The sequence below is a fragment of the Borostomias antarcticus genome (genome assembly GCF_949987555.1).
Source record: "Borostomias antarcticus genome assembly, chromosome: 24".
In the NCBI taxonomy this organism is placed as follows: Eukaryota; Metazoa; Chordata; class Actinopteri; order Stomiiformes; family Stomiidae; genus Borostomias; species Borostomias antarcticus.
Genome location: NC_140257.1, coordinates 6,275,478 through 6,347,566, shown reverse-complemented (window position 1 = coordinate 6,347,566; position 72,089 = coordinate 6,275,478). Strand labels below are relative to the sequence as shown.

Here is a 72,089-nt window from a genome sequence, read left to right as displayed (position 1 = left end):
TTGTAGTAGTAAGCTTGCTTGGCTTTCTCAGTGACATCTTTTTGTCAAGCAGCCCTATTGCTGGGCCATTTAGGACGAAGATTCTTCTCCAGCGTAGGGGGTGTTGTTCTGATCTTTCTCCCCATCAGTAGCTCTGCTGGGCTGGCCCCGGTGGTGGAACAGGGAGTGGGTCTTTGGCACATGAGGGCTAACAGTGGGTCTTCCTGCCGGAGGATTCTCTTAGCGGTCTGCACCGCTCTCTCTGCATGTCCATTTCCTTGAGGATGGTGAGGACTTGATGTGACGTGTTTGAAGTCTAACTCTCTCGCCAGCTCCTGGAATTCTCCACGGGAGAACTGAGGTCCGTTGTCACTCACCACCTCGTCCGGGATCCCAAACCTAGCAAAAATTGCCTTCAGCCTCTGTATCACCTGAGCACTGGTGGTAGACGCTAGGTGCGGTATCTCCAAGAACCTTAAATAGTAGTCAGATATTACAAGGTAGTTGTTCTTGTTGTGTTCGCAGAGGTCGAATGCAACCCTCTGCCATGGATGACCAGGCAGCAGTGTAGAGATGAGGGGCTCTTTCTGTAGAGTCCGCTTTTGTATATCATGAGCCTCCTGAGAACACAATGGCAGCATAGGGGGGCATTGCATAGGCTTCGGTTGTTTACAAGCGGCACTAACGGCTTGTGGTCCGTCTCAAGCCTGAACTGACCCAAGCCACACAGATACTTGTCAAACTTCTCACAGGCCCACACACCAGCCAGACACTCCTTCTCTATCTGGGCATAACGTGTTTCCGCTTCTGTGAGACGCCTAGAGCAGTATGCTACTGGCTTCCTCTCTTTCCTGTGGAGCTGGAGGAGCACACCTCCCAGTGGTAATTCACCATGCCCAGGACTTGTTTCAGCTCCTGGGGCCTCATTTATAAGGTGAGCTCAGGATTTGCATACTAAGGTTTGCGGACATCCGCAAGTTCCAAAAGGTATGCACAACGATTTTCCAATTAACGAAGTTCGCACGCATGTCCCACGCCGGTTCCCCATTATAAATCTCTAAACTTGACGCACGTGAGCACGCGTTTTGTCCCACCCTCTTAACGCCCATAAATGCCTATAAAGGGCCAGTGAAATGCCTCTAATTCACAGAAATCGATTCAGCCCAAATCTAACATGACGGCAAACGTGGCAGCAAAGAAGAGAAAAAAGAGGAATTTCACAGAGTGTGAAATAAAGGTACTAATAGAAGAGGTGGAAACCAGACAGAAAGTTGTGTTTGGTGGACACAGTATGGGCATCACTAATGCCAGAAAGGCGTCTGAGTGGCGGCACATTACAGACGCGGTATATTTGATTTGTTCAAGGGGGACACTGTACTTTAATGGACACTTACAGAAAATGAACACATTTCAGCAAATGTAAATACACCCAATTATAGCCATAGGCTAATTTCCATTGGTAGCCTATTTGAATGATAGTGATTGCTTTGAGCACTTAGCCTACGCTGTCCACATGATTATTTATGAGAATAAACGAATACAGGAATTGTTTAGGCAAATAAAAAATGAATCAATTGTTTAGCGATGACAGATCCAATTGATTATGATTTCCGGTTGGACTGTGCAACATATTTGAGTGGTTATTTTGCAATATCGGATAAGCTATATTTATTGTTCACAATGGCGTCAATTTCAAAGCGTTTCTCGGGTTTCACCTTTCTGCCATTAGGATCGCAGTTTCTCATTTCGCCAGAAATGTGCGTACGCATGGGTCAGAGTGTACTTTGAGGTGGGCACATTCTCTGCCATTCTCCCGTCAAGTTTGTTTTTTATAAATTCCGAAGCTTGCTCAGGAGTGGCGTACGCATTCTTTTGTGCGTAAGCGAGCTTTGTAAATGAGGCCCTTGGACATTTTCAGGTGGTGACAGCTGACGAATGGCCTCTACCTTCTCAGGGTTGGGCCTGACCCTTGATTAGTCGATGACATGACCCAGAAAGCGCAGTTGGCTCTGTCTGAGGGAGCATTTATCCTTGTTGAGTTTCAAACCCACTGACTCGATTTGCTGCAGTACTTACTCCAGCCGGGTGTCGTGTTCTCCCATCAAGGTCCCATATACCAAGATGTCATCCATAAGGACCTCCACACCATCTAGCCCCTCCAGAGTCTCCAGCATCTTCCGCTGGAACATTTTGGGCTCACTGGAGATGCCGAATGGGAGGTGCTTGAAACCGTACCTCCCAAACAGTGTTATAAACGTTGTCAGCTGGCAGCTGGGTGTGGTGGAATTTGCCAGAAACCACTAGCAGCATCGAGAGAGGAGAACACTTGGCAATTAGCTTGGCAATTACCTCCTCTGATGTAGGTAGGGTATACCGCTCTCTTTTCACTGATTCGTTCAGCTTTTTTCAGGTTGACACATATCCTGGCTTTGCCTGTGTTCTTCTTTAGAACTGGTACCATGGGTGCACACCACTCTGTGTTTGGGTGACCTTCTCGATGACTCATTGTTCTACATTCTTTGTTCTCCATTCTCCATCGTTGTTCTCCATTCTTTGAAGTTCATCTTTCACCTTCTGTAGCATTGGAAGAGGCACCTGACATGCAGTGTACACAGCAAACAGCTGAGCACCATCCTTTAACTGTATTTTCACAGGTTCGGTTTTCAGTGTCCCATGCTCATATGTAGAATAGGATGGAACCCGCACACCGATTATAGATTAATTCTTTATTTGGGTGATGTTTCAATACATTTGGATCTTCGTCAGGTCAGTTCGTGCTCACCATAGGCCTGCTGGTGTTCGTTGGTATTGCATGTCACCTCGTCTACTGACTGAGTAGGTTGTTGACGTGTCCTCACACACAATGTTTACATCTGCCCCTGTGTCTATCTTAAATTCCACAGGAGTGGAATCTACCTGTAGCTGCACAGTCCACTGTTTCTTAGTCTCATTCGCGTTATTCACTGAGCCTAAGAAATAAGACGGCTGGTCTTCATCTGCGTTCTCTGTAACCTCATTCACTGATCTGCTGGTACGGCACACTCTTGCCCAATGCCCCATGTCATTACAGTGATGGCATGTTGCTTTTCTTGCATTGCATCTTTCATCTCTATTGCATGCTTTTCCACAATATCCACATTTCTTATCATCACCCCCCAGTTTTTTCTCTCGTTTGTATGCGACCTCTTGTACTGTACCTACAGTATCTCGTTGCATGCTGACTCGGGCGACGACCTCCTCAGATTGTCTGACGGTCTGTACTGTTTGCGCCAGCGTCAGGTCTCCCATCAGATGCAGTCTGCGTGAGAGACCCTTGTCCACCCCTGCCACCAAGTCTATGTCGACACCCCAAACTCCATAGCGCCACCTATGTGTCAAAGCTGGAAGTTGCTGAACCGTATGCCCGATTTTCAAAACTGCTGTAGGGATTAGAATGCGGCTATGGCGTGTTTCACTTGTTGCCTTTGATGTGATGGTTGCGCTTCCTGCTTGGCCCCCATATTGCTGCTTGCAGCTACAGTATATTTGGGGGCCAAGCAGCGAAGCTGCATAGGCCACCATTCGCCTTATTCACCTGGCAGCCATATTGGTCAGTCTGGGGTGCGGATGCGGAAGTGCCCGTTGACTTCAATGTTAAAAGTTCACTGTAAAAACACCACTTCAAGAACCGAAATAGTCAAAATAACAGGCTGAATACACTATCGGGGTTACATACTCATCATTACCAAACTCTGTTTTTCACTGCCGTTGTTTTCACGTTTGGAAATACATGGAGGTGAATGAGCCATAGTTAGCCGTCAGCTGCATTAATTAACGCTTATTACAGATGGTTACTATAAAGCGCTTCCACCTATTATTATTATTATTATGACACTTTTAACATAAATGGCTGTTGCAATTGGTCAAACGTTTTCAAATTTGTCACACACATCACCCACTCTGGTAAGCAGGTCACCAAGAAATATTGCATCGATTGGCCAGATGGTGGCGCTATAGGAACCGTTCTAATTCACAGAATTTGAACGGGTATATCTCATGCCCCGTATGACTTACAGACTTGAGATTTTGCAAAGACATGCCTCTTCTCACAAGGAACAAATATGCCTCAAGAACCGGTTTTGTCGATTTTCTGCCATTTAGATTTTTTTTTTAAACCCTTAAAATCTAACTCCTCCTATGAACTTTGACCGATCTGCATGAAACTCGGTACACACAATCTAGGGACTGATATCTACAGGACTATCTTGGCACATTACAGTTACCAATTACCATTACAGCTAATTGAAATCAGCGTCTAAGCCTTTAAGAAGAAGATTTTCAAAACCGGTAGGGATTGAAATGTGGCTGTGGCATGTTTCACTTGTTGCCTTTGGTGCGCTGGTTGCACTTCCTGCTTGGCCCCAACATTGCTGCTTGCAGCTATATTTTTTAGAATGCTTTTAGAGAGCGTTATCCTACAACATTCTGGGAACTTAAAGAAAACTTCCCACTGAAAATGTTTTCAAGAACATAGGGTTTAATGTTCTAGCAATATTGTCACTCAACATTTTAAGATTTTATAAGGTTATCATAAAACATTTTAAAAATATTTTTAAAGAATGTTTTGCTTGAACATTCTGAGAACTTAAAGAAAACTTCCCAATTAAAACATTATGAGAACATTCAAGGCAACATTCTTAGAACATTTTTAGAACAAAACATTGCTAGCCGGGCGGTATCTCACACTCTCTTCCTTTTTTACCTGTGCGCACGACAAGGTCATACATTTTCTTATCCTTTGTTTTCCTGGAGATGCAGTGAGATGTAACTGCTCATGATGGACAAATCCATCTGTGGGGGGTAGGATTAGGGGTAATACAAGGCAAACATGCAGACTGGGGCTTAGTGCCACTGGGTTTTTACCCATAAGCTCTGTTGGGACTGAGCAGCAGGCACCTTTGCCAGTTACCACCGGCAAAGACATAAGGCCTATTTAACCTGGTTGACGGATTCCTAAAAAAAACAGTAAGACAATCCCTGGTCATACTTGACACGATGTGACATTTACACATATAGCAAGGCTGCAATATTGAGGTAGGCTATAGCAACATTGCAGTCACGTTAAATCAGAAGTTGCTGCTTCATGATACTGCTACTTATTTAAATATTTTGGCTTCAGTGCAGTGGCAGATGGAGAAGATGTTTCTTCTACATGTGTGAGCTAAGGGAGAAGAAAACCCAGGGGAAATTAATTCCGGTATCACAGCCCAAAGATACTCTCTGCTAATTTTGTATTTTCGAGTTTACCTTCCAGCTTCACGTTTTTCTCTCATTGGGATTTTCTCTGCCTTAAGTGATCATATTCATAGGCCTCTAATTTAATATTTTAGTACTATGTGAAATATTTAATGTAAAAAAATTAACACTTTGCACAGGATAACTCGTCCTATTTTTAATCAAATAACTGTTCATTTGATAGTGACTGTACATCTTCTTTCTTTGGTTTCAGTCCCCATTAAACAACATGATCCAGTCCCACGGTAATTGGCCCAATAATTCATTCATGAGCTGAAGTTTTTGATGGCCATGTTAAATTGATGGATGTTTCATTTGTGTACTTTTATCCTTTGCTAGATTTTATGAACTTCAATGCCATTGTGCAGGTCATAGTCTTTTATTTTATATTAGGGGTTGTGATCGACAACATTATTACAGCCATTAATCACACAGCTAAATGTATTTCAAACTAGTCTTCTGCTTATTGGTTGTTACAAAGTATTGGAATAGTATTGCTCCCTTTGCTGTCATCCATCAAATGGAATATTATGATTTACAATCTGACTCTTTCTTGACTGTACAGTATATGATTTGAGTAGACTATTGCATTCATTTGGCTGCTGCCATCTGGCTCCCATGTAGCTACTGCTACATATTTGAGTTTTCTTCTTTTGGTCTTCCTTGACTACAGGTCCTTGGATTTATTTTTTTTAAATACATGCATGCGGCTACATTCGCCCTACATGTAGTTTACCACTGCACCCTCCAATTTCTCACAGGTGACAGATAATCACCCATCGCTGTTTGCTTTATCAGTGGAATGGCCTTCACTCATCACCAGGAGAACCCAGAACTGGGTATTGTTTGTGACAGAAATTCAAAGTCTTCCCCCATACATCTCATTATTCCTAATTTTGAGGAAATACTGTACAAATCATATTACCCGTTGTGGCATGCAGTACTCAAAACCAGCTTATCATAAGAGGTCCCATGTGTCTCGTCTGAGCTTGGAAAAACAGCATTTAGTGTCTGTAGCACCATGAGCTTGGAATGACCTCCAGGACTAGCTTGGGTTGAATTGTCTGTTTCCATCTGTGCTCTACAGGGGACCGATCAGGAACAGGATCAAAGAGGACTGCAAAGGCTTGAAACAATGTGTATTGTATTGTACCGGTGCTTGATAGCCTACTAACAGTTTGTCATTTTGTACTGTGTTCTGTCTATTTGTATTGTACTATGTTTGTTAAGTCATGTATGTAGGATGTGAATTGTGCTCAGCCTTCTTGGCCGGATCACCCTTGAAAAAGAGACCTCGGTCTCAATGGGTTTTTCAATTTTCTGGTTAAATAAAAGTTTTGTTCTGCAGTGCATTTGTGTTATATTGGATGTAAGTGATTATTCTTTTGATGGCTTCTTTGTTTTATGTAACCAGGGCTCCATTGTAAAAGAGAACCTGGTTGCAAGGGATCCCTTGAAAATGTAACGGTAACTTTTAATTGTTAAAAAATGTCTTTCTGTACCAAAACACAACATCACATCAGACTTATGACCTTGTAGTGATTAACTGCAAAGTATTGAGCAACACTAACAGATTGTTTTCCTCTTGTATCAGTGCATCTCTGAAGTAGTCTAAGCACTACTGTACTAAAGTTTCAGCATTAGGGGTGGATTGCTATGCTCCATTGCTGGAGGCGCTTATGGGGGTCAACCAGGGGGGTCACGGTATAAGGGTTCATCTGCGACATTGTCTGATTAACGAGGGGTTAAACTCTACTCCCTGCCCCCCCTTCTTGCTCTGGATTATCCCTCCACCCCACTGGGGGGCTTCTGAAGGAGGAGAGGCCACTACAGATGGTAGAGTAAATTAGACCTTGCACGCTATGATGGATAAGGCCACTGCGCGTATGCCCTTCCCTGTAGGGCCTCGTAGCCTTGTGTCCTCCCATGATGCACTGTGGCTACTGTTGCTTGAGACATTCTAGCAAAGAGGTACAGTATATCCATCACTCTGCTGGCTTCCCAAAAACATCAATATCAATTTTGCCAGCATTTCTCTTCTAACAAAGAAGATTACGCTGTAATCGAGTCACTACGTTCCACAAAGCTTCCTGATATGATAATCAGGAGATGTCAGTATTGTGTTTGGAGCGTTTCTAGCCTAATTTGCATGTTGCGCCACAACATGCCTGAACATGGCATGAGCTGATTTCCTTGAAACATTTGCATAACATTGTGGACAGGCCACCTTGCATAAATATGAGCCAATTAGAATAATTGATTGAGCATTGCTGATTTGCCCTCGTTCTATCTACAGGTATTTAGATCATTCAATCCTCACTGTATCAATTTGCCCACATGACAACTGCGATGTTCTGCTGACAAAGCATTTGTTGTGAGATGGAGAGATGCAACTTTTTCACTACCTGAGAAAGCTGTGCTGCTACTACTGTCTTGATTTTGAGCAACTGTGAAAATGCTGGCCAAGCAAAAAGCAAGCAATAGACAAAGCAAGCAGTAGGACTGCGACATATGGTGAGAGGCATAATCTGTAAGCGATTTAGGCCCACTACACTGGAGTTACTGATCGGCCGGCTGCTCGCCATTGAGGGACAGTGAATGATTGTGGAAAGTAATATTGAAAAATTAAAAGGGAAAGAAAATCTATGAAAACTGTGGTATACATATTTTACCTTAACTGTTTGTCTTAATCAGTAATTCATGCTCCATATGAAATGTCATCAGTATTATAGCACTCTTGTTTGAGCTTGTACTGAATGCTGAACTCTGAGCAGACAATCCATTGGTGTTGCGAAATGACTTGTTATTGCCAGATGAGTTCAGACTGACCAGTGTGCAATGTCAGGTCTGACCACTCTCACCAGGTTGTGATATGAAATGTTGTTATGAATATCAGACCACTCCCACCAGGTTGTGATATGAAATGTTGTTATGAATATCAGACCACTCCCACCAGGTTGTGATATGAAATGTTATGAATATTAGACCACTCTCACCAGGTTGTGATATGAAATGTTGTTATGAATATCAGACCACTCTCACCAGGTTGTGATATGAAATGTTGTTATGAATATCAGACCACTCTCACCAGGTTGTGATATGAAATGTTGTTATGAATATCAGACCACACTCACCAGGTTGTGATATGAAATGTTATGAATATCAGATCACTCTCACCAGGTTGTGATATGAAATGTTGTTATGAATATCAGACCACTCTCACCAGGTTGTGATATGAAATGTTATGAATATCAGATCACTCTCACCAGGTTGTGATATGAAATGTTGTTATGAATATCAGACCACTCTCACCAGGTTGTGAAATGAAAAGTTGTTATGAATATCAGACCACTCTCACCAGGTTGTGATATGAAATGTTGTTATGAATATCAAACCACTCTCACCAGGTTGTGATATGAAATGTTGTTATGAATATCAGACCACTCTCACCAGGTTGTGATATGAAATGTTATGAATATCAGACCACTCTCACCAGGCTGTGATATGAAATGTTGATATGAATATCAGACCACTCTCACCCGGTTGTGATATGAAATGTTGTTATGAATATCAGACCACTCCCACCAGGTTGTGATATGAAATGTTGTTATGAATATCAGACCACTCCCACCAGGTTGTGATATGAAATGTTGTTATGAATATCAGACCACTCTCACCAGGTTGTGATATGAAATGTTGTTATGAATATCAGACCATTCTCACCAGGTTGTGATATGAAATGTTGTTATGAATATCAGACCACTCTCACCAGGTTGTGATATGAAATGTTATGAATATCAGACCACTCTCACCAGGCTGTGATATGAAATGTTGTTATGAATATCAGACCACTCTCACCCGGTTGTGATATGAAATGTTGTTATGAATATCAGACCACTCTCACCCGGTTGTGATATGAAATGTTGTTATGAATATCAGACCACTCCCACCAGGTTGTGATATGAAATGTTGTTATGAATATCAGACCACTCTCACCAGGTTGTGATATGAAATGTTGTTATGAATATCAGACCACTCTCACCAGGTTGTGATATGAAATGTTGTTATGAATATCAGACCACTCTCACCAGGCTGTGATATGAAATGTTGTTATGAATATCAGACCACTCTCACCAGGTTGTGATATGAAATGTTGTTATGAATATCAGACTACTCTCACCAGGTTGTGATATGAAATGTTGTTATGAATATCAGACCACTCCCACCAGGTTGTGATATGAAATGTTGTTATGAATATCAGACCACTCCCACCAGGTTGTGATATGAAATGTTGTTATGAATATCAGACCACGCTCACCAGGTTGTGATATGAAATGTTGTTATGAATATCAGACCACTCTCACCAGGTTGTGATATGAAATGTTGTTATGAATATCAGACCACTCTCACCAGGCTGTGATATGAAATGTTGTTATGAATATCAGACCACTCTCACCAGGTTGTGATATGAAATGTTGTTATGAATATCAGACTACTCTCACCAGGTTGTGATATGAAATGTTGTTATGAATATCAGACCACTCCCACCAGGTTGTGATATGAAATGTTGTTATGAATATCAGACCACTCCCACCAGGTTGTGATATGAAATGTTGTTATGAATATCAGACCACGCTCACCAGGTTGTGATATGAAATGTTGTTATGAATATCAGACCACTCTCACCAGGCTGTGATATGAAATGTTGTTATGAATATCAGACCACTCTCACCAGGTTGTGATATGAAATGTTGTTATGAATATCAGACCACTCTCACCCGGTTGTGATATGAAATGTTGTTATGAATATCAGACCACTCCCACCAGGTTGTGATATGAAATGTTGTTATGAATATCAGACCACTCCCACCAGGTTGTGATATGAAATGTTGTTATGAATATCAGACCACTCTCACCAGGTTGTGATATGAAATGTTGTTATGAATATCAGACCACTCTCACCAGGCTGTGATATGAAATGTTGTTATGAATATCAGACCACTCTCACCAGGTTGTGATATGAAATGTTGTTATGAATATCAGACTACTCTCACCAGGTTGTGATATGAAATGTTGTTATGAATATCAGACCACTCTCGGCTGAGCATCCCATCCAGTCAGGCAACAGAGTCGTGAGGAGAGTTGGCCGTCTGGGGATCGGAAGGCCCCCGGTTCGATCTCAGCTCCTGGAATTGTCCTTGTGGAATTGTCTGTGAGCAAGACACTGAACCACAAATTGCTCATGGGTGGCATGGTGGCTCGGTGCGTTACACCGTCGCCTCACATCAAGAAGGTCCTGTGCGGCGTTTGCATGTTCTAGCCATGTTCCAGCTCAGAGCAGGTGGTGAGAGACAATGATTGTGTGTGGTTGTCACTGTAGGAGCTCAGTAATGGCCAAAAAAAGCACTTACCATGGTTGGGGTTTTCACCTCCATTTCAGGTATTCACTGCTGGTGAGTAGCAGCTGCCCTGTAGGAGAGCTATTAACTACTGCAGATACATTTCTTTTGATGTACTTTCCATAAGGCATCTCTTCCAAAACCCAAATCTGGCTGGCCCTCTCTAACTGACTCTGGGACAACAGCAGCGGTACATCTTAGCTTTGATGTTAATTGATGTTGTTTTGGGAGCTTTGGAATAGATAGATTGTCCTCTCTGGTAGCTAGCGATTGTGCTCTAGAGAGCTGTGGACCTGCTGGTTTGAACATTTCCCATCAAATGGTACCACAGAGAACTATTCTCTGCTGTTGCTGAGTGAAGAGAGACGGTACCACTGCTGTTGCCCGCAGGAAAAAAAACACAGCAACAAACACCACCTTTGAGAGTATGATGTGACCATTTGTGAAGTAAGACACCTCCATCTTGGTTGTATTCCAGTGCTTGAGTGTCAAAAAACGGAGCTAGAACCCCATCTGGACTATGTAAATATTGGTGCAATGTTCACACGTTCAAACATGAGTAATCTAAGCTATTTGATCAGCAAGGTTTGTCTATGTCTAGTGTGACATGCTGAACTGGGATGAACATCCTCTCTTCAAATTTTGGGACACGTTTAATTTGTTTGTAAAAATTCGATGTAATTTCTTTAAAACAGTTTTGAGTAGGCTACATTTACATGGCTTTGGGTAATTAACATACATACATTAACGTGTAACCAAATCAATGGCTTCGCCAAATAGGAGATCAAATAAACTGCTGTAAGTATGGGCCCTTCAGAAAGTAGGCTATTATATAGCCTACTATACTATACATATTATAACCCGATCTGTGCGTGCGTGCGCTGTGTGTGTGTGTGTGTGTGTGTGTGTGTGAGTGTTAAGGTCAGTGTGTGTGAGTGTTAAGGTCAGTGTGTGTGTTTAAGGGTCCGGGCCAAGGGGGACTGAGAAAAGGGATAGGAAGGAGGGTATCCTCCCACGTGACCATTCTCTCCTCCAAATCTCTTTGTTGTAGCTGCTGCAGCTGCTGCTGCTGTTTCGCATCGTCCGCCTTTTCTTTATTCTGGGCTCTTGAAACCAGCTTCGGTATTGAGTAAGGACACACTACAGGAGGATATTTGATTGTTGAGAGGTAGATCCAAGTGATAAGTTGTTTTGAAAAGGGGGACCTTCGGGGTGTTAATAGCCTACGGGTGACAGAAGTGATTTTTTATTTTTTTTAAAGAAAGAAAAAAAAAGCAGAAAAAAAGCAGACCCGGAGGACGGCGAGGATGCTGGCTGTTGCGTCTGTTGTCACCTTGGGGGATCTCGCCAGCCATCTCGGCTTCTTAGAAGACCATCTCGTGTGTTGGGAGTAAAGATCCTTCTAAAGCTTTTCCTCTCCCGTACTAAACAGTCGGGTCGTTCGCGTGCCGTTGTCGTAGTGCGTGCTCCCGCGTGCACGCGCCCCTACCGTGCGTGCTCATTCATTCAGCACATTCCCTCCCGTCTAGTATTGAGTGAAAGCAAGGCTATCAAACTGAATTGAAAATTGACCACATTTTGTGACGGTATAGCCTTATTCCGGTATCGTCTCCCATCCTTTCCATCATGGTCGGAGGCTTGTGCCCTAGTAGTTTGACTGGACCTTTGGCTCGCTACTGCCTAGCTCTCCTCTGCTTCGTGGCTGTCGCCTCCCTGCCTGGAACACTAGCATCCTATCCCCAAAGTGGGGAATGCAAGGGAAAAGGGAAAGACTGTACAGGTAAGTGTGCTCCAAATAGGTTTGATGGCGTTTCCCATTTTCTCAGTGTTTATCGGGCTGTGTTGGAACTGTCACCACTTTTCAATAGCCTACTGTATGTCTCACCGGTCACAAAAGACTTGAAAGCGTATCTTGGCGGTCTCTTCGACTCTGAAGTGTTGCTCTCGTTCAGCACATCAATAGGCTAGGGGAGGTAAGTGCGATGCGCATCTGCCTCATGCTAAGATTGTCACATAACGTTAGCTTGAAATCACACTTATGTATTGTCTGATTTGATATCGCACGCACAGGTGTGTTACAGCAGAGTTAAACCCCACCCTGTCCTCAAAAGGATGTGCCTTTCGATGTCAACCCATTTTGTCTAGTAAAATACACCGCGACACTCGCCTTGAGCTTATATATATTCAGAACATTCGCCCTTTAAAGAAAATCGTCTTCTCCTGTGCACAGATAGAGTACCCTATAGCTACTCTTATGTTGCCTACTCTAGGGCGTTGAAATAACCTGGTATATATGATTTATTAATGAACCTAAGAATTGCCTTTCCCGTCCCTCTGTTTGCATTAAAAATTAAGCATTTTCATCAAAGACCGACACACTATGAACCGAATCGGCTACTCATTCCAAAAGGGCAAATACAGTGGGACACAATGTTTATCAGAGCAAGCAAACGTCCTACATGTCCACAAACCAACTTAACTGTTGCACATAATCAAATTTAATCAAAGCCTAGTAATATCAGCAATGTTGTAGCCCTGGTTTTTGATTCAATTCAACTCTATTTTGTACAAACCTAGAATTTTCACTGTAATTGAACAGAGCCCTTTGCCCATATTTTCTGTAAGCACCACAGTGGCTTGTGGTCTGTACATTGTTGTGGTAATTGTTTTGGAAAAAGCCTTATGAGGAACCAGACATTACCATTGGAGGAGTGCCATCATGCATTACTGGTTCTTTATACAGTATGTGTGGGTCTGGAAGCCTGTAGCAGCTGAAATCCATCAACTTATTGTGTGTATTGTGGAAAAGATTGATGGCTTACATAGCAATGACAACAACAACGAATTTAGCGGGAAAACTGTCTGTTCATGAAAACACACACACACACACAATGTGCTGTTATGGTTTAAACCTAAACAGTTTAAACTGGACAGTCTGAGTAATATGAGTCACTATGCCATTGAATGTTTGTGTGTGTGTGCGTGTGCATGTGTATGTGTATGTGTGTGTGTGTGCTTGTATGTGTGTGTGTGTGCATTTGTGATGGAGAGAAATGCACAACGTCTAACCGCAGCTTAAAAAACAAGACCAAAACAAGCCCCAAATAAATAAATAATAACAATAAATAATACATTTGCATGTAATGACTTTAAAATGGGCGCCACTTGCCCATTAAAAATCGGAGGTGCAAAAAAAGTGTTTCTACAATTGTTGTCTATGGGGAAAATGCCAGTATGTGTGTCTGAAAGAATATATTTGAAAACGGGACACAGAACCAGGGCCCATTCCCAATATGCAAACCTTTGTTTTGCGAATTTACATATTTCAAAATATGGACAGTGACATAAACAGGACTAAGGCACTGACATGTTTGGTTAAAACGAATTGGTAAAAGTAGATGTAGTCTATCCCGACCACCGCAGATATCCAGTCTTTATTTGATCTTTTCCCATACTTGCACCACTTTGTTGGCATTGTGGAAAAAGTCAGAATCTTGAGGATGCTTCTCCTCGTCACACCAACAAAATGGTGTGACGCCTCCCAGTCCTGAAAGCTCTTTCATAAGACAGGACAATGTGCAGCTGCATGATCAACATCATTGATCTTCTCCAATGAGGGGGATTGGAGGGGGAGGGTGCAGGATAGGTCAACGTGGGGATTTGTTGTGGGATGGAACTGATATTATTGGCTGTAAACAAACAGCGTCAGAGCCGTTCCCTGTAACCTTGCGTCACCAGGCTGTCCTCGGGGCGGGTGAGAAGGTGAGAACTGAGATGCTGTGTGTGAATCAGTACATTGCGACCTATAAAAAATTAAGTTGCTTGTTAGCTTTTGAAACAAGCAACAATATCAGTTAAAACAAGCCAAAAAAAAACAAAAAAAACAAACCCGCGACTGTTTTTTTCCCACGCGACTATAGAAAAAATAAGCCCAAAGTCGTGTATTATAAGCGCTCTTGGCAACTTGCGCGTTTGTGAGTCTGCTCCCCACATTTTGGGGCCTGAAATTGTAAACCAGTTCAGATTGGGCTGGGCTGTGTAATTGTGGGGTTTACAGAGCTTCTTCGGTGACCTACTGTATTCTGTATGTTCACTGGAAGGAAGAAACCTTTGAAAGAGTGTGCTCAGTACCAAAATACCAACATGCTGATGGAGGCTTGAGGTTGTGGATCAAATTTGCTGTTGTACATGAAAACATTTCTTAAATGCCTTTGATATCCTTTGAGGATGCAGAATGCATCTCTTCTGTATTCCCCGAGATAAGGTAAATCATATCACTTGTCACTCTGTGAGACTATTGTACATGTTCTACCCCCTGGGAGATTTCTTTCAGTTTTAAAACCCTAATTCTGCCACGATTAATAGAACATAGCAGCTCATGCAACATTCACAAGGTTCATTATACCTCCCATGTGATACCTGATTGATGGAATCTTAACGTGCCTGTGTGGAATTCTGGGAAATGTCCTTATCACACCACTGATCTGATAGATTTAATTAAAAGTGTAACAAGAGCTTCGACATGAGCACTGCTCTGGGTGAATATTGATGTTCTTCATCGTTTATGGTGCTTAAAGATTATCCTGCTGAAACCATCATTAGGATTTTGCAATACCTGCAATGTTTACAAACAACTGTTTTCCATTCACTGTGGGCTCTCGCAAGCTGGCCTTCCATGCTGATCTGAAGTCAGTGTGGAGTCCTATAATGGCACTATTTGGTATAATAGGGTATGTGTGTAGTGTGGTCTTATCTTCAATGGGGCAGAGGCATGCTCTTGTTGTGCCCCTAGGCCAACACACTTAGCCTGAACTGCTTCAGTGTGGCATTCTGCTGCTACATGAAGGTAGAAGGGCCCGATCCTTACGGGAATAAATGTCTCTTACGTCTCGATGAAGAATTCTACCATGCAAAGAAATTTGATTTTCAAAATATGGCGTCTTGGAAAAACATTGTTACTCACCACTGCTCTCTGTGTTACTTGGTTTAACAAGTGTGATATTCTTGGTAATCGAGCATATAACAAACAGTGATAAACAAGGGAATGTTTTTTTCTCTCTCTCTCTCTCTCTCTCTGAAGAGGCACAGTTTATTCAAAACAGACAACAGACTAATCATATTTTTGGAGCCACAAAAATCCTGTGGCTTCCCAAGGTTTCTCATTTCAGGGTTTATATAACTATGGCTTCTACAGAAGCTTTTCAGATTGACACAGAGTGTTATGTCAAGTATTGGAATGACTACTGGAAGAAAAACAGTGTGATCCTTCAGTGTTGACATGCATCACTTTATTTGAATAGAAATGAATTTATATAGTATATAGTACACTGCTCACCAGATTCAAGTCAATAAACAACTATTTACACATCTCTTAAAAACATTTTTCAAAAGTCTAACAGAGGTTTCAGGAGCTGTGGATAGAAGCCAAGATGGTGGAGAGCACCTTGAAGTTTGGTTTGTTTTCCTTGTAGGCGGAAGAACAGAAGCCAGCTCCCCTCTGATGTCTGTTGAATTCTGTCTTAGTCAAGGGCAAAGCTGCTATGCCTTCTATGTCTCAGGAGCTTTAGAGGTGATCTCCTCTCTGTTCTTATGATCACCCAACTGAGGCACTCAATAGCTTACTAGTCTGACAGGCCTAAGACTTTCAAAACAGACACATAATAAATGCAGGTTCAAGGCCTTGGTCTATGGGCTATCTGCAGTTTGCAGCTAAGTGTTTTAGGTCCAGAACCGATCAGTTTGCGGGGTTTGTCTGTACTTGTTTCAGGAACCAACCTCCTTGTGAGATGGATTTCCCTCCTGCTGAGAAGGAATTAACTGCTGATCAGTTTTAACAGCTGGTTTTAAGGGAAGCAATTAACTTCAGCACAATGGGGTGACATTTTGAATGGCAATTGCACATGATGAATGGTATTTGTCAGCTGGTTAGACTTTAGACTTTGACTTTTCAATTACACCATGATTACTAGAATAATTAATAGGAAAACGGTTGTTTTTCGTAGTGTCCTTTTTTCTTTCTTTTTTTAGGCTGGAAGTTTTTTTTACTACCTCCACCCCAGCGTCATCGCAGGGAGAGAGGTAATGTTTTCGGTGGAGTGTGTGTGTGTGTTTTGTTGGTTTGTTTGTTTTCCTGTCCCTTAGCAGGATTACGCAAAAACTACAAGACTGATTTTCTTGAAAAACGGTTGTAACATGGTCTAACTTACAACGTAGAAATGTTTAGAGCAGATCTGAATCACGGGTCGGGTCCACAGGCCGCCCAAACCCGACCGGCCTTTCAACTCCATTCATTATTTATGAACATACCGATTTTCATGAAACTCGCTGGAGGGGTGTAGCATGGGCCAACTTAGAACCTATTACATTTTGGAGTGGATGCAAATCACAGGCCAGATCCACAAATGAAAACAAACCTTCGAAAAATAAGCAATAAGTAAAAAAAAAAGCAGGAGAATTCTGCCGATTTGGGCTCCGGAGTGACAAGTCGAAACATTGTGTCTCTGTGACCTTCCCACGTCGAGATATGCCCGTTTCAATCCATTATATCTCAACGTGGTCAAGGTCACTGATACACAGGGTTTGGAATGGCATAAAGCTCTCCACCTAACGAATGCAGCAATACCAAACATGTCCTGCTCGCACGCACGCACGTACGTGCACCCAGAGCCATGACATGCATTCATAGGTGGGGGTCTGTGCTATCCAAGCACCATTTCTAGTTTTTATCATAGTTTTATGTGATATCTGCAATGTTGGGCAGTGGCATGATGGTACCACGCAATTGAACATAACATTTCTGCATGAATACTTAATCCTGTCACAAACATCGTGTTTCAGGACTGACTTTTGTTATTAGATTGATACCTGCCCCCTCCTGTGCCCGTTATTAGATTGATACCTGCCCCCTCCTGTGCCCTCCCCTAACGTCTCCCATAGTCAGGCTGGATGACGCACTGTGGCTCAGAACAAGGGGATGCGTGATTCTATACACCGGCTCGGATCGCTTTCCCCCCAAGTCCCTCAGGTGTGGAGAAAGACAACACGCTGTGGTTTTTCCAACTCTACCACAGCCCTCAAACTGCTTTAGGCAATGTCAATGTAAAAAGTTATGATTGCACATCAAAAGGTGTAACATTTCCTGAAGATCGGGTTTAGCCATAAAACACAACCTGGAGGTCATCCCTGTTCAAAAAGGGTTGGATCAACCAGTTCAGTTTGCGAGTTATGCATCTTTTATCTTTCTTCTTAAGGCATATTCGTATATTCTTCAGCAAGAAACTCAATACAATCTTAGGCCTTGAAGACAAACACAGCTTCTGTTTACCAAGACACCTATGAAGGCTTTAAATGTGATACACAACTCCTTCACCTTAGTAGTGGTTTTAGCCAGGAGACATGCACATTCAAAGCATGTTTAGCCTTCAAAGGACCAAGACATCATTCATGGGAAATGCTGCTCAGCCCTTTTAATGCGCTCTTCTTCAGAGCAAAGAGACCGTAATCTGTGGTCTAGCCTTGCAGGCAGTGCGTACTATCAGACTAAGTAAAGACGCAGAAGTGCACTAAGCACCCTATAGATAAAACATGGACTCAGCAGTCATTCTGTCCCTGATACACTATGTCAACCACACAATCTTCTATTTACACAAGGAGTTATCTTATACATCAAATAACACTCCTTAATCTTTCTAGACTTTCCCACCCACCACAACATCATATACGGGGGCCTTTCTCCCCTGAAAAAAGAAAGCAATTAAGATGTGGTGGCAAAACCTCATGCTGAGAAAATTAAAACGATTTTTATAACATCAGCTTAATGTGTGTGCTGTCAATTTTGCCTTGTAATACTGTATGCGTTGATAGCTTTTTAGATTAGGCATGAATGACAGGTTTATGAAAACACCAATGAGATTTAGAGGACATTTAGCTGGCTGAGCTGCATTGGCTGGATACTCATCCATTGCATCAGTTGAGTAAGGAAAAAACTATAAAAACAGATTAAAATATTTGCTGTTACCAAAGAGAGAGATTTTGTGTATGGATAAGATAGCATTAACTTTGTGGTTTCTCCTGACAAGAAGGAAATATTCACATCATACCGTATATCACACAACAACCTCGCTTTATACTTAACACAAAACATTTTGCCAACTAGAGGGTCTTGCACTAAAAGAGTATTGCCTTTCCACTCACTTGCCCATGCTGGGTTGGATCTTGGCTGTACAGAAATCATCACACCTCACACTAACAGATAGTATACATAAGGCATTAAACATGGTAATTTAGCGGACTCTATTGAGGTAGCCTACAGAATGCATCGCTTCAACTATCCACACGAATGAGAAATATAACGTTATGGTGCATTCCATTTGTCTCGGGAGGTGCGAGTGGGAACTGGTCACTCCCGAGGTGAGCGTTCCAGTTGCTACAGCTGGTCTCGTTATCAACAGCTAACTAGTAGCTCTAGCCTTTGTTAGCAAACAAGTTGATAACAACGCACTAAGTGCTATTGTCCGCACAAAACACCATAATCAGCAATAGCTTTAGCAGCTTGTTTGTCGCTCTCTACACTGCAGCCAGTAGTCACGTCAGGCGCAAGGCAAAATTTAAATATTGCTGATTTAATACACATCAAGATATTGTTTAGTTTTCTCATTTAATCCTCTTCAGTGGGTCTTGAGAGTCCAGCAGAACGGATGCTTCATCCCTTTAAGCCTCTAAGATCCTTGCAGACCTTTATCTGCGGTGTCCTTGTACCACTATCTGCGGTGGTGGGTGCTCTGCAGTTGTTCCCATGGGCCGTTTTGTCTGATTTTGTTTGCAGTGGTGTCCATGTAAGAGTTTTTAGAGGTTTCATTGGACGATAACAGCTGCAGGAAATAGAGATGACTAATGCATCTGGCATCTGGTGAGTCTGTGTTACTGGTGTCCTAGGGGTGGGACAGGATGTGCGGTCATTCTCTCATTACCGTCTTTGCCTCCGCGCCAAAATGATGTGTCCGTATCTCTATGGAATGTTACTAGCACCATTAGTTGCAGCTTTTTCAAAGTTTCTCAGAATAAGTGCATTAGCTAGATGAGTGGACTTGAATGAAATACAAGTGTCCTTTAAAACAACAACAACAACAACAAAAAACAAGCAACCAAACCAAACATTCACTGCAGACTGCAAGACTTGTGCCCTTACAACCTTGACCTCTGACAAAACAAGTGTGTAATTTGGATCCCAAGTGTTCTGGGCTGTTGATGGGATAGGGGAGCTTTCTTGACAAGGTACTGGAGTGGAGTAGTGTGCTCAAGACCCCCGGCGTGACCCCGTGACCCCGAAGCCACAGTATCAGGATTCATTAAGACCAAGTCTATTACAGTGGTGCACATGGTCCTCGTGTGAAGTACATCTTTTGTTGAAAAATCCATGGCAACAAAAGGTATTCCACGCCAGACCATCCCCCGTTTACCAAATGTGTCTGTATTGAGGATCTTATCTCTTTTGTTCTTTCGTCCTTTTGGCAACAAAAAAACAGTGAATGCTTGTCTGGACACTTTCATTCTGTTCATATTAACCATGCCAGCGAGCCTGGAATTGAACACATTTCCTTTTTGGAAAGGCTTTCCTCCAAATCATCTTGTGAAAGGAGCTTTCAGTGTTGAGCAAAGACAATGGCTCCCTGTATGGGGTCGCTGCAAAATGTGTCAAGCGAATGGCTGGATTCATTGAAGATGCATCTTGTCTTTCTGTCTTTTCACCCTGCTTGTTACCCCAAGGGTATAGTCTGGCCATTGCATGCACTTTGGATGCCAAATTAACTTATTCAAGCTGCATTCTGCATGTATTTATATTTATACCTTATGGAAAGATAGAGCCTTTCATATGTCCAAGCCACATATTCATAATGTTTTATTTTGTACTGGGCATATTTCATATTTATATAGGGGACTTATTGGTATGTATTTATTCCCCCCTGAGTGTGGCTATCTAGGGCAGGCCTTTGTTTCTTTTCTCTGTATTATTGAACCTTCCAGGCTCATATTCACTGTAGGGTCTGCTGTGTAGTCATTAGTCACTGCTGGGCTGGAGTTTGCTTCCCTTCCCCATTGATTGTGGACAGACAAAAGAGTCCTGGGAAGGATGGGGTTGGGTCTATGTGTCTTGAACGGTAGCGGGATCTGTGATCTCCACTTACAGGACTACAGGAAACAGAGCTGGAGAGACTGAGTTGGATTTCACGGCCACAGCGCTGCCAACCATCCCTCTCAGTCGCTTTACGTGCCAATTAAAATGCATCGAGTTCAAATCACCCGCTGTTGGGCCGCTGGAGCTCGGAGACCGGGTCTGGCGTCCTCCCGAGTCCGCCCAGAGCTGGAACGGGACCTGATTAGTGTTGCATCACTGAATTCTTGGCAAATTCATTCACCAGTATGGTATACACCAGTACAGCAAGACCGTTTTTGCCACAAAGAGTGCTTTATGAGTGCTATCTACAGCTTGCACAGTGGGGGATATTATCCAGCCTCGCACAAATATTTGGAAAAAAACAAACATTATCCTGGCATTTTTGTGAGCTAAATTTATTGCGAGGGTGATCGTTTTGTGTAGTATGACCACACAGAAGCTCCTCCTCCTACATATGCCTGGCCTGTGATATGGTTTCAGAGATACCTCCATCTAATACAGCATCACAGAATTGATGGACCTTTTAGCATTCTGGTTCATGTTGCCCGCTCTATCATTGTTGGTGTCAGTAACTCATTCACTAGAGGCTGTTTCTGAGGTCTGGCTTCTCCACCGCTGACTGCTGCAGCAAATTTTGCGGTCCGGTGCATATGAGGAAAAACGACATTCACCCACTAAATCTCTTTAGTCCCACAGAGGAGAGAACTTATCTCTTGTCACGCCAAGCATTAAAATCAAACCGAACCGCACTTGAATCGGTTGTGTCTGTGCTTCAAAATCAATACTGGGTGAGAATGTTGCACCGCCGCTGCGCGCTCACCATGAGATTTATGGAATTGCATGAATTGGAAGAAGATTCTCTTCAAGACAGAGTGCACAACAACTAGTTCAATTTCAGGTTAAAAGAAAGAAAAGAAAGGTCCAATGAAATGAACCCACAGACAAATGAAACGAGAGGACAGTATACAAGGCATTATGGACGATGTTCTGGCACTCTGCGTGTTTGTGGCTGCCATGGCCTCTTACTGTTTCCCATAAGGCCCTCGTAAACAATAAGAACACGCAGAGAGGCTGTAAACACTCTTCATAGGGACTGTGAGAACCGGCCCTGGAAAGACAAAAGCCCTCTGCATCAACTTTCAGAACCGACCTCTATATGAAGCCTCTCAGAGCTTGCCCCAGTTAAGACAAAGGCGACATCCAGAGGGATTGTAAGGGCTCTTTTTGCCAAAATTCATCATGGGCAAGTGGGAAGCCAGCACCAGCTACAGCATACTATGTTTCTTCACTAGCAGTCATACTTTACAGACAAATGATACAGTATGAAATCGCAGAGCTGTAATTATGCAGCTTGTAAGACCATGGGTTTGGAAAAGCTGGCTGGTTTATATACAACTTGTGCTTCTGTGTTTTATGGCACTAAGAGGCTGTGTAGGCTACACCTGGAGGCTTGATATATTTGGAGGTAGTGCAATTATTAACCTGCCTTTGGGTCGAAATCGAAACAGTGAGTGTGTGTGTTTTGTGGTTACAATGTTTTTAAAATAAATTAGCTGATGCTGTCCTGTTTTGCTCGTCACTTAAACTTTATCTTGTTGCCTCTGACACCTTGAAAGACTGACTGGTGTTATGACAAGTGTCCCAAAACAGAACGGTGACAGTTCATGTGTTCTATATTGTATACTGTGTGCAGTATGTCCGTGGATCCTGATTGTGCCTCTGTGGGGTTTCTCCCGGTCTGTGTGTCTGTGTGTTTCTGTCAGAGAACGAGGAGGCAGAGAGAGGGAGAGAGGGAGGGAGGGAGGGAGGGAGGGAGAGAGGGAGGGAGGGCAGGCTGCATTAGGAGATGTTGGTCGGTCCGAGGGGATAGGTCCAGAGAGTCTCTGCCAGACAGTAGGTCTCATTTCATGAGAATTGAAGCCAAGACAGACAGACACAGACAGGAAAGAGGGGAAAGCATTATATTTATCAGAGTGGTTTTTCTTGGCTCTTCCCCACATTATGTTCTGCAATCTCTGGCGAGCTGTTGGAGGGTAGTGGCCAATTTCAGTAATCATTACATGAACTCAAACCTCCTTGGATTTATCTCAACTAAGATTAGACACATTGCACACACTGTATTCATAGAACAGCGCTCAACTATCACACTACACTCTACACACACACTGGACATACACTCACCAAACTCCATTCTGTATATATTACGTAAATTGCATTTGTGCCTCCCTTTTTTTTTTAACAGTGTATACAATTTTGTGTATTGCACTGTATTTTGTATGTGCACTGTTTTTGTATTGCATTTGCACTGTCCTGTCCTGTCCTGCACCCTGTCCTATGTCGTCTGCAACAGTGTATGCCTTGACCCTAGTCAAATTCCATATACATGTATGTGTGTGTGTACAATATACATGGCCAATAAAACAGATCTTGAATCTTAATTGGAACAAGTTGCAAGTTTGCACAATATTTTTTTTACTATATCGGTCATTAAAGCACAATCTAAGCAAATTGGCTAGCATTCAAAGAAAACACTTATAAACACTCCAAACAATAAGGACCAGCAGATAAACTAAACTCCTCATCAAGTCAGACATATCTCTTTAGAACGTAACCATTGCAACTTGTTTTGTGTTGATAGTAAGAGAGTAGTCCGCTCTTCTGTTTGTTGTTTTTGTGAAGAAAATGGTGCCGGCTAGTTACGGATCGCACTGCCTCCATATTTACAGAGTGAGCCATATACAGTAGGTCAGAACAAACAAATGGGTTCAATGATATTTGGACAAAAACAAAAAGGTATAAAAACTCAAATAGGCCCTGACAGACTGTCCTCATATTTGATTTGGGTACACTGTGGAGTGTTTAAATTAGTTTTGATAAGATTGTGCTAGCATTAGCATGCCGTGAACGCCCGAACAAGGGACAGCATGGAATCAGCTGAAAATGTTCTCCATCAAATCAATGAGACTCTATGTCCAACATTCCGAACTATCCCTTTAAGTGAAAAAGTCATGGACCAAGGTCTGATACTTCTTTTACATTATATGTGCCATTTACACGCATTTTCTACATTAAAATGTAAATAAATGTTATTGATGTTTTGCTCATTGCTGAGTGTCATTATAGTCTCTCACTGCTAAATCACGTTGCTATGGAATTACACATTGGATATCATATTTCTTGGAGGAACAGCGATGACATCCAATAGTTAACATGGGTTTGGAACCGTAAGTGAAATGGAAAGTGTCCGTTACCTTTTCTTTCAGCAATGTCTCTCAACCCTGGACACGATGAGCCTAGCAACCCAAACTAGCTCATTCTAGCCTACTGTACCCATATATCTATGACTGTAGCTACCTGATATTGCTAGATAGCAATGAGCGAAGTGTAGGCTACTGCATATTTGCTGTGCAACATATAAATCGTCCAGCTGTCAAACCTAGTTGCCAACAAACTGTGTGATAGCCAGATTGTCCTCAACTCCAAAAGTATTGTTTTCATGTCGTGGTATATTGTCAGTCGTATCCAATACATCCATGGTCGTATCGTTCATTGTGAGTTGATTTGCGAGGACGGGAGGTGTCATATCATTATGTGAAGCAACAGGGTTATTGAATCCACCAATTGCCTCTTCACACTGTGATATATTTGGATGCCGTATATACTGGAAATGAATAAACGAGGCGGAGACCGTTTTCCATACGGCTTCTTTTACTGCAACTCTTAGACTGAAGTTACAAAATCATATCTGGCTACTACACCACTAACGTGCACCACCACGTTATAACATGAAGTGAAAAAACAGTTATTGATTTAGGGACAGTGAGTTGTCTGGCTATCATAAAGAGTTTGTTGGTAAATAGATTTGACAACTGGACAATGGATGCGTTGCACAGCAAATATGCAGTATCCAACACTTCGTTCATGGCTAGCTAGCAATGGTACAGCGGGCTATGGGATTAGCTCATTTGGGTTGCTGTCAAAGCCGGCGCATTGATTTAGATCGGTAATTAAACTTCAGCCGAACTACGTGTGCGTATACACGGTTTTAACGCACGTCTGCTGGCCAATCAGAAAAGAGTATTAACCCAGGCCATGGTATAAATTTTAATAATTCAGTTGAATTTGCTGTGTGGAGCTAGAATCACCATACAGTAGCTTTGCTTCATTGAGGGTATAAGCACATAGTTGTTTCTCCTTGAAACTTCAGAAGAGGTGTACTTTTGCCCAGATCAAGGAAGGGGGTTGGATAGTGGTATGATGTTTCATATCTATGTGAGGTCTCAAGTGAGCAGTCCATTCTACATGGTATCTCGTACATGACAAATAAATAACATCCATCGTCCTTGAATGGGCTGTTCGATACAGGGAGCACTAAACACAGTGAGTAACATGTTGATTATACAACAGACACTGAGCAAGAAGAGAGAAGGGATCTCAATGTGGTTGGTTTTCCATCATTGAGGTGTTTGACCGTCCAGGCTTGCTCAAAGATTGCCCCAAGGTCTTATGAGACAGTGTGAAAAAGCAACAAGGCCTTTTGTTTTATTTACACAGAAAGATGTAAACCACTGAGCCACTGAGGTCAATGCACTCTTTCTTCCTCTCAGCTTTGTTGGTGGCTGGGTAGTGGCTAGCGGATATGGACTAAATTATTCCTGGAAAGGAAACTGTTAATGTTTTATTTGTGGGTTTTTCTTACAGTTGAATTAAATAGGCCTCAAAAGTCAAGCCATGCCTCTCTGTTGCTCATGCACACACACACACACACGCACACACACACGGCCTCTATGGAGCTTACAGGCTGAAAGGCCTGGGGTCATTCAGCCTTTGAATTCTCCCAGAACTTAAATCTTTCATCACGTCAAGCTCCTCTCCCCCAGTTCTTTCGCTGCCCGCTGAGAAGCCCCACTTTTTTCTCTCTGTAGTTTTAGTCAGGAACTGTCATTATTTCAGCCCTCCCCCTGTAAGATGTCCATCCCCTGCCTTGCTTCTCCCTGTCCTTTGTGACCATGTGCTGTGATAGAGATTCCTGCCTCTTTGAAGCAAGAGGACACAGCCACAAAGGGCTGCCTCATGACTATGACTAAAGGCTTAAGCTATTGTTTTTCTTACTGGTGTTTTGTAGACTTTTCTGTCCTAGAAAGGGAAAGAGTGTGGAACTTGTAAGAAGTCTAAACACATTGTAATGCCGGTTTTCTCTATGCAATGGTTGTGGCTTTGTCTTTGAATATAGCAACACTGCAGAAAATCCCACTGGCCATGAAAGCAAATGCTCTCTGCTATGGGATGTTTTGGATGGTCCAATACACTGGTAATTTATGATAGACTTTTCTCAAAAGATTTTTCTGCTCAAACATTGACTTCTAGTGGACATCTATTTTTAATCTGAAATAACTAGCAGGCTAACACCACCTCCCTCCAAGGCATAGTTCCATAGAGCACTTTACAGAATTCAGTTTGAAGCTGTATTGAAGCATTTTGACACCTAGACCTTTCAGCTAGACCTGTTCTTAGCCAAATACAATTGCTTCCTAGTCATCACTGGAGTGTAGAGTGCTTGTTTTGGCACAGTAATCCTAGCCTGGTTTATCCATTTTCTTTGAAGTATCTCTTTAAATACTGCTGGTATGAAATTTCACAATTGTGAAATCTCTTTCACAAAGGCTCACCTTTGATTAGCACACTATTGGAACTTTTACTTGTTCTGAATCCTCTGATGGATGCATATAAGTCAGTCAGTATGTCAGTTTTGACATACCTGTAACCCAATGGTTGGGATTTGAGGTTTTAAACCGGGCTGTGAGCTTGGTATTTTCAGAGTTGTTTTGACAGAGCAGAGGTAATGCGTGAGGTGTCTTCCCTTTCCAGGGCGACCAGCGCCGATACCAACCTCTCAGGAGATTTTGCAATAAACAAACTCAGTGAAGCCATGAGCAAGCTCATGCGCTATATAAGTGCAGTCCATTTACCATTTACTCAAGCCGGTCAAATCTCTGAGCTGTGACAATATCCACCCAGAGTTCATCATCCACCAGAGCACAACAACGTCTGGCAGGCTCTGCGCATTCTTCTCTTGGTGCTACCGGAGGTCCAAGCTCCCAAAGACCTGGCGTTGTGCATCTGTCATAGCCCTGCTGAAGCCAAACAAACCTGCGGAAGACCCCAAGGCCTACAGACCCATCTCGCTGCTCTGCGTCCCATTCAAGATCTTGGAGAGAATGATCCATAGCCGCATCGACCCAGTGGTGATGGGACAGCTCCCACAGGAACAAGCCAGTTTCCGTAGTGGTAGGTCAACAGTGGACCAGGTAACACTGCTTTCGCAAGACATTGAAGACGGCTTCCAGGACAATGAGAAAGCTCCGGTAGTATACCTGGACCTGACTGCCGCATACGATACCGCCTGGCATCGTGGTCTCCACCTCAAGCTTCTGAGGACAATCCTGGATTGGTATACGGTGAAGTTAATCATAGAGATGCTGTTAAACCGCAGCTTTGTCCTACAGACCAGCGACGGCCAGCGCAGCAGGCTCAGAAGACTGAGGAACGGCGTCCAGCGACGGCCAGCGCAGCAGGCTCAGAAGACTGAGGAACGGCGTCCAGCGACGGCCAGCGCAGCAGGCTCAGAAGACTGAGGAACGGCGTCCAGCGACGGCCAGCGCAGCAGGCTCAGAAGACTGAGGAACGGCGTCCAGCGACGGCCAGCGCAGCAGGCTCAGAAGACTGAGGAACGGTGTCCAGCGACGGCCAGCGCAGCAGGCTCAGAAGACTGAGGAACGGCGTCCCGCAGGGGTCGGTTCTCTCACCAATGCTATTTAACATCTACATCCATGATCTACCGGATACAGCATACAGAAAGTGTGGCTACGCGGATGACCTTGCCATCATGCTGAGACGGCCAACATGGAAGGCGATGGAAGATGGCCTTAACCAAGACATGGGCACCCTGGCAGCCTTCCTTCGGAGGTGGCGTCTACAGCTCAGTATCGGTAAGACAGTAACAGCGGCATACCATCTCAGCACCAGACGAGCTATGAGGGAACTAGAGGTACGCGTCGACAACATACGCCTGGAGTTCCAGCAAGCCCCGAAGTACCTCGGCGTGCATCTGGATCAGACACTGTCCTTCAAGCAACATCTTGAAGAAGTTAAGGCGAAGGTAACATCAAGGATCACTGATCCGTCGCCTTGCCGGCGTGACCAGGAGCCTCCGCCAAGTCGCTACGAATATCTACCCAAGCCCTGGTCTTCTCTGCAGCGGAATACTGCGCCCCAGCCTGGAGCATAAGTCCACATGCGAGAAAGGTTGATGTGGCTATTAACAATGCCCTCCGGATTATAACTGGTAAGGCAAGGAAAGCACAGAAACACGACTAACACATCCTGCATACCACCACAACGACAGCAGTGCCTCCAAGTAGACTCAAGTCCCGCCATCCCTACAACAAGGCAGCACAAGAGATGCTCCATTCTGTCCCTGAGGACCTGTCCAGAAATGCATGGCTGATGGCAGCTTGGAAGCAGGAGTGGGAGATGGCCGGGCCCACCCGCATCCACCGCTACATCAGGGACCCAGGAGGGGACGACCTTCCACGCCGGCAATGGACCTTACTGAACCGTCTATGAACTGGGGTCGGTTGCTTAAAATCATCCATGAAGAAGAAAAAGCTACTGTACGTGAACGTGAGCAATGCTGACACTGTTTTGACTGGAGCTTAACAGTTTTATTGTTATGCAAAGTTGTTTTGCCTGGAGGGGAACATTTTGTTTTTTGTTTGACTAAGGCTGGAACTGCTTTAAGGAAGGTCTGAGGCACACACACCCACCCAGGTCTGAGGCATATACACCCACCCACCCAGGTCTGAGGCATACACACCCACCCACCCAGGTCTGAGGCATACACACCCACCCAGGTCTGAGGCATACACACCCACCCACCCAGGTCTGAGGCATACACACCCACCCACCCAGGTCTGAGGCACACACACCCACCCAGGCAAATCCTCCAGAATCTCACTGTCCCCTTCACCTCACACATAGCCCAACATGTTCCCCTGCACCTGTGCTGTCACACTCCATAGAGAAAGAGACACACTCGTTTAGACACCTCCGCAGGAGTCGTGGAAGACTGGGACGTCTTGGCAAACGGGGCTGCGCTGTAATAAGCGAAGCCTTCTGTCTGCAAAGCGGGGGGCCCGTCCTGAGGGGGCCGAGCTTCTAGTTCAGCCATATTTGTATTTACCGCCTCTCCAGCAAAGCAAGGAAGATAAACCTATTGAGCTGCCATGTAATTATATTATTAGATTTACAATACTGGTAATCAGCTTCTGTTATGTTTATCATAATAGAATGAGCCATACACATGGTAAAGGGTTTGTTTCTCCTCCAGAAACGCACGCCTCATTTAAGCATTTATTGTTTTCCATTCTCGGTTGTAAATACATGACTAATTATTACTTATAATTATTCGTTGTTCAGCGGCCATGCCACATAAATAACTGCCATCGTTTCTCATTATCTATGAAAAATAGGAAGTGTAATGTTATTGAAATATTAATACAATAGCGTTTTTACCCATTCTCTTTTACACATTCTAAAGCCTAGATGATTCCACGGGGCAGGGGTTTACAGATAATATGAAAAGGCTACAGTACCACAGCTAAACCGTGAGTGGAAAGCATGCTACATGGCTACATCTAGCAATCAGGTTCACTTATAAAACTCTACGCTCAGCATCATCTCCTTCTGCTTACTCTAGAGATCAATTACTTACTCCCCTACCACCGTACTGGAGACAAAAAGACGAATGCGAGTTAGGCTTCCCGAGTCCTAAACTGGGTGTATGACCGTGTTGACAGGAGTCATTTTCAGCCACGACCATCCCCAGCGCTGTACATCAAAAAGCCTAATGTCATTCCAATCCAATTTGGCTGCTATGCGCATGAATAAAACATCAAAGCATTTATCTCTGCCGCTCTCCTACCCAGGTAAAGATTATTCCTTGGATACAGGACCTTCTCTCCGGTCCTGGGCTACCTGTGTTTGCGATGTTCATTACGCCCTCCTCGAAACCCACACACCGGACAAATTAGTCATGATTACAGAGTAGGAGTGAAAGGCACAGTTCTAATTAGCAGGCCTCAGGATGTCCAGTGGGGTAATTAGGGGACAGATCACATGGTGTGGGCATTGACCAGCGTTTTATTTCTGGGTTCACCAAATGGCTGACTTCTTGGTTGTAGCTGTTTATGAGGACGATAAGCAGACGATCCAGAAAGAAATGGATGTTAAGTACATTGTACCAAATAAAACTAGTCCAAATTGATTTTCTCCCTAAAGGTTGATGCAATTCGGTGTTGCCTGCAGCAACAAGGCACCAAAATAGATGTTTTTAAATGATGTCATGTTTTATATCAAAAAAATAAATAAAAAAAACAACTAAAAGCTCTTTTGCTCATGTCCCTTCAGAACAGTGAAAGGCTTTTTAGAGAAAGGCCAAGGGATACGAACCAACCTTCTGTCGGAGGTCAAGGTTTCTTTTTTTGTTTTTGTTTTTTAACGAAACAATAGAAACCACATTTCACTCTTAATTGTTATGTAATTTGCAAATCATAATTTCCCCTCTATTTTGTTAAAGATTTTCTCATGCATCAGTGTTTGCTATCGGGAAGACCATGTCTCCATTGTAAATAGTCACATTCTGAATGTAAGTTGGACTGTAGCGTTTTAAACTGAGAATGGTTGATTTGTTGAGCACCTTTAATGTAATTACTTTATCATTAAGGCATATTCAACCATCAACAGGCCTATAATCCATCTTATCCCATTCGATATAGTTTCAGGATAAACGTCCCGAAGTGAACCCTCTCTTTTCAAAACAAAGCATTTTGAGGAACCTGCAAGACAACATATTTCCTCAGCGGGTGTGGGTGTGTTGTGTGGAGCGGGTAGCAAAGCCCTCTGGGTAGACAACCAGGAAGTCATCCAGTCACCCGAGCAATGAACAGCAATGAAAGATGCTTGTTTGGTGTGTGTGTGTGTGTGTCTGTGTCTGTGTCTGTGTGCCTGTCTGTCGGTCTGTGTCTGTTGTGGTGAGTGTGTGCATGCTGCTGCAGAGTGTGTGTATGGCTGTGTTTCTGGGGGGCGGGGGATTAGATCTCTCCCACTATAAATCTCAGAGTGAGAATGTGAAAAGGCGCGGTCTGTTGCTCAGCTCTCGGCTGGCAGGTGGAGCTTCTGTTTCCAAGCCAGAGCCGGTTATTCAAATGAAGTAATTAGATGACACACCAGGAGCCCTACACTCAAATGTAAAAGTGAGAGAATGTAGCTGGATTAAGGGAAGGGATATAGCTAAATACACATTTTATGTAAGCAGTTTAGGGTTTTAAAATGTGGTTTTACTGCTTATGTGTTGTGTGTCTTTTTCTGTTTCTTTTAAGCCCCTTTAGGGTAATTAACTCCCATAATGCATTCCTGATGGTGGCTTTTAACACAAATCGCTCAGGGCCTCCCTCTCATGTTTCTCTTCTCTTTGCAGAACGCAGACGCTCCCCAGTGTCTGCATTTAGACTAAATCAATACGCTACAGTTGTCCTTGAAAAGGTTGTACTTTGCCATGAAATTAAAAACTTTGGCCTTGAGGTAGTGTATTGTGTGTTGTATGTATGTGTGTGTGTGTGCGTATTTTTTGGATGTGGTAAGGAAAGGGCTTTTCTCTCTTGCATGCGATGAAATACTCCTCAGTGTCAAAAGTCCAAGGTTGTCCTTTGAGATGCGCGTTTACTTGTGTTGTTTTCTGGTGTTTTCCATGATGACATACAGAGACACGCTAGAATAGGCGCTGTATTTTCTTGAATTCTAATGAATAAGAAACCTTGGTGGCAGCATGTGTGCCTTCGAGCTGAAGGAATGAAAGGGTCAAAGCATGAAAGACTGTCTGAGCCACGGCAACCAGCAGTGTTAGGCCACAGGCCTCCAGACAGGAGATGAGGTATTGACATCTAGTAGTCCGGAGTCTGGGAGCTCGGCACAGATAACGACCCAGGAGACGCGCAGACAGGTGGGGGTGACGGCGGAGGCAAGATGAGGGGATTTGAGGGGGGGGGTCGATGTGCCTCAGGTCTTGAGCGCCACGGACCAGTGAGTTCTTTAGCTCTGTCTGGATCAGAAGGAATTATGGGTATTTCTATTGTCTGGTGCTTGGAATATGTTTGAGAAAATGTCTGGAAACAGTGAACACATCCTGGTTAATCATAATGACATGACACACACACACACACACACACACACACACACGTACAAGTAGAGGTACAGAAGCCTACAGTATGTTCAGGTTCTATATTGTGTTATATACACCGAAACATATTAAAGTCCTCTCATTCCAACACTGTGTCAAATCCACTCACACACACACACACACAAACACACACACAAACACACAAACACACACACACACAAACACGCTTTCCTCCTCAACTGCTCCCTGCCAGGCACAATCTTCCCTGATGGATGGGGCAATGGCTTGACTTAATTAGCCATGAAAGGCGCACTAGCCTGCGGAAGGAAGGAAACAATGAGAGATTGAGGCCAGCCAGCAGTGGACAGCTGCTGTAAACGGCCGCTGTTGACAGGCCGCTCCTGAAACGAATGACAGAGCACAGACGGTTCAGGGCCCGCCACCCCAACACGTTCTGCTCGGCTCTGACCGCCGGCTCTCACAGCCCATGCAGACCGGTAGACGTTAACATCGAGGAGATGGTCGCGTGGAATGAAATCGGCCAATGTGTGCTGTGCACGAGACTAGAAACTGGTTTGGCGGCCTGCGTTGCTTTGATGCTACACAAATTGTCTGGTTTTGTCTCAGGTTGGAAAGATGAGCATGGCTGTGTGTAGCACTATTCCTAGTGTGCAAAATGGAGGACATTGCCAGACTAAAATTGGCCTGTATGGATAGGTAAAATGTTGACATTTCTCAAGTGAGCTTGTGATGAATGTGAAAGCTAGGCCAAGCTTTGGCAGTGGGACTACAGGCACAATAATCTGTTTTATGGCAGATTATGATGGAATAGGTAAACCTGGTATAACTGTCCTCTAATTCTTATTGGATTAATGGGAGAATGTATACAATTCAGCTGGGTTGGCAATGGAGCCTGAAGTCATAGCAATTTATGACAAATGAATGTTCTACAACAAAGAGAGACTTTCCAACTGTATTGTTTTGAACCAGGTAAAGCACACAGAACAAGCGATTTAGATTTATTCAATTTCAATGTTTTCTGCATTCAGACATTTTTCTCGGCTCTTCTCTTTTATGTAAGAAAACCTCTCTGTTCTCAGGATGGGTTCTATGTTATGTGAGAATTAATGATACATGAATACAGTACATGTGTCCAACATCACACCAGAATCCACAGAAAACAAGCATAATGATTCCTGGACGGCACGGTTTCTTTTTGACCTGCTAGCATTACAGGTCTATGGCTTCTGTGCTTTGCCTTGAACTGATGCAAAGCTTGAGGCCTTGTCCTGTTAGCGAGGTATCCATTTTGAGCTAGTCTGAAAGCGGTAATTACAGACCAAAGCCCGCTCAGCCATAGTGTGTGACACTTAGAGAGGCTGATAATACGTGCTAGCACTACATTATTTTCCCCCCGTTTTACCATGAGCAGCAAGGATTCCCTGGCTTTTATCTCGGCGGAGGACGTCACTAATTTAAGCTCGATGAACATTTCTGAGTCACCAAGCCCTGTCATTACCCCAGAAGGGGGACAGCCCCCCAGTAGAGCGGGTGAAACCACTTGGCAGAAACAAAAGCGATGACTTCACATGTCACGCTGAGCTCTGAAGAGGCTATGGCGGGGCATTACTGTTGGAAAGACAAACAATGGTTTTCTTTGCTGGCTTTATATTAAGCGCTACCCTTCCAGACCTTAGGCCTCAATGTACTAATGTCTTCATATCCCATGACTTAAAGTGCAGTCCTTTTAATCCATATGTAGGTAATGGTGTAGTATCACAGCCTCTAGTTAAAATAGATGAGAACGTCAATGATGATCTCGAAAGCACAAAAATACCTATCCCTTTAAGTGGTTCACAAAAATACCTATCCCTTTAAGTGGTTCACAAAAATACCTATCCCTTTAAGTGGTTCACAAAAATACCTATCCCTTTAAGTGGTCCACTGCTCAGCAAGCTGCCATCCTATTTCCACACGCCTGAAATGGGATTGGCATCCGATAGCTGTGCTATCGCATAGTGACCCAAGGGCAGTTCAGCATGCTGCTGCACACCGGATGCTTGACTTGTCTTGTACATTCGGACTAAATGAAGAGATGAATGAGTGACCCCCCCCCCCCCCCCCCCCTGGTCTTCTCCATGTTGTGATTCTAGACCTGTCGGAGAAGAAGAGCGACCTGCGAGTGTGCGATGACTCCAGCTGTCGCTTCGGGGGCATCTGCAGGGACGACGGAGCCCAGCTGAAGTGTGTGTGCCAGTTTCAGGTATGTGATTCGGGGACTGATGTGGCTTGTAGGTACAGTACAGTATACTGTTTTTCTGTATGTGTTTGAGAGTGTGTTGAGAGAGAGGGAGAGAAGATGCTTTAGTGTGGACCAGTTACATACAGCAGGGGCGGATTGGGACGATAAATCAAGTTTCAAAACCATGGCAGCCCAACATTAGGTATTATTATTATTATTAATATTGTTGTTGTTGTTGTTGTTATTGTTATTGCTGATGTATAGGCCCTACATATTATGGTATCAAGTTATTGTTCTGCTGCTATTGTTGTTGTAGTAAGATGATGAGGGCATGCATGTATAGTACGTTCTACTCGTAATCAGACACCCACAGTGGTTTACTTTCTCTACTTGCAATCTAACTATACAATATACATATACTATATACTTATACTATACAACAATATAACTGCCACGGCGGGCACGAAAAAACTGATTGAGCTGAATGATCCAACAACACAAAACTATTATCCTGCCAAATCTACAAAGAAACACAGTGTGTCCTACCTGCTCTCGATCTGTTAGCATGCGCATTTCACGCATGTCGTAAAGGTGGGAATAAATGTTCATGGGAGCATATCTAGTGTGCGGATTCTATTTTTCCTATCTACCTGTACTTCTGTCCATCACCTAGGGCTCATCACTTTTGGATGTGCGGCTTTTTAAACCTTTTTGCATCTCCTCCTCATGGTCCTCACCAACGCTAGCAGCAACAGCATTTGGGTTTGGAGTCGCTGCAGGGCTGAATAAATCAGTGAGCTTCACGCCTTTAGCGGCATTCTTTTCTACAGGATTCATTTTTAACTTGCAGCTTTTCTGCCCCTCCTTTACGCATTTTCTGGTCCATTTTGTGTGTCTCTGTGCCGAGACTGTAGCCTGGGTCCAGATGTTCAAATCCGCTGAGTTGTCAACGGACAATTCTGTCTGATCTCAGGCTACTGAGACTGGGAAGGTTGAGGCGTTCTCACTCTCAGGGCACAAACTGTTGTGAATGGTTTCCTAGGCTACCGATGGCTTTTTAAAATAATCATAATATAGGCTGCGTTGGGCTGCCTTGAGAGGCTGGAACACTTACTAATGTGGGCCGGTAAAATAAAAAATATAAAAATTAATAATAATAATATCCTACTGGCCTATACATAATGTAGGTGTGTGTGTGTGTGTGGGGGGGGGGGGCGTAATCATGATAGCTTGATATTGAGTCCAATTAAAACACGTCTCATAAGGAATCTGATTAGAACAGAGAACAACACATTTCCTATCAACAGCCAGCTCCATAATGATGTCCTGCCAAATAAGGCTCATCTGTAGCAGGCTATACGTGTTCTGTATTGAGAGTGAGTCACTTCTCTCTGGAGCATTTCCCCTAGTTGGCAGGGCGACAAAGATCGCACAATTTATACATATTTTAGCTTCCAATTGAAAAAATCATTAATGTGCTTGATAGCCATTCAAGGGAAAGTTATGTTTGGCATAGTCTGTGTTGTTTTTTCACCTGTCTGAGGTGGTGAATGAGAAGGCCACCATATTGCTTCTAATGGGACTATAATTGCAACAGAAGGAGGCCAGGTGTGTATGTAATGAGTCCAGAATACCTCCGAGAGACCGAGTTCTAATGTAATGGGAAGATACTCTGGCAGAACTGAACGGTATCTCTTCATTTTACCCATGCTTGTTCAGCTGCCATAAATTGCCATAGTTCACAAAGACGTTCGGGAGTTATGACCATCCCCGGTGTTCCTCACAGCCAGTGCTTGATGAATGGTCTGGAATGCCATACAGTGTGGTAAACAGTCTTGTCGCAACGTGTGCTCTCACGAACCATATTGTAGAATGCCACAGTCATCAATGATTTGGAAACTTTTCTCCAGAAAACTATAAATAAACGTAATGTTAAACCTACATATGTAAAATATAAGCTATGTAAGTAGGTAAACTGTACTGGAGGAAGGCAAGGAATACATCAGACAATGGAACGAAGACGGGTTTGAGACCAAACCCTTATCGTGCTTCAGCATACGAGCTGTGGATGACTTGCCAATGCTTGTCATTTTCCAAAAGTCATTGGCTTTGTTCTACTGTTCAATTGTTGTGGCTACAACATAAATTTTATACTTGATCCTGGTCCCAACTTCAATATTCCAACACAATAAGACTATGAACTGAAACTCCGAAACAAGATGGCACAGACCAGTCCAGACGCCATCGCGTTAGCTCCACTAAGATTTTTCTTTTTAACCTCTTACATTGCTTATTGTGTGCACAATCTAGGAGTTAACGGAAACATATTTCACCGCTCTTTGTATTTTTATGATGTAGCATGTGACCAATCAACTTGACTTGAACTCGGTCATTACCAACATAGCCAGTCTCACTTTGTTTTTTCTGTGTGTCTCGTTTCAGTGTCCCAAAAACTATATCCCTGTGTGTGGCTCCAACGGAGACACCTACCAGAACGAGTGTTACAGGAGACAGGCCGCCTGTAAACAGCAGAGGCTCATCTCACGAGTGTCTGATGGACCTTGCTCTGCTGGTGAGTGTTACCAGCACCAGGACCGTACCAGTCATCAGCGCATTACCAGAACAGCGCATTACCAGAACAGTTTATTACCAGAACAGTTTATTACCAGAACAGCGCATTACCAGAACAGCGCATTACCAGAACAGTTTATTACCAGAACAGCGCATTACCAGAACAGCGCATTACCAGAACAGCGCATTACCAGAACAGCGCATTACCAGAGCAGCGCATTACCAGAACAGCGCATTACCAGAACAGTTTATTACCAGAACAGTTTATTACCAGAACAGCGCATTACCAGAACAGCGCATTACCAGAACAGCGCATTACCAGAACAGTTTATTACCAGAACAGTTTATTACCAGAACAGTTTATTACCAGAACAGTTTATTACCAGAACAGCGCATTACCAGAACAGCGCATTACCAGAACAGTTTATTACCAGAACAGTTTATTACCAGAACAGTTTATTACCAGAACAGTTTATTACCAGAACAGCGCATTACCAGAACAGTTTATTACCAGAACAGTTTATTACCAGAACAGTTTATTACCAGAACAGTTTATTACCAGAGCAGCGCATTACCAGAACAGCGCATTACCAGAACAGTTTATTACCAGAACAGCGCATTACCAGAACAGTTTATTACCAGAACAGCGCATTACCAGAACAGCGCATTACCAGAACAGCGCATTACCAGAACAGCGCATTACCAGAGCAGCGCATTACCAGAAAAGCTCATTACCAGAACAGCGCATTACCAGAACAGCGCATTACCAGAACAGTTTATTACCAGAACAGCGCATTACCAGAACAGCGCATTACCAGAACAGTGCATTACCAGAACAGCGCATTACCAGAACAGCGCATTACCAGAACAGCGCATTACCAGAACAGCGCATTACCAGAACAGCGCATTACCAGAACAGCGCCAGTTACCTCCCAGTATTGCATTACCAGTGTGTACATCATCAGTACATTACCACCAGACCACCAGAACATGACCTATACTAGATTTATATCTAAATAACCATATTTGCCAACCCCCGCGGTTTTCCTGGGAGACTCCTTGCTCTCTCCCTGTTTCCTCACAGTTCTTTTCAAAACATCTTTTTCCTTTTTGTTATCACAACCTGTCTGTGGCACCGCACAGCATGTATAAGGAATGTGTGTTTCCATGGCTACATGTGAAAGCTGCTCGTCCTCCTCAGTGGTGGAGAGTTCGAAGAGGAAGAACTTGTGGAAATGTCAGAAGTCCTTACGGAAATGTTTGTTTCTTACGGAAAGTTTTAAAGGAAAGCATGATGCGTCTTTGTAAAATCTGCTGTGCCTAATATCTGTGGCGCATGATGGTCGCACTAACATTCACCACCACTGAGAGGCTCGGAAGCCTAAGAAGGCGATGACAGGACACCAGGGCCAGCAAGCCATCAGAGGTCTGCTTGGTAAAGGGAGACCTGATGGAGCAGTATATGACAAGACGAAGATGGCTATGTTAGTGGCCAAACAGAGCATCCATATTCACCTTCAATTATGAAATAAATAGGATGTTTCCTGACTCTGTGTCAAGCAGGATTCATGTGGGAGACTCAAATAGTGGAAGGTAAGCCTAGCGTTATACACCCCCCCCCCCCCCAACCCCCCACCCAGGTGGCCTCAAGGGATGCTGCCTCTGCCGAATTGTCTCTCTTGCTGGCGCGTAATTGGTCAAATTGATCAGAAAAGCCTTGTTCATCAGGTCTAGATCAATTTCTAATCAGGAGACTAAGAATGAGAACTAGCCTGGGCTGTACCTCTGTCAGCCTATCAATTTTGACCAGCCGGCACGGGTCATGTAGCACACCACCAGTGCTGATTATCACGATGTAATCTTGACGTCTGTAGCCAGAGTGTACTGTTTTTTTCTGTATTGATTTTGATGAAACTCACTGAAATAATGGTCTGTAACTATATGGTTTACCTGGCCAAGGTTAGACTCCAACTCCAACTCTGAAACAAAAGCTTGCACTAAAAGGTGGTCCCTCTCCCCCTAGTGTACTCACCCTTGCACTAAGATGATGTTCTGGTCAATAGTCCTACCTTTACTGAAGATCCCTTCACATACAGTATGACCCCTCTCCCTCAACCCCATCCTCGGCCCACCCAGAGGCTATTCTGTCATAACACACAGCCAAAAGCACCAGGAACCTTGTAGCATCACCATGGCAGCACAGTGAACCCAATGATTGCCTGATTTCCCAAGTGCCGCAACTCAGCGACATATACCCCCCCCCCCCCCCCCCCCCACCCACTCAACTCAGCGACATGTACCAAGCGTACAACTCAGCGACATGTACCAAGCGTACAACTCAGCGACATGTACCAAGAGTACAGCGCTGCGATATGCCCTATCCCCCCCCCCCCCTCCACTCGAGCCGTGCAATTTCCTCTCGCCTAAATTTATGCTTCCTGTAATTGAAGTGTTTGGCGGTTATGAGCAGGGGTGGTGCCGTGAGTCGTTAGGTCCAGCTGCATTCATTTCCCTCAGTGGGAGGCAGGGATTTGTTTTGGGATCTACAGTCGCAGCGTTCCCCTCTAGATTTCCAATGGGGATCTTAAAGGAACAACCTGAGGAGCAATTAAGTGTTTTAATTGAAACCAATTATAATGAAAGATGTCTGAGTAACAGGGAAACCCTACGGTGGAAGAGGGATTGAACAGGCGTCTGCTTCACGTAATGACAGAGGATGCTACCTTGGCTGATTTGACTATTGCTCTCAACTGACATTATTACCAGCTCAGTTGCCTTGCGGTTAGAGTGTCTGCCCTGAGACTGGGAGGTCGTGAGTTCAATCCCTGGCCAAGTCATACCAAAGACTATAAAAATGGTACCCGATGCCTCCCTGCTTGGCACTCAGCATCAAGAGCTGGACTGGGGGTAAGTCTCTGCGACATACTAGGTCATGTCCAGGGGGTGGACTTGTCCATCAAGCTGCCTCACGCTACAGAAACAGGAGATAGGCTCCTGCCTTATGTGTTACGGCTCGCATGCCTTCGCCTCCACAACCGCCTCCCTCTCTCCCCTCTGGGTCCGCTGCGCGCTCGGGGCGTCCTACGCGCTCTGCCGCACGGCGCATCAGCCCGGGCATAAGACGCTCTGACTCTCCGGAGTTTCCCCCCACTGCCGGGCGTTCCCCGTCTCCGGCCAGCTCCGCGGACTCGGCAGTCTCCTCCCTCTCCGGTGACGAGTCGGATCCCGACATGCCCAGCACATCGGCCCGTGCGCAAAGACAAGAACGGCGCGCTCGTCTCCGACGATGACGCGGGCGCGGCTCTACTCACCGGTTTTCAATTATCATCACCACACCTGTCCCTCGTTCTGCAATCACCTTCAACCTCTACAAAAACCTGGTCTACACTCCACTCATCGCCAGATCTTACCATAATACTCTTGTGGTAAAGTATAGCCTAACCTACAATCTCCTTACCCGTATTTTGTAGTGTTTTTCCCGTTCCCCGTTTTTGATTACTCTCATTCACCCTGCCTCCCCTCCTCATCTCTCCAGTTCCTGCCTGACCCACGTCTGTACGATTACCCCGCTCCTGCCTGACCATCGCCTGTACGACAACCCCGCTCCTGCCTGAACATCGCCTGTACAACAACCCCGCTCCTGCCTGACCATCGCCTGTACGACAACCCCGCTCCTGCCTGACCATCGCCTGTACGACAACCCCGCTCCTGCCTGACCATCGCCTGTACGACTACCACGCTCCTGCCTGACCATCGGCTGTACGACTACCACATCCCCCTTATTAAATCGCCCCTCCGGGCTTTACCGTTCCTCGCCTCCTCCTTTCCTGTTGCGCCTGGGTCCCAAACCAAAACCCTTACAGTAAGATCTGGCCAGTTTTGACCCAGCCAACATGGAGGAGAGAACTGCACCTTCCGGACCACTCCAAGCCCAGGGTAGGCTCCTGGCAGAACACTCCCGCATGCTCTCGCAGGCTTCCGACGTGGTCACAACCATGCGCCAGGAGCTCCGGCAGGTCTCCACTCTCCAACAGACCCAAGCTGAGCAACTGCAGCTGGTCTCCGCCCAACAGCAAGCCCAGGGCGAGCAACTGACGGGATTCGCTACTCTGGTCAGCACCCTGTCCGACCAGGTCACCGCGCTCCTTGACCGCCTGGCTCCGTTCCTGGACCCCGCTCCTCCCCCGCAAGACCCTGCACCACCCGCGGTCCCCGCTCCTGCCGCTTCACCAAACCGGGAGCCTCATCTCGCCTCCCCGGCCCTCTACGACGGGACATTCACCCTCTGCCGGGAATTCATCATGCAGTGTGAGTACGTGTTTGATCTCCAGCCTAGCATGTACTCCACTGCGTCGGCTCGGATCGCCTACATCGCCAACCTAACCACGGGACGGGCTCGCCGTTGGGTCATGGCGGGTCGCGAGGGCGCAGCTGCCTACATGCAGGACTACACTGCCTTCGTGGCTGAATTCAGGACCGTGTTTGACCACGACGTCCATGGACAGGACGCGGACGCTGCTCTCTCCGCCCTTACCCAGGGTTCCAGTTCCGTAGCGGACTACGCCACGGAGTTCCGCATCCTCGCTGCCCGTTGCCCCTGGAACGAGTCTGCCCTGTACAGCGCTTTCCGACGGGGCCTAGGGGAGGCCATGAAGGACAGTCTGGCTGGAAGTGACAGACCCGCGACCCTGAACCAACTCGTCTCCCTCTCCATAGCCATTGACGAGCGCCACCGGGAACGCAGGCGCGAGCGGGCGCACCAACACCACAGCGCACCCAGACCATCTCCGCCCCCCTCTCCCGGTCTCTCTCGGCCTGTCCCGGCCTTCCTCGCCCCCCCAAACACCGCTGGGGAGGAACCCATGCAACTGGGCCGGGCCCGACTGACCCTTGCGGAGCGCGAGCACCGGAGACAGAACGTGCTGTGCATGTACTGCGCCAGCCCAGCGCACGCCGTCGGCTCCTGCCCCTCTGCACCTCTCAGGGCAGCAAAAGAGTAGGCTCACTCGCTAGGGGATACCGAGTGAGCCGGCTCATCCATCCCCAATCCCGGACCCGTGCCGCCAGGTTCACTGTTACCCTCGCCTGGCAGGGGCACACGCTCTCCGTCCCTGCTCTCATCGACTCCGGTGCTGACGAGAGCTTCGTGGACGTCCAGTTCGCCCACAAAGCGGCGCTCCCTATCTCCCCTCTGGAGAGGCCCCTCTCGGCCTTCGCTCTGGATGGCCATCCCATGGGTCCCATTACTCACCGGACCCTGCCCCTCACCCTCACAGCCTCGGGAGACCACGTGGAGAACATCCGCCCCTTCGTCATCCACTCTCCCGACGCTCCATTTATCCTGGGAAGGCCCTGGCTGGAACTCCATACCCCTCATGTCTGCTGGAGCTCGGGGCACATCCTCAGCTGGAGCCCCGCCTGCCACGCCCGCTGCCTCCGAGCTGCTCAGACCTCCACTCGGGTTGACCGACCCCGTCCCGCTCCTCCGGTCCTCTCCACGGTCCCTTCGATGTACCACGACCTTGGGGAGGCCTTCAGTAAGGAGCGCGCCCGCAACGCCAAGGCCGACGCGCTGTCCCGCCTCCACGCACCCGAGGCGCCCCCCGCGGAGCCTGAGTCCATCCTGCCGGTCTCGCGTGTCATAGGGGTGGTCACAATGAACATCGAGGCAGTGGTGAGGCAGGCCCAACGCGCCCAACCCAGTCCGGCCAACGTTCCTCCTCGCAGGCTCTTCGTGCCTGACTCGGTCCGGTCCCGGGTGCTCCAGTGGGGCCATGCCAGCCGGTTTGCGTGCCATCCCGGGGTTCACCGCACCTTCTCCTTCCTGAGCCGACGGTTCTGGTGGCCCTCCATGAGGTCCGACGTCCGGGAGTTTGTGGTCGCCTGTCCCGTCTGCTCCCGCAGCAAGGCGTCCCACCAGCCCCCGGCTGGCCTCCTGCGTCCTCTCCCGGTCCCCAGCCGTCCCTGGTCCCACATCGCCCTGGACTTCGTCACCGGTCTTCCCCCCTCCAGGGGCAACACGGTCATCCTCACCGTGGTGGACCGGTTCTCCAAGGCGGTCCATCTGGTGGCGCTCCCCAAGCTCCCATCCTCTGCGGAGACAGCTGAGCTCCTCGTTCAGCATGTCTACCGGCTCCACGGTCTCCCCGGAGACATTGTCTCGGACCGTGGGCCTCAATTCACCTCCCAAGTCTGGAGGGCCTTCTGCAAGGAGATAGGCGCCACCATCAGCCTCTCCTCTGGCTACCACCCGCAGACCAACGGCCAGGCCGAACGGGCCAACCAGAGCCTGGAGTCCGCTCTCCGCTGTGTGTCGGCTCTCCACCCCACCTCATGGAGCAAGGACCTGCCCTGGGTCGAATACTCCCTCAATGCCCTGACCAGCGCTGCCACTGGCAGGTCTCCGTTTGAGTCATCCCTCGGGTACCAGCCCCCGCTGTTCTCTCTCCAGGAGTCGGAGGCCTCCGTCCCCTCCGTCCAGGCCCACCTCAGCCGCTGTCGCCGTGTCTGGAGGGAGGTCCGCAGGGCCCTGCTCCGCTCCAACGAGCGCTCCTGCCGCGGTGCCAACCGCCGCCGCACTCCTGCTCCGGCGTATCGGCCCGGTCAACGTGTCTACCTCTCCACTGCTGATCTTCCGCTCCAGGTCCCCTCCAAGAAGCTGGCTCCGCGCTTCGTTGGGCCCTTCGAGATCGACCGTGTCCTGAACCCGGCTGCGGTACGACTTAAGCTCCCTGCTTCCATGCGGGTTCACCCTGTATTCCATGTGTCCAAGATCAAACCTGTCTCCTCGAGTCCTCTCATGCCTTCTGCCCCAGCTCCTCCGCCTCCCCAGATGGTCGACGGGCATCCCCAGTGGACGGTTCGGCGGCTGCTGAAGGTGCGCCGCCGGGGTCGGGGGTTCCAATACCTGGCGGATTGGGAGGGGTACGGCCCCGAGGAGTGCAGCTGGATCTCCAGGCAGCTCATTATGGACCCGTCTCTCCTCCGGGACTTCTACCGGGCCCATCCTGACGCCCCCGGTCGGTCGCCAGGTGGCTCCCCTCGGGGGGGGGGTCCTGTTACGGCTCGCATGCCTTCGCCTCCACAACCGCCTCCCTCTCTCCCCTCTGGGTCCGCTGCGCGCTCGGGGCGTCCTACGCGCTCTGCCGCACGGCGCATCAGCCCGGGCATAAGACGCTCTGACTCTCCGGAGTTTCCCCCCACTGCCGGGCGTTCCCCGTCTCCGGCCAGCTCCGCGGACTCGGCAGTCTCCTCCCTCTCCGGTGACGAGTCGGATCCCGACATGCCCAGCACATCGGCCCGTGCGCAAAGACAAGAACGGCGCGCTCGTCTCCGACGATGACGCGGGCGCGGCTCTACTCACCGGTTTTCAATTATCATCACCACACCTGTCCCTCGTTCTGCAATCACCTTCAACCTCTACAAAAACCTGGTCTACACTCCACTCATCGCCAGATCTTACCATAATACTCTTGTGGTAAAGTATAGCCTAACCTACAATCTCCTTACCCGTATTTTGTAGTGTTTTTCCCGTTCCCCGTTTTTGATTACTCTCATTCACCCTGCCTCCCCTCCTCATCTCTCCAGTTCCTGCCTGACCCACGTCTGTACGATTACCCCGCTCCTGCCTGACCATCGCCTGTACGACAACCCCGCTCCTGCCTGAACATCGCCTGTACAACAACCCCGCTCCTGCCTGACCATCGCCTGTACGACAACCCCGCTCCTGCCTGACCATCGCCTGTACGACAACCCCGCTCCTGCCTGACCATCGCCTGTACGACTACCACGCTCCTGCCTGACCATCGGCTGTACGACTACCACATCCCCCTTATTAAATCGCCCCTCCGGGCTTTACCGTTCCTCGCCTCCTCCTTTCCTGTTGCGCCTGGGTCCCAAACCAAAACCCTTACATTATGGGCCACTAGGCTTGAGAAACATTGGTTCTCAAAGGCTTGCTTACTATACTTTACTCTCAATTGACATTATCAAACTCGGTGACAGTGGTGCCATTTTCTGCAATACAGGTTTGATTGATCTGTGGTTGCTTTTAGCAAATTTGGTCCTTTTGTGTAGAGCTCTCAGACCATGACATTGGTAAGGAGTGCTATACCACTAAGGTGAAATGTAATTGAACAATGCAGCCGGTATGCATTTCTTAATTCATCAATTCTTTGCCAGAGTCTTTGAAGATAGTGTCCATTTCTTAATTCAAAAACACTATGCCAAGTTCTGTGTTCTCAGGGTCCATTTCTTAATGCAACATTGCCTTGCCAAGAACTGTAGACGAGCTGTCCTATTTCAGTAGCCTGGCGTGGCCAACCCGATCACGTGAGCTCACACTCTGCTTTCCACAGTTTAGTCTGGACTTCTCCCCATCCACATCGATTAATCGGGCCAGTCAGGACTGTGGGACTGTGCTCTGACTGCTGTTCTGCTCCCCAGTGGGGACGCATCCCTGATTGGTTCTTATAGTTGATGTGTGAAAATGAAATACATGCAGCTGGCAAAACAGTCTCCCGAAGCAACAAGTAGTAACGTTAACGCCAGTAGAATAAACACAGACATAAGTGCAGTTATTGCAGAAATAGACTCAATAAGTAAGGGATAATGTATGACCAGCCAGGTATTATTGAAAAAGAAGAGCCCAACAGTGCATTCAGTTTTACATGTATAACACACTGAAGTTCTCTTTTTCGATAATGACCGGCTGGCCATACGTTATCCCACTTATTACACAGCTACTTATCAACGACTTTAAAGCTCAATGAGAACTTTTTTTATGGTTCAATATTCACTTTTACTTGCTATTAGTTTATAAATTGGCCTTACCAAGACCCCAAAAATCATTTTCCTGACCTGAGACTGCATGAGACCCCTGTGAATTTATTATTTTAGTATTTCGGTGTACTGGCTAGTACACTGGCAGGAAATCTTGTGGTGGAAACGGAAGTGACATGTTTTGCGTGTCACAATATCAGGAAGACAACAAACACTTCGCCCAGCGAAACGGATCCTTCCAGAAAGTAGCTACAATCTTCCAATCCAGTCTGCGCCACGCGTGTTTGCTATCTCTTTTTCCCATCATTACAGCGAGTGAGTGGGGGATTGTGGGAAGTGTGGTTCTTAATACGCAGTGCCGATTTTATCACGACCAGAGGGGCTGCCAAAGTGCAGATTTATCTCATGTAGCTTTAACACTAATAGTCTACACTTTTTATTTCATCAACAAAATGGTTTCATGTGCTAGGGCAATGGGAGTTTTCAGAGCTTGAAGGAGAGCTAGGAAGAAATGATCGAGAAATAATTCACTGGTAGGACATGCGATTGTCCAATCAGAATCAAGTATTTCAGAGAGCTCCGAAAAAAAGAGTATACACTAGCGGAGTTTCTCAGCAGTTAAAAGATGTTTTTACCATTCTTCCAATGGATTTGTAAAAAGCTTTGTAACGCTGGCTGAAGGAGTTTGTCAAGGCAAGTAGGCTACTCCCGCCCATTGAAATCATTCGGCAGCTAGAAGTGCAGACTGTATCGCATAAGGGATTACTTTGCGAGGAAGTCTGGCTTCCAGGCTACTATCTAGGTAGGCCTACTATGGGACCCGCGTAGTAGCCTACTGTTCTGCATCTAAAAGAAAGCACCTAACACCTAGTCTCAACGCCAGACCCAGGAGAGTTCTTTCGCTGATAGTTAGCTACGCTAACTACGTTACTGCATGCTGCAGATCTCTCTGTGGGTCTCTCTGGGACACTTCATGCAAAAATCTGCTGCTCAAATCCTGGCAATTCATTGGTTTCGCAGGAATCCCTGCGACAGCAATCATTAACGCCTTTCGTGATCAAGCGCTCCCACCCATAGATATGCCCCGCCCATCTAACCTGGGCTAGCGTCTCTCTTTCAATTTTGAACCGTCGATACACCCCCAGAATACCAGCTTGGGCGGCGAAGTGGCACAGACTATGTATGCGGAGCGCAGCGATTCAACGTAATATTTGAGTCTGGAGAGAGACTACCTAACACCCTCACCTTCAGGAGAACTTAACCATTTATAATTAACGTTCACGTTTTTCTTTTCTTCACAGATACTGGCTCTGGCTCTGGAGATGGAGGTATGTGATATTCTTATTTGATTGATTATTTAAGGCCACAACCCATAACTTCCATCCCCAGCAAAGCGCTACACCTGTACCTTTGTTAATAAGTGAATTGCAATAGTTATTTAATTGATTTGGTTGATGGATGATTGATTGGTGATGTTATCTCTTATGATCGATGACCGTTCTGCACAGTGGTACTTACATGTATGGCTTTTGCACTGAGTTTAAACAGTCTGTTAAAACGTTTGAGACGTGTCAAAGAAGGTACATTAGCTTCAGAACACTTTGATGATTCTTCACACCATAGAAATGGCTCAGGGGTAAGGAGCCCGGGAGGTGACATGGAGGTTGTTTTTGTTTTTTAAGCGTGCGTGCGTTTGTTTTTTGAGCGTCAATTGCTTTTCTACAACGGTTACTACAAAAAAAAAAGTAGCCTATATATATATAAATATATATATCTATATATATATATATATGTGTGTGTATATATATATATATATATATACACGTGTATATATATATATATATATATACGTATATATATATACGTATATTCACAAAAAGCACACACAGTAGTAACATTCAATCATTTATTTACCGATCATTCTTATCATTTTAGTATTTACATAATCTTCCGTGATAGGATTCCGTTCTGAATTAAATGGTTGCCAGGGAACAGAGGCTATCTAGCCCATTTGGGTAGACCTTGTCATAATTTGGGTGGTTCACGTTTATTTCAACATTTCCAGCTATGGTGCAGTTATTAAAACAGTTCTCCAGAGCACTCCTTTTTGCTGTAAGGGGTGTGGAAGTCAGACTGATGAGTGTGTTTTTGTGATAGAATACCTACAGTAGGTAAACATGGGTATAATTAATAAAAAGGCGAGGTTGTTGCTAGTGGCTGCTATGCAAAGCATGGTAGCCTACCGCTAGATCTTATCAATAGCCTCCTCAAGGAGATTGATGGCACATTAATACTAATTGTTAAGTGGTCGCAGCCCTGGGTTACAGAGTATTTCACAATGGCTGCTAGCCAATCAGACTCAAGTATCCAAACTCTCAGTTGTGGAATAAGACAAATTCATTTTATTTGACAGACATTTATTTCAGTACACAATCTGTATGGAGGTCATTTGCCAACAGAAAGTCCAAAATTTGAGGTGAAAGAAATGTGAGGTGAAAGATTACTGCTGCTGTGTGGCACTGGGCTGGGGCCGGGCGTTTTGAGGAGGAAGAAGGATAGGATAAGATATATGGCTATAATATATAACTATAAATATACTATACAGATAAGTCAGGGAGTATACATATATCCATACATAGCCTACTGTACACATATTCATACATCCAGGCTGTCTAGATATAACTAGTAATAAACATGTATACATGTGCACACCTCTATGACACAAGGATAACAGATCCCGTACCTTGTTGCCACACACGTGGGCACGGTAGCGTATAGATAGATAGATAGAGATATATAATAGCGTATAGGCCTAAAGCGTGATTTACTAATGCGCGCGTGCCCTTTCATAAAGCGCGCGTGCGAGGTATAAAACTTTTTTTTTAAAACAACAACCTCCATGTCACCCGGACTCCGTAGTTTTCTAAGCTCTAAAGTTGTCTTTGAAATACGTCCCAGAAAATGTTGTATTGAGTAAATAAATCCTTAAAGCAGTATTTTGGCTGACTCATCAATATCAAAGCCTAGTGAACTGCACTGCTTTGTACAACGGTCTATTAGAAAGCCGGAATATCAAGTCCCCAATGGTCTATGAGAAAATGGCCGCTCCAGCCGTTCCATTTCCCCGGATGTTCTCTCCCTTGGGAGAAGTATGTTTCTTGGAGCTTCACTGCTTATTTTGGCAGCAACATGATTTTATGACCATCTGCATGTGGTGGCCACAGCGTTTGTTTTTGAATATGGCTGTTGGGGTTTTAATTGGAGGTGGTCACTCAGGACCCAATTTCTCCTCCATCTGTACTCAGGGCTGGTAGATGAAGGAGTAATCCCCTACAGGCTATTGGCTGGGCTGTTGATCTAAATGATTAAACCGCAATTGAGCTTGTTTTTTTTTTGTATCTCTGTATGTTGGCTATATTTCTTTCGTGTGGTTTTGTGATGGGGTGTCCAGTCTCTCCATAGTGGCTGTCACTGCGTGGGCGCTCTGCTTGTTTGTGTCTGTGAGTGTGTCTGTTTATATTTATGTGTGTGTATGTGTGTGTGCGTGAGCGTGTGTGTGGGTGGTTTTTGTCAGTGCGAGACATGATCAAGTGGCCGCCCCCTTTGACTCCCTTCTGAAGGGTTGTTCTGGGGGAGGGGAGCAGCAGAAGCCTGACGGGCGCAACCATCACGCCCCAAACAGCCACCGCAGCGCGTACAGTACCTGCATACAGCCTGCTGTTCTGTTTGTAGCTGGAATATGGGTATGAACACCCCCTCTCCTATAAACACCCGTTGTTTGGAGAACCGTGGGCAACCGGAGGGCGAGTGCGTGATTGAAAGTCTCTCTGATGAGCTTGTGCTCCACAAAGCAGCTTTCGCTCAACTGCTGTAGACACGTTCTCGGACAATACGGTTCATGTTCTCTCGGGGGAACGGCGGAAGTGTATTGTGATTATGCACAGGCCTGAAATGTCGAACATGTATGCTGGCAGAGGCAGAGCATGGAAGGACAGAATCCTCTGAATTGTGTTTTGTAAGCAGTGCTGGACGTGCATTGTGTATGACTTATTTTCTGCTCTGATGCATTCTCCATATTGGCAAGGCAATCATTTGGCTTAGAAATGACTGCGCTCGCTGACGGTGTCAAAGATAATATATTCCAGAGAATAGTGAATGGGCTTGTCGGAGCAGGCAGGTGGCTGTGAATGTGCATTAGTTAAACCCATTTACGTTGAAAGGTACAAAGAATAGGTTAAATCTCAGTTTAATTTCACACGGACCATGTCAATCTGATTCTGTGGTATGGTTAGCGTAGCGTAATTCTAAAAAACAACAACAACAAAAAACCCCTGTCACCCTAGACCAGCCTAGTAATGAACAAAGCCTTTATGAGATCTGGATCGATCTCCCTGTCCTGGAGGAGGGACTTTTCAACACACCGACAGATGCGGTCGTTCATTATTTAAACAGATATCTCCAGACGAATGCTATTTTGCTTGGTTGTAGTTTAGGCTGGCCCAGGTAGACCCGTGTCACAAATTGAGCAGTAGATTTTAATCTATTGATCCTCAGCTCAAGTGTCCAGACTGCACCAGGTTCAATACATCCATATAAACAACAGGCCAATTTGTCAAGCAGAGAGCCCCTCCATAGAGCCCCTCCATACAGCGTATCGCCTCCACGCTCGGCCGGCTTATTGCATTTCATCAAACATCGGGTTAATTGTAATCCTCTTTGATAGCGGTGGGCGGCATTGTGAACATTATGAAACGACACTTGATGAATCATGAATTGTCCCTGGATGAGAGCCGCCCAATCATCCGTCCTCAGATACGCCCTCATCTCTCTTATTTGATTGGAGGCTGTTATTGTCTTGCTCTGTTTGTGCTCTCCATCGCTGAAAGTGCTACTGGATGATAAGACCCACGTTCCCATAATGCCAGGTTATGTCTGTGCTTTGTTTTGGAGATTTATTGTCGACGGGCTCATCCAGCCTTGTCTAATAGAACAAGTGAGTCACTGGTGTGTTTCTAGTGGCGTGTGGATGGTGTTTTTTAGGTGGAGCAGTACGGTTCGTCTAATGAAATTGTACAATTGTGCTCAGTGGAACAACACAGCGAACTGTATACAGAGCAAAACAAATTAATCTTCATGAAACTACTGTAAATCATAGCAAAAATGTAAGTGAATGAAGCAATGAGAGGGAAACGGAGATGGAAAGATACAAGAAAGGGAGATGTTGGAATATAAAGATGATTTTTAGTATGGAGCAAATAAAGAAAGATAATGAAACAAGCAAGAGAATGGAAGAAGGTGAGATGGAGAGGGGAACATGTTTTGCGGTATGCTGGAGACACCTGCGGGTGGTGGAGAGTGGTGTGTATGGGCCACCGTACTATCAACCCAGCGTGATGGCCTGGGGCTCAGCCTCCACTCCCAGGACCCCGCCCACTCTCCATCGTGGTCATGACTCGCCCCTCACAGTCTGATAGCATTCAGGATGAATCAGAAGATTTAGGAACAAAACTCAAGACAGAAGTGAAACCTAAACGTGTGATAAGATGTCTGTGTATCAAAGCGAATCTTTCTCTCCGCCAGAATATGAAGGATCAGGCCTCGACGGAGGGAAGAAGTTCACCAAGTGCGGCACGTGCAAATACGGAGCCGAGTGTGATGAGGACTCTGAGGACGTCTGGTGAGCGCATTTAAAAACATCTGAATGCCACATATTTCACACACAATCAATCCCAGAAAGCAACTTGATTTAACCACTACCCAGAAGAAACACACCGACAGGGAACCCACTTCCAGATCAAGTCATCCATTTTGAACATCGCAATGTTAACACCATCATGCAGCCCTGTAAAGATCTATTCAGATTCAGATTCAGAAAACTTTATTGTCTGTCGTGACAGAAAATCGTCTTAGACTGGCTCAACAATCAACACAAGTTAGCACAACACAACAACATACAGTACATTCCTAAAACCAGCACAGGGAATCATAAAAAAAAGCATAAAACCAATCTTTCTGTTATAATCAATGCTGCTAGATGATAGTCACATATTACAGTACATGTTAATATAAAATGGCGTCTTCTCCTCAGGTGCATATGTAACATTGTTAATATAAAATGGCTTCTTCTCCTCAGGTGCATATGTAACATTGTTAATATAAAATGGCTTCTTCTCCTCAGGTGCATATGTAACATTGTTAATATAAAATGGCGTCTTCTCCTCAGGTGCATATGTAACATTGACTGCAGCGGCCACAACGAGAACCCAGTGTGCGCTACGGACGGGAACTCCTACAACAACCCCTGTTTGGTCCGCGAGGCCTCGTGTATGAAGCAGGAGCAGATCGACGTCAAACACCTGGGGAGGTGTCCAGGTGAGAGGGGAGGTGTGCAGGTGAGAGGGGAGGTGTCCAGGTGAGAGGGGAGGTGTCCAGGTGAGAGGGGAGGTGTGCAGGTGAGAGGGGAGGTGTCCAGGTGAGAGGGGAGGTGTGCAGGTGAGAGGGGAGGTGTCCAGGTGAGAGGGGAGGTGTCCAGGTGAGAGGGGAGGTGTCCAGGTGAGAGGGGAGGTGTGCAGGTGAGAGGGGAGGTGAGAGGGGAGGTGTCCAGGTGAGAGGGGAGGTGTCCTGGTGAGAGGGGAGGTGTCCAGGTGAGAGGGGTGGTGTCCAGGTGAGAGGGGAGGTGTCCAGGTGAGAGGGGAGGTGTCCAGGTGAGAGGGGAGGTGTCCAGGTGAGAGGGGAGGTGAGAGGGGAGGTGTCCAGGTGAGAGGGGAGGTGTCCAGGTGAGAGGGGAGGTGTCCAGGTGAGAGGGGAGGTGTCCAGGTGAGAGGGGAGGTGAGAGGGGAGGTGTCCAGGTGAGAGGGGTGGTGTCCAGGTGAGAGGGGAGGTGTCCAGGTGAGAGGGGAGGTGTCCAGGTGAGAGGGGAGGTGTCCAGGTGAGAGGGGAGGTGTCCAGGTGAGAGGGGAGGTGTCCAGGTGAGAGGGGAGGTGTCCAGGTGAGAGGGGAGGTGTCCTGGTGAGAGGGGAGGTGTCCAGGTGAGAGGGGAGGTGTGCAGGTGAGAGGGGAGGTGTGCAGGTGAGAGGGGAGGTGTCCTGGTGAGAGGGGAGGTGTCCAGGTGAGAGGGGAGGTGTCGAGGTGAGAGGGGAGGTGTCCAGGTGAGAGGGGAGGTGTCCAGGTGAGAGGGGAGGTGTCCTGGTGAGAGGGGAGGTGTCCAGGTGAGAGGGGAGGTGTCGAGAGGGGAGGTGTCCTGGTGAGAGGGGAGGTGTGCAGGTGAGAGGGGAGGTGATGAGAGGGGTGGTGTCCAGGTGAGAGGGGAGGTGTCCAGGTGAGAGGGGAGGTGTCCAGGTGAGAGGGGAGGTGTCCAGGTGAGAGGGGAGGTGTCGAGGTGAGAGGGGAGGTGTCCTGGTGAGAGGGGAGGTGTCCAGGTGAGAGGGGAGGTGTCCAGGTGAGAGGGGAGGTGTGCAGGTGAGAGGGGAGGTGTGCAGGTGAGAGGGGAGGTGTCCAGGTGAGAGGGGAGGTGTGCAGGTGAGAGGGGAGGTGTGCAGGTGAGAGGGGAGGTGTCCAGGTGAGAAGGGAGGTGTCCTGGTGAGAGGGGAGGTGTCCAGGTGAGAGGGGAGGTGTCCAGGTGAGAGGGGAGGTGTCCAGGTGAGAGGGGAGGTGGTGAGAGGGGTGGTGTCCAGGTGAGAGGGGAGGTGTCCAGGTGAGAGGGGAGGTGGTGAGAGGGGTGGTGTCCAGGTGAGAGGGGAGGTGTCCAGGTGAGAGGGGAGGTGTCCAGGTGAGAGGGGAGGTGTCCAGGTGAGAGGGGAGGTGGTGAGAGGGGTGGTGTCCAGGTGAGAGGGGAGGTGTGCAGGTGAGAGGGGAGGTGTCCAGGTGAGAGCAGTAGTAGTGTGTGAGCGAGAGACACGCTGAACTACAGGCTGACCACTAACCCAGCTTCAGTGGTGGACTTTCAGTCTTTCCAAAAAAAGTGGCATCAAAGCTAGTCCCATGCTCTCCGAAGTGCCTAGACCATATGGACTGGCCACAGGAAATTAATTGGAACTATTTTAGCGTTTTTTGCTCCGGCTGTCTGTGTAAATGAGGGAACATTTCTAATTTATATGATAAAATGGATTGGACAAAAAAGACAATCTGGTTTCTGCCTGTAGCGCGCCAAGGCCTAATGCTCTGTGTTTTCAATTAATTCCGTAATAGGTGGCACATCAGCATGCACAATCTCACTTGTTAAGGTATTCCTGGGATGGATGAAATGCTAATGCCTGGCATGTGAACCCATCCTGTTAATTAGAAAGCCTACCTAATACTTTAATTCAAATGATTTTTATAAGCAGCATAATCCTCTGTGAATAGTCATGTGACATATGTTTTCGTATGACTGCAAGAGATATCAGCTTCTCTGGCCTCCTGAGTATCAGTCATTATACTGTATATGGAATATCATTGTGTGGGGAAAAGTATGACTTTATTGAAGAACCAATAAAACGCAACAGTGGCCTTCGCACATTCTGAATCTATAATACAGTAGTTACAACTGTTGAGTGCCACTGAATGCCATTTTCATTGGCTTTGTCCTCGACCGAACAGTCATTGTGTCTCTCTTAGGCCTGAGAACACTTTCATTTATTAGGCAGTTTATTGGTTTGAAATTGACTTCTTCCACAATTCACTACGGTGAAGGTGCAGTCTTTCCTGCGTCCACTGACACGATAGGTTTTTAGAGTTTAGATTCAGTAAAAAAAAAAAAAGTGATGAATACATCAGATAGTAGTTTTATCTCTGGTGTGCGAGACAACAAAACAGTAGTATCTACTTCCAAGTCAGGGTCAGAGTTCAAAATTGTGTCTTGGAGGGCTAAGAAACCTCAAACCCCCCTGATGGTAGCTAGCTCAAGCCCTGAGTCTCACACTGATAAGGTCTTGTATGCACTAGGCTAGTGTCAAAGTCCATAGTGTTGTTAACACTAGCTATTACAGTAGGAACATAACATTGATCCATCAGGGAGAAATAATAACTCCAGGCACATAAATGCATGAAAACTGCAATACATAATGATGCATGATAGAACTAGCGACACTCCTGGACATAGGACCCTTTTTAAAAGTCAACTGTGCTCTTCCTAATCCCCTCCCCAAGAGCTGTGTTTATGCCAGCACTGTACAGTAGCCTCATCACTAGCTAGGTTAGCATAAAGCCAGCCTATCACTTGACAACAAGCCACGTTGGTGTTTGCCCTGCTCCCCCATGCCGTCGTTCACGCTGGCCATGCTGAAGCTGCGCACGGCACGATAAGCCCTCGCTAAGCAGACACCTGTCCCCCTGTCCCCCGCGCTGAGACGCCCCATCAGTCATGCAAATCAACCAAGAGCGCCGGAGCCTGCGAAGAGGTAAACAAACCCAGGCTGACCCAGGAATAACATGAGGCCTCTTCCATCACCCCCCTGGACCTGGCGTGCCCAGGCGTCCAAGCTCAGTTCACTGCAGCGCAATTTAAATTAGAGTAAAGCTTTTGGAGATGGAGAAGTTTTGATCTTGCACAGGGTAGTTTTTTAAAGATGGGGTGAGGTGGGGAGTGTTTGAGGTTCAGAAGCTCATTTGCAGTCCCAGTTTGGGGTCACATAGATCAAGATTCTCTGTTCAACTGTGCCAACTCCCCTAGCAATTTCAGAAACGCTTCCAAGTACTGTACATCTTGAAAGTGCATCCTTTCAGACTTGAATTCACTTGATACACTTCCCAGAATAACACTTGCCACTTCTGTTTTGACACAAGGATGACCCTGGAGGAGTGTAGCTACAGGTCTTGACAGTGGTGTGATCCGGGCAGGTAGTTATGGGTTCCTTGTCGGCCATTGGGGGCAGTTAAATGTCAGGTGCGGTGACAAAGCTACTGATTGATTTGGCAGGAGGGGGACCCCCGACAACAGTGCTCCCTCTAGGACCTGGGGTGAGAAGCATCTGCCTGCTACCCGACCAATTCCTCCTTAGGGCAACCGACCAAGAACACGGCAGAATACTGGTATTTCCTCCACCTTAAACAATATGAAGTGATTCTGAGAGAAAAAATGCTAGCCAGCTGCATTCTCTAATGATTGGATTCTCGATTCTTTACCTAAAAAGTCATCGGTTCCGACCCTGATGAAGACCTAGAGTTGACGAGTTGCCTTTGCTCTAAAGAATAAATATGATTTTTACTTGAAGACGGAGTGCCATGGATTTGATCCTGGTTGTCACCAGCAATTTCCTTCTACCTGCCTCACTAAAGAGCACCTGTTGTTAAATAAGCCACTGGATCCATGTAGCACCTCCTCCTTCTGTAAAGCATTTCACTTGCAACTGACAGTGCTGTATAATACAAGTACAGTTTGCAAATCAAAGCAATTGCATTTGTAGACGGCAGTGGTGGGGAGCGCTTCTGTTGGATGTACAGCAATACCAGAAAACTTCAATTGCATTTGAAGCCTCAGATGTACACTATCTGATCACTACTGTTCAAATAACACACACAACTGTTCATCTCCCCACATCCTTGAGGTCCAGTAAGAGCAACTCTGTGAAAGCGACACCTCTCAGGCTCAACAACAGACCCCAAACAGGAGAGAAAGACATTGTCAATATCTCCTGTAGGTTGATGGCGTATTAAAAATGGATGAGCGTAAGGTTGTGTTTACTTATTCACGTCCTCGCCCCTCTCGTTCCTCCTGATTAGCATGCGGCCCGTCACGCCGGGCTCCCAACAGGGCCGACGCCACCAGACGAGAGCAGCGGCGCTTCCAAGCTGCGGCCAACTGGCGACCGTGCCTCAAAATAGGCGGTTCTCACACACACACACACACACACACCCCTCTTTGCCCTCTCAGATAGATAGACCACTCTACCTCTTTTTGAGAGATAGCCCCCCATCATCCTAGGTGTGATTATCCCCCTCTTCCTTCAAACCCCCTGAAAAACAAACAACTGATTCCTCAGCACACGCTGATAAACACAACCGCTCGACAGAGCGCAGCTTCTGAGCTCAAACAGACTGGACCCCACTGCTTCTCACGCAGACAGACTGGACCCCACTGCTTCTCACGCAGACAGACTGGACCCCACTGCTTCTCACGCAGACAGACTGGACCCCACTGCTTCTCACGCAGACAGACTGGACCCCACTGCTTCTCACGCAGACAGACTGGACCCCACTGCTCACTCAGACAGACTGAACCCCACTGCTTCTCACGCAGACAGACTGAACCCCACTGCTTCTCACGCAGACAGACTGGACCCCACTGCTTCTCACGCAGACAGACTGAACCCCACTGCTTCTCACGCAGACAGACTGAACCCCACTGCTTCTCACGCAGACAGACTGAACCCCACTGCTCACGCAGACAGACTGAACCCCACTGCTTCTCACGCAGACAGACTGAACCCCACTGCTCACGCAGACAGACTGAACCCCACTGCTCACGCAGACAGACTGAACCCCACTGCTTCTCACGCAGACAGACTGAACCCCACTGCTTCTCACGCAGACAGACTGGACCCCACTGCTTCTCACGCAGACAGACGGGACCCCACTGCTTCTCACGCAGACAGACTGGACCCCACTGCTTCTCACGCAGACAGACTGAACCCCACTGCTTCTCACGCAGACAGACTGAAACCCACTGCTTCTCACGCAGACAGACTGGACCCCACTGCTTCTCAGGCAGACAGACTGAACCCCACTGCTCACGCAGACAGGCTGCTTGACAGACCAATCCAACACCGTCCCCAAAACAAACAGGCTGGGAGTCCATCAATCAAAGCACTCTTCCCAACCCTGGGCACAGAAACACCTGAGGCTGAATGACTGAGCTGCTGGCATTGAGGGGAGTCTTAACCGGTGGTGTCACTAGGACTTGACTGAAGCTATTTCAAAGTATTTGACCTTTAAAAGGATGAAACATTTTGTGAGACTCCACACTGATATCCCCCTTGGGGACATGAAAGGGCTCCAGGGCCCTGTGGAATGGAACAGGATTACGGGGTTAGCGCGATAACTTCAGGTTCAAGCCTGGTTTATCCGTATCACCAAGGTGGATTACTTTTCACCGTGCTATATCGCCATGGTAACTTATGCTGCCGAGCTAACTGCCTCGGGGCAGGTCAAGTTCCAGGTTACGGATCAAAACGTATGAAGCACTTCCCGCTGACTGAACAATTCACTTCCCTATATGGAACTTCAGTGTGCAAATTAAAACACTATCTCAGTGCGCGAATAGCGAGAGGTTATTTTACTATCCGACAAACCCCTCTTTGGTTTTGACATCATATGAAAGATATCCTACAGATTGCAGAATAGCTTTGTCAGTTGCTTGAGCCGTATTTTGCCAGAACTTGTGCATTTACAGTCTGCAGACTACCTGTAGAAAGGCCATGCACTGGCTGGCGTTTTATTGCCTGCAGTTTGTGGGTGATGCGGCGAATCAAGTAAAAACATTCCTTTTTAATCAATTTTCAAGTCTGTATTGTTGATTTATTAGAACTACACTGTAGTTGTATTGTTATAGTGCCCATGCCTGGTAATAAATGATGTTATACCTACTGAAATACCTTCCTTTCTCAGGCCTGGCCTACTTTTCCACCTCTTCACTTTTTCCATCTTAATATTTTGTACAGTATCTTAATCTCTAGTTCTACAATTCCTCTTGTATCACACTGTCTATTCATTACATTTTACATTACATTACAGTCATTTAGCAGACACTTTTATCCAAAGCGACTAACAATAATTGCATTTAACGTAGGAAAAGCCAGTGTACTACAGTACTACTTGCCAGAACTCACAAGTGCATCTCCTTTCCAAAAACAAGTGACTAAGAGCATAATCTAGTTCTGAAGGTAAAGTGCAAGAATAGCAATCTAAAATACAATAGGTGCTTAAGAGGGTGGATCGTTGTAGTACTTCTTATTCCAACTCATAAAAAAAAAAAGATACACTTGCTTTATTTAAGCATCCCTTGCCAGGCTTATGGGGTTGCAGCTCAAAGAATATATAGGCATAGCCTACAATTGCTCTACACACCATAAGAGTATACACATATAGCCCAATTACTGATCTAGCCTACTCATGTTCATGAGGATATTGATCAATCATGGCCTACAAATTCACAGTCGGCTATATTTTTCCAGCTTTCCTTCCTGCCTTTGGCAGCAGTGACTGTGTTGCGCCTGGATGATATAGTTCATATTTCTATAATATTGCTCCTCTTGTGTAAATGCGGTGGACGGAGCTATAATGGTTATGCGTGTTTGCTGTCCACGCTGTTTGCCTTGTCCATGGCCGTGTCCAAATACCCATACTAAGGTTGTGATTGGTCATTTCATGCAAATACCCCCTTTTACTGTGAACCGCTCATAGCTAGATTGGACCAGCTGGGTAGACTTAACGAGTTGATAGCCGCTGTCTTTGTACCGTTTATCCGTGATTGCGGTTGTTTGCTTTACTCGAGCGAGCTGGCGAAAGATTATCCTGGATATGTTGAACTAGCTTCATAGTCCAGGGCCCTGGTGTCACAGAGATGACACAGACTGTGAACATGAGCTATATCATAGGAAACTGCTGTAGCTTAGACCAGACCATGGAATGTTCACTTTATTCATTTTTGTTCATGCCGTCTCATAAATACTGTCTATTGTCAAAACAACTAGTGTGTGAGCGCATATATGTGTGTGTGTGTGTGTGTTCAAGTTCAAGAGATTTTATTTTGCCATATGCAACAAGTACAGGTGTGTGTGTGTGTGTGTGTGTGTGTGTGTGTGTGTGTGTGTGTGTGTGTGTGTGTGTGTGCATGCAGGCGTATGTGTGTATGCTTGGACAATATTTGCTAATATCTTATCTTATTTTCTCACAGCAGACAAAGAGAAAGTGGGCAAGAGTGATGATGGCAGCCTATACAAGACCGATCGCTCCTTCAAGCCTGATCTTCTAGGTAAGGAAGCTGAGGGCTCTTATCAGTGTAGAACCATAAACACAAAGCCAATCAAAGAATTTCACATTACGTGGCTGTATTGTAGGTATAACAGTCTGCTTTTGATTAAGCCAACACTTGAAGTAGCCTGTTCTTCTGTTGCAGAAGATCAAAGCATAAATGAAACAGAATCAAAAATGCACAAAGGACTTTATTTTCAAATATTCATTTTGTGTTAAATCTCTTGGGGGTGCATCTCCAACAAAGCCCCGAGTCCTTGAATTAATAGCTTCAATGTCCATGCCTTAAACAATGCTACACAACAATATGCAGCTAATAAAGGCCAATAGCAATGCAAATCTGCTTTAAACGAGTGGGGCAATGAGAATGGGCCTTTAATTACTGTATATCAAACCCACTTATTCTAAATAGATGCTCATAAGTATTCACAGTATGCTTTAGAAAGATCCCAGGGTTCTAGCTGAAGTAAACATGTTCTCTTAAGAACCTGCTATATTGCTGACTTACCAATTCACAATAAGTTACTAGTAAGCAAAGATCCAGCTTCAGGTAACACTTCACAGTGTTATGGTACACTTGTTATTGCGGTATGTAACAGTGCTATTGTTACACACATAATAATATTATATTATGATACCTACACAATATTAAGAGCGCTATCTACTGTAGGGCTAACACCCAGAATGTCACGTTCAGCGTTGTCTCCGAAATCTCACCTGATCCCTGGATCCACAGACCCAGCAGACCCCGGTGACGGCTTCTACGCCGGGATGCCCATCCCCTGCGCCGAGAGCTACGCTGGCTTCTGTGTGCACGGGAAATGCGAGATCATGGCCAACATGGCCACCTGCAGGTCTGTCCTGCGCTGCTGCTGCTGCTTCCTCCCTCATCTCATATTCACTCAGACTGGCTGCTGACAGGGAAGCTCACTGCTGCTTCTCCTTGATAAGCAACTGCTGGAACTGTGATGAGAATGTAATTAAGTTGACTTCAGCTGACAGACAGAAATAATTGCTTGTTTTCCTTATTGAATAAATAATCCAGTTAGTAAGTAAATAGATATGTAAATAGCAAATTCTACCATGTTTGTTTATTTTTGCATGATAAGAGTTGGCATTTGTTATTATTTTCCATCATATCTTAACTGCTACAATACCACACATTTTAAGGTGTAAGTTTTATTATTTATTATTATTATTATTATTATTATCATTATTATTATTATTAATTGAACCTTTATCTAATGTAACAGTGTTGTGATCGTACCCTCAAACCGTTGGCCTCCCTCTCCTCCAGGTGTGACTCGGGCTACAAGGGCGCGCGGTGCGAGGAGCCCCAGGACTTCAACATCCTGTACGTGGTGCCCAGCGGTCAGAAGCTCCACTACGTGCTCATCGCCGCCGTCATCGGAGCTGTGCAGATCGCCATCATCGTTGCCGTGGTGATGTGCATTACGAGGTAGGCGCAGTAGCCCCCCCCCCCCCGCGGAGGTGTGATGTTTTAATCTCTCACATTACTGTCTGATTCAGCAGAGAGGAGGAGATTGAAATGGGATGAGACCACAGGGGTCAGGGTTTAAGCCTCAGAGAAATAGAGGTGCAGTAATAGCGCTCTAAAGAAATGACACCTGGATGGTAGATAATCAGTGTACCTGCAGACCAGCCGTATGAGTTCATTCTGGGCTCAGAGGAAACGACAACATTGAAAAGAACATTGTCATCCATGGTTAGTTCATCCAGCCAAGGGAACATTGAAACCAGCCATGGTTGTCATGGGCAGGCATTGTGGGTAAATATGCGCAGATCTTAGCTAAAACCCTAGATAAAGCTGGCACTGAAGATCACGCTGTCTTTGACTTTTGTTTTTTTTACTTTATTGTTGTTCTTTATTTACAGGAAATGCCCGAAAAACAATAGGGGCCGTCGGCAAAAACAAAATCTTGGACACTTTTCCTCAGAGACGAATTCCAGGATGGTATAGCTTATGTTTTTGATAGTTTTTTCTTACAGTGTGGAATACCATTTTTAATGTAAGATGTGTCATTGTATTCTTTTTTCCTGGAAAACAAAAAAGAAGAATGAGGATATTTATTTCAGGGGCCTTATTCTTCCCTTTCTCTGATGGATTTCTAGCGTGTCTTGTGACGCTATCTAAGCATTTTTGAACCCACAGACTGAAGGGAGGCGGTGACGACGGAACTGCTCGGCGCTTTACCTTTTTGATTGCTATTTTTTCTGTTTTCATGACTGCAGTTTTTCCATTTACTTTGAATGCTTTTATGAATATGGTACCTTTGGCGAACTGGCAAACATGAAATTCAGTGCAAATGTGATCGTCTGCCTCTTTGGAATGTGCTATTTATTGGAAATAATTATTTCCGAGCTCCCCCTTTCTCTGTCTCTCTCTGGTTATCTCTCTCTCTCTCTCTCTCTCTCTCTCTCTCTCTCTTTACTAATGATGTGCAGCTGATCACCAAACAGTTTTTATTTCATGGGTGAGGGATCAGCCAGCGAGATGGATGTTTACACTTATTCTTTAATATCTAATTCAACTTAAAGAATACACTGTGTTTAACTGGCTTATAATTTATGTTTTGTTTTTAATTACATTGTATGTATTTTTTTTTATCATTTTAACATTAATATTTCAAAGATTCTTTTTCTAATTCTAGTTCCTGTATATCGCATGGCTTGTGAACTGTGTTCTGTGGTGTAGGTTTAACTTAAAGATGATCTGACAGTCTTAAAACCTCCATCTCTGCGCTTCCAATCCGATTATTCCAGCACATTATAGGCCTCCATGTAGAATTCTATTGGGTTGGTAGATGACAGAGATGTGAAAGGTATTTGAGAATTTATCAGTGTGAAAAAAGGAATGTGTCATTTTAAAAATGTCTACTGTCTTTTCAAACCACAGTTGTAGACATCATCTCGGGGTAACTTCAAAGTACCTTACAGCTCAAGTTTTACTTTGATGGTGAGAAATCAAATGGATTGTAATGTGTTGACAGCATTTTTTTTTTGTCTTGGTCTTTTAACCGTCTTACTATCACAGGATTGTAATGGAGGATGTGGACATTGGAGGGAACAGTGTTAATTAATGTTATATGAATAGGAAGTGAAGGACTGCACACTGAGGTACTTCATGATATGTTTCATGTTGTTAAAAAAAACATCTTGGTTCCTGGATAATGGATGTACGCAAAGCTTTTCTTTGAATGCAAGGACATGTTTTTGACCCTCACAGATTTTTTTCAATTTTCTCCTCAAAATGTGTTCCTAAACAGTGCAGATTTGCATTTGGGTTACCGAACAAAATGTAAAATTGCCTAAGAATTCAAAAGATGGAATTGAACACTGTCGAGGTCCAATGTTTAATGCTTAGCTAGCAGGTTAAGGAGATTTGTGTTCAATATTTCCATCACGCGGCCTTCATGTAAATGTCTTAGTCTGCGTTCATCTGGTCTTAGGTCTTTGAGAGAAATGTTTCTACTTGTTGTTACCATCCCAGTCGTGACTATAAATGTGACTAAAATGTGTTTGACATGTTGTTGATATTCTGCATGTAGGACATTTTTGTCCCCCAAAAATAAAATGGACGTGTTTTTTTAATGTACATCATACAATGTGAATGTGTCATTTGAATGTGCTGCTATATTCCATTGATGATCCCTCAACCAATAAGTAAAAGTGGCTGTGATGCCTTCTCTGGTCATTAATACTGCACACCTTACCTGCAAAGCTCAATGTGTTTGTGAAAGCGTAGGACGTCGTCAAAGGTATTCAGCGTGTGTAGTCAATAGGGCATGTAATGGGTGTGAGTGTGTATGTCTGCAGTGTATTTGTAGTACTGTATGTCTGCAGTGACAGAGATTAATGAGATGACCTTCTCTCTACCCCATGTGACTAACCACCAGAGACACCTCGCTCCAGTCTGCAAAAACAATGGACAATGGCTAATCTCCCTTTCTACCGGTCAGCATCGATACGGTTTAAACACCTCTGAATCTGTCTCGTTGCAAACACACTAAGCATGCTGGGTAATCTCAGTGCCACCCATCCCCAGTCAGAACTCTTGCTGGAGTTTTTTTTTTTTATGCGTTTGAAAACGGGACACACCAGTATGAACCAGTATGAACACGGTCTCCCCCCAACCCCCCTTCTCCCCATTCCCAGTTCCGACCACAGGAGAGGAGGGGCTAGTTCATTAATTGGCACTCAAATCCAATTAAAAACTGCTGGTCTGCAGAAGCAAGAACAAGAGCAAAGGTCACAGCCATCACCATATGAAAATAAGCTGAAGTGTGGGCATACATTTCCAGCAGGGCTGGATGGGGGGGGGGGGGGGGGGGGTTATGGGGCTGTGGAGACTAAAGAGGTGGTGGGGGGTTCGGAGTGGGGGTCAGACGCGTTGCTCCTATGTAATTATAGACGGGGTGTGGTCGAGCCCAGGGGGCTTTTGGGAGCAGAGGCAGCTGCTGGCTTCAGTTGAGGCGATTCAGCAGCCCCACCCTCGAGGGATGGGAGAGGAGCTGAAACCGACCCCGTGATTGGGAGAGGCAGGTATAGTGCCTGAGGGACCGGGTCTGCAGGGTGATGGTGGGGGGGGAGGGGCATTCTCAGACAGGACCCCCACCCTCTGACCTTTTGGTATTCTGAGAGGAAATCAATGAAGAAAGGTCCTCGGGGTGAGGGTGTGTGTGTGTGTGTGTGTGTGTGTGTGTGTGTGTGTGAGGGGGGGCAGAGTGCACTGACCATTACACACAAAAGGGACAGGAGAGGGTCAGTACAGGGACAACAGGTCTCAGAGGCAGGACAGGAGTGACTGGTTATAACTAGCAGAAACTAGAGATCACGTCAACTGACTGTTCAAGGAATGATGAGAGTTAAAAGCAAGTTGTTGTCGTTTTGTCGTTGTGCTTTTGTAAAGGCATATAAGTTTAAGTCTATTGTTTATGAAGTTATGCACTCCTTTTGATATTGTCATGACACAACACAATATGAATTTATATTGTGAAGTACACATTAAGCCGCTCACACACTCAGTGAGCACTTTGAGCCAACAGCTGTTCAGTGGTGCTTCTGAAATGGCGCCACTTTGATGCTCACTGCAATACAATGTGAGTGCGCAGTATAACGAGGCCTGATCTCACTTCTGTCCAATGTGTGGACTGTGCCCAGGGGACTGTAAAAAGGCCAGCATCACAACGTTTAATCCTCCAAACATTCCAGCGATGTGAAATCAGGGTGAGCGACCGCAGCATCTTCTTCCCATCTGTCACTGCACGGTTTAATGACTGGTGACATACATGACACACAGCTGCATACATGGAGGTATGCAAAGATAATTACACTGTTTGTTGAATGGAAAATTATGAATTATGAATATGTGTCTGGCGGAGCGGGCGGGGGGGGATTTCCATAATCCCATGCTTTGCATCTTCCCAAAATGTCTGAGTGTCACCTTACCAAAAGAGTATTTATATCTTTGCAGTGCATACTGGCATCGCTGCCCCCTTTCGTGCTTTCTCCTACCCCCTACCCCCCCCCCCCCCCCCAGGGCCATGAGCAGGTCCCCCCTTGATCCTGAAGCCTGTTCTAAAGGGGGAAGGTGGAGTCTCCTCTCTCTCTCCTGTGCCAGACCTGACTGAGTTGGGTCACTGTGGTAGGGAGTCGCCTCTCTCTGGCTTCTGAACCAGCAACCCCAATGGTCCACGAGCCCTCTGAGCCCACTCCAACATAACTGAGACCGTCAAGTTCTTGGCACTACCGCTTTGAGAAGTTGTACTTCGGTGTCAGTCGGCTGAACTCTTCCAACACTCCACCGGAAGATACGCTGTTCAAGTTTTCTTTTTGAGACCAGACTTCGGAGACATGGCAATGGATCAGAAGTATCGCACGGCGGGTGTGCACGACAAGCTGGAGGTTCTGGGGGTGGAGGATGAAGCCGGGAATCCCATCAGCGCCCTGACCATCCTCTCCCTGCTGGAGCGCGTGGCGGGCATCATCGACAACGTGCAGTCCGGCCAGCAGCGCATGGAGGAACGTCAGCTGGAGCTGGAGAGCAACATCAAGAACATCCAGGGCGACGTGCTGAAGCTGGCCAAGGACCACACCACCACCAGCGGCACGGTGGAGAAGCTGCTCCAGAAGACGCGCAAGGTCAGCTCCAATGTCAAGGAGGTACGCACGCGCGTGGAGAAGCAAAATGTCCGGGTCAAGAAGGTGGAGACCACGCAAGAGGAGCTCCTGACTCGCAACAAGTTCCGTGTAGTCATCTACCAGGTAACTGTGCTCACTGCCCTTCTGACAATAAATGCGCTCATACTAGCCATGGAATGCTTGAGTCAGCTAAAACTATGGCAATACCCCCAAGATATTGTACTTTTCGGTTTGTTTGATTCAATTATATGTCTCTGGAAGGAACCCAATCTGAGTTTGAAGGCTAAATTCTCAGAACATATAACAATTCCATAAAGTGAATCTATGACATCACAAACAGCTCAGGGAGGGTTTAATGTTCCACCTTGGTTTCCAGGGGGAAGAGATAAGAGGGCTTACTTCTCCCTAGTGGATCCTTTCAGGTTTGAGTGAATTCCAACACCAATTAGAGAACTCACCCCTTTCATTTGAGAACCGGCCACCATTTCAGGGCCTGTCACTTTTAATTATAGTAATTTACAGAAACAAGTCCACTTTGCTGTAGATAGAAAATTCAAACTGATGTTTACCCAGATTGCAAGGGACCACACTAAGGTCAATCGATAGAGATGGACTACAAGACATTTACTTCAAAACATAGAGGAGTGATGAAAAAAACGACCCTCACTTCTAAAGTTAATTGCTTGAGTCAAGTTGCGGTCTTATAATAGATAGGTGGCCTATGCTACACAAAGTATTTAAGAGACTTCCAGGCTTTAGAATAGTAACGAGAGCTCTGTGCTTTCCCCTGGAAGCAGCTGCCGTGGGCCCGTGACAGAGTGGCCTATTCTGGGAGACATGCTACACTCTGCCAATGGAGACACACGATAAACTGGCATCAGAAATAAGGTTGTGTTAGGTTTATGGACTTCTAATGTAGCAGCAGACTGCTAGGGCTAACGTGTACAGAGGGGATCTGCTTGTGAATCTAGGCTTGCGAATTGTGAATTCCAATGTAATGATAGACATTTTGGCAGAGGCATCGTTACACAATATACTGTATGTTCTTGGGGGGTCATTCTGGCATCTTCAGATACTCTTAATGTGCCTTTTGTGTTTCAGTCTTGTCATTTCAAACTGTGGGTTTGATGGAGAATCATTAAACATAACTCACCTTCAAGGCTATGGAGGCTAAACTCTTCAGGACAAAAATGTACAGTATGTAGCTAATTTCAATAGACTAATAGCACAAGTAGTCTTCGTGGAGTATGACTCACAAACATGACAGTCAATACAACCGAAGTTGTGTAGAGAACCCCAAACCACATCTTAACTCCACGGTCTCTCAGAGGGGATGACAGGGGGCCGGTCTCAGGGTAGGATTTCCACATGACTGATCTGCTGTCGGTTATTCTGAGGGCCTGGATAGCAGGGCATACATCTCCTAATATAGTGCTTCTGCCTGTGACGCAGTCATGGCAGCAGCACAGGTCTTTTCACTTCAGTTAGGGAGCGATGACTGTTCACTAGTAGACGGCCATCGCCAGTGGCAAGGCACGCCTAGACTGAATAACAGGAGCCAGCGGTGCACCCAGCATGGGCCAAGCAGTAATAGGAAATAGATAAATCATTGTTGTTTTACGAGGGGGGTGGGATGGCTGAGTTGCAAGAACAAATGTTGTAGCGACATCAAAATCAAACAATCAGATGAATCAAAGCCAGGATTTTAGTTGAACCAAAATCGACAACTTCCCTGTAAACTTCAATTAAATACATTTGCTGCCTCACGACTCTCCACCCGTGAAAGCATTCATCCAAACACTAGCTACGCTCCAACTCAGAGTGTTTGGAACAATTAATTGACAATTAGTATCGAGCCAAAAACACTTCAGCCAAACTGGCCGGCTTTGAGACAGCTTAAGACAGCTCTAACAGACATGTGACCATGCCAACCAAGGAGACATGCAGGTGAAACTTCTTCATGGCTCCAGCTGGCTAAAACGAGGAACAATCTGAACGTGCTTGTGAAGCTGTCACATGAATGGTTGCCTTGTTGTCGGTCCACTAAGTAATAAAAAGAGCTAGGTCTGTTATCAATCCTTTGCCATTATCAGTTAAGTCAACTGAATAAATATGCTGGCCCACAATTCCCTGGTGGTGTAAATATTGTCTCATTCACAGAGCCTGGGCAGGTTCAGAGGAGCTTCTCTCCTGATTAATGGCAGTGATCCTTGCTGGTGGCTGGATCTTAATTAGGATTAATTACGTCTCAGATTCAATGTCACCTGCAGGACCCAGCAGGTGCTTAGTCTCTAGAAAACGGAGGAGGGGAAGATGCTACAGGAAGTTGAGTTCTGTATAAAATGCCATTATCTTAACATAAGGTATTGAAAATGTGTCTACACATGTAGTTATTGAACAGGTTACAATTCATCATAATCAAGTAGTATTATTTCTCTACAGTGCTACCAAGTCTTCTCTCTGCTGAGTAACACAGAGAGCATCCATTCATAGGTTCCATGGGCTTCCACACCGCCATGATACTGTGTGGTTGATGTAGAGAAACTGATATCCCCACAAGGCTTGGACGCCCGATACCACTCATGGTATTGGCTGGTTACTGGCATGACATATTTAGCACAGCCGGATGTGTCTACTGTTGCAAACTTTCTACATTGCAAGGACAAACTCAAAGACATTTTAGAAATGTAAAATAGCCCAGGGAGGAAACACTACGGCTAGAAGAGCATGAAAGAGAGGTGCTCTTTGTAGAACATAAGGGAATGGAAATTCCTTCATCATATAAAGGCTTTTGAATTTGACAAAAAAAAGAGTGCCTAGGAATTTTTTAAGGTACGCTTTTCAAAAGAAGATGCTCCTCCTGTTTCTCATCACATTTTAGACATTTATTGGCAAATCATTTCCGCCACTGATGAGTTAGACAGGGATCTCTGATGCCTTCAGATTATTCAGTCGGTCATTTGGTCAAAACAAAAACCAACCCTTACTGTATGTCTGACTACAGGACACTTGTTACAACATGGTTTATAATCTACAAAACGATCAAATGAAATAAAACCGCATTCAAACGGTTAAGCCTGGTATCATCCTGTGCTAACTGTACCATCTTAATGTGAACTAAGCTTAATGTCGGGCATCAACAGGCTGTCAGGTTTTTTGGACATTTGCTGTGCAAAAGCTTAACCAAATGAATTTGTCCTTTCTCTAGGGGGAGCAGGAGATCCCTTCAGTGGCTGTGACCAAGACTCCCAAGGGGGCCGTGGGTATGGAGGGCCTGGAGATCGAGCCGGACACCTACGACATCCCCGCCGACCTCTCCTCAGACGAGGAGTACACCGCGGTGGAGGAGGCCGACTCGTCCAGAGCCGCCCGCCTGAAGAAGTCCGGCATGAAGGGGATCGAGAACATCAAAGCCGCCTTCTCCAAGGAGAACATGTCCAAGACCAAGGACAACCTGGGCACCAAGTTCCACAACCTGGGCGACAAGATGGTACCACCTGAGCGGAGGGAGAGGATGCACCAGGCTGGCGAACGGCTCAAGCAGTCCGGGGAGAGGCTGAAGACAAACATCGCCAAGAAGGCCCCGACCAAGGAGTCTTTCCGGATCAAGCTGAAGAAGGAGAGGACTGTCGCTGAGGGCCAAGAGGGAGCCGAGGGCGCCGTGGAGGCCGAGGACGCCGTGACACCGGCCAAGGAAAGGAAAAGCCCGAGCATCACCTACACCGAGGTGGTGACGGAAACCAAGAGGGAGGGCCCCGTGGAGGAGACCAACGCCACCCGGATAGGAGAAGACGGCGCGCTCGCCGCAGAGGATGACGAGGAGGGAAGGGGGGACGATTACGGGAGGAAGTAGGTATCCTGGGTTGTGCCTGCAACACAGCAAGGCATTCTGGGAGTGGATGTATCAGTAGAGCTTGCAGTGGTCTGCAAGAGGGTGTCTGCGATGCGTTACTGTAACATCAAAGACACACGTTTTACTTTATGAATATTTTAAACTGCAGAGAGGCTGATGTTGGATATAGATACTGACCAGTCTTTTTAAGACAGGAGAAATGGGTTCTGTAACTTGGTATTCTATGCAGATTGTTAAAGTGAGGGTGGTCAGCTATGGTGCGCTATTATCTAACATACAGAATTAGCTGTCATATTTTTCAACTTTGATATGGATTTTTATTATTCACAATTTTAGGGTGAGGCACAGATGAACACTTAAGGTTTTCATGGAACAATATAGGCAATTTAGAGCAAAAGTAGGTTAACATGGAGAACTCAAGATTAACTGCTATGATGAGTTAAGGACTTACGATTTGGGTTGAGGAATAATTACAGAATCATACTGTAATTACTAACGTGTGAATGGTGTGAACAGATTTCATTGTGATGAATGGCCGGCAAATAACAGCTGGCAAGTTAGGATTTATTTGCACAGGGTGGCCAGAGGGTAGAATTGAGCTGAAGGGAGAAAAAAATCAAATGGCAAAGTATGTTGCAATTTTGTAGAGGATTCTGAAGGTCGAGGAAAGGTTTGTGTATGATATCAATCTTAAATCAGACTGTAAAATGTTGTACATAGCAAAATAATAATCATGAAATTGGTCAACACAGATCTCAGCTGGTCTCTGAGGAGTCTGGAAAAGCAAGGCTATACAATGATACAAATGACAGACTGGGTTCTGCACGTTGAAAATCCAAGGAGGATTGACCAGGTTTCAATAGCAAAAGAGTTCATTGATACAGTTAATTGATACAAGAAACAAGTGATATGCAGTTAGTTAAAAAGCAACCACACTGGTATAGCGTAAGATTAGGGTTATCAAAATACTTTTGAAAGAATTATAATGTAGCACATATACTTAGTATTTGAGTAATGAAAATCCTAGAATTGCATGTACTGTGTTGTAATGCTAATTCAACTTATAATAGCAAAGAAATCCCAGGACATTCTAACTGGTTCATTTCCAGTTGAAAGTTGACGTTGAAGTTGCCTAAGAGGTTCTGCAAAAGCTTTTGAGTTGTCATAATTGAAACATTTTATGTGCAGATATTCTGAGTTCAGTGACTAATGTCAGTATACTAGTGTGTTATAGTGGTATTATAAGTAAATAGTGAAAGCTTTATGAGTATATGTTGTTCTTATGGCACTAGAGCTTGTGCAATAATGTGTGTTTTATGCAAATGCTGTTTCTAAAGATAAAGTTACTCATCTTTCATATATCAGTTTCTTATTGAATACTGTTTACAGCATTTTTATGCTCTTCACTTTCATTATCTAAATTGATATGATACAGTATGCAAAAGGTACTCCACAGCGAACACATACATAATGGAACCAGCTGCCCAAGAATCTAATCAAAGAGTTTAATAGTATTCAAAAGGGCCCAATCAAACAAATCTTGCTTTAACAAAAGTGAATGCAGTATTGTATCTTTGTTGCTACTGCACGCAAATGTGTCTTATTCTGAAAACATGTAGTTGACCTGTGATCATTCATTCATTCATTCATTCATTCAAGTTCATTGTTGACAACAGAAAATGTTATTCTCTAACTGTATAGATAACATGCAGGTAGGATCCATACACACTGTGATGGAAGGGGAGTAGGCCTAGGTCATGACGTCATCTATAATGTTACTTTTTTAATGCACAAGGGGTAGTTGTGTTCTTTTATTTTAGTTCAGGGAAATGATAAATAAAATGTGTGTATTTGTATTGAAATTCACATTCATTCATTCATTCATTCATTCATTCATTCATTCATTCATTCATAGCCTACATGTATAACTGTGCAAATGATGTTCAATGGCTTGGCTAGTTTGTTCATTTACTTTGTGTACTGTAGATCTACATCAGATGTCATGTTAAGTAGGTCTGGTGTAGAATCAAAACTAGTGACCAGAATAAAACAAATCTAACATTCTTGTAATGACCCTGAATTAAAAATAAAAAAAGAAGATATGAATAGTGAAGAATTGTGTCTACCAGAGTATAGTCCGGGAGCCATAGCCTGATTTATAGGTGAACTTTGTTTTGTCGGGTGGAATTTTTTCTTTGCTGTTTCTTGTAGCTTGGGGGTACCTCTTCAAAATACAGGAGAGTACTCGGTGATATCCCTTGAGTATTTTCAGATATTAACCCCTTCATGCCCGAAAATGCCAAAATAACAAAAAATACAAACTTATAATATTGCATGTAGAATATATAAATTAAATGCATCCAATTTACATTCTCTAATGTGTTTTTCATACAAGGGGTGATGGGAAATGTATTGCATTCCAAATTATTAGTATTAACACTTTCAAGCCAGGCCTGTAAAACAACTTTTGT

The 72,089-nt window shown here is 45.5% G+C and overlaps 2 protein-coding genes across 2 annotated transcripts; both read left to right on the top strand.

Moving 5' to 3' along the window:
- The first annotated feature begins 11,800 nt into the window (after nucleotides 1–11,800).
- tmeff1a (transmembrane protein with EGF-like and two follistatin-like domains 1a) lies at nucleotides 11,801–63,219 on the top strand. The gene is made up of 10 exons (XM_084458140.1): nucleotides 11,801–12,432; nucleotides 34,216–34,325; nucleotides 36,747–36,876; nucleotides 46,958–46,984; nucleotides 51,237–51,333; nucleotides 51,880–52,028; nucleotides 59,527–59,604; nucleotides 60,340–60,457; nucleotides 60,901–61,062; nucleotides 61,500–63,219. The coding sequence occupies exons 1-10, from the start codon at nucleotides 12,279–12,281 to the stop codon at nucleotides 61,582–61,584; spliced, it is 1,110 nt and encodes a 369-aa protein (XP_084314266.1). The 5' UTR covers nucleotides 11,801–12,278; the 3' UTR covers nucleotides 61,585–63,219.
- A 2,264-nt stretch (nucleotides 63,220–65,483) lies between these two features.
- Nucleotides 65,484–69,618, top strand: cavin4a (caveolae associated protein 4a; the record flags this gene model as incomplete). Its single annotated transcript, XM_084457943.1, has 2 exons — nucleotides 65,484–65,888; nucleotides 68,974–69,618. The coding sequence occupies 2 exons, from the start codon at nucleotides 65,484–65,486 to the stop codon at nucleotides 69,616–69,618; spliced, it is 1,050 nt and encodes a 349-aa protein (XP_084314069.1).
- Nucleotides 69,619–72,089: the final 2,471 nt, after the last annotated feature.

What these genes read in the sequence shown, in the direction of transcription:
- tmeff1a (XM_084458140.1), top strand. Translation starts at nt 12,279, where the DNA reads ATGGTCGGAGGCTTGTGCCCTAGTAGTTTGACTGGACCTTTGGCTCGC. An exon ending in GAGGACTCTGAGGACGTCTG is followed by an intron (nt 51,334 to 51,879) that starts GTGAGCGCATTT and finishes TCTTCTCCTCAG; the next exon opens with GTGCATATGTAACATTGACT. An exon ending in GTGGTGATGTGCATTACGAG is followed by an intron (nt 61,063 to 61,499) that starts GTAGGCGCAGTA and finishes CTTTATTTACAG; the next exon opens with GAAATGCCCGAAAAACAATA.